The sequence below is a fragment of the Polypterus senegalus genome, chromosome 1, assembly GCF_016835505.1.
Source record: "Polypterus senegalus isolate Bchr_013 chromosome 1, ASM1683550v1, whole genome shotgun sequence".
NCBI classification, from domain to species: Eukaryota; Metazoa; Chordata; class Cladistia; order Polypteriformes; family Polypteridae; genus Polypterus; species Polypterus senegalus.
Window position 1 is genome coordinate 97,770,397 of NC_053154.1, and position 72,089 is coordinate 97,842,485.

Genomic DNA, 72,089 nt, shown 5'->3' on the forward strand with positions numbered 1-72,089 from the left:
TAATTACATATATATAGGCACAAGGACGGTTCCATTGCTGCTTTGCTGGTAAACAGTAAACAAGGGCAAAGAAATTGGTCGTCCCCTGCTGGACAAGCATACTTGTCGCACAATGTTTAGGACATTTAAAACTGGGCTTTTCCCTTCTCTTCCTCACACTCTTCTGGTCTGCCACAGTGGTGATTCTGAGCTCCTGGTGTTCTTCTAATTTGAAGAAGGGAACTAAATCAGGACGATAGCCTGTGTTGCTGCTCCTTTATGTGCTTGAGTGCTGAAGTAAGAGCTCCAATTTTGAATGAAGTCCTGAGACTGTACCTGCCTTCTCTATACAGTAGTAAAGTACCTGTATTTTCCGTTTCTCACTTTTTTTGTTCATTGGATAGAAAACTTTGAGAAGCACTATGAAACAGTATAGTATCTACACATGACACAACTACTCACGCAGACACTTGGTGCAGCACTGACTCAGAATTCGGCTTTACCTTTATAATGTCGTGCCTACACTCACACCAAGAATGCCTGAGGCCGGAAATTTCGCAACAGACTGCCTCTTTCTTTTTGGCCTAAAAAGAAAGAGGCAGGCTGTTGGAGGGTTTCCGAGATTCAGAACTAAGTATTTTTTTCATCATATTAATATTTTTGGTGGCTATTTTTGGTTGAAAAAGCATGCGTTATACTGTAATTTCCATTTCATTAAGATGATATCCGTTAAACATGATGCTGTATGAACGTTTACCTGAGCCAACAAAAGGTATTCATTATTCTGAAAATTGTGTTATTTCAGTATTCGCTATAATGGGATTTGACCTATATATATGTATGAAATATAAATAGACAGCTATATAGCTATACATTGATGATATAATATAATAGTCTGCCTTACATTTGAATCAGTACTTAACATCCCAGTCTAACGGTGCTTCCAGTGGAGCTAACTGTTGTTAACTATTTGGGATACTTGACCCTTGAACCAAAGTAAGGTGTAAGATGGCTGGTTAATGCAAGCCATGCTAGAGGCTGAAAGGGCCAGTACAGTGTCCAGGGGTTTGTCTTTCCCATTTAAAAATAATGACAGGGAGAACTGGCAAGAAGCCAGTATTTTTTTCATGACATCATTATGTTGAATAAAGCTGTTATCACACTACACAACTTTTACAGTGATTTATAGTCCTTGTCTTTATTTCCATACACTTGGGGACAAATGTCCACAACCCCCACTCATTTAGTCTGACATCCCCAGTGACTCAGTAATACCAGTCTGCTACTCACCACATTTCATTGCCTTAATTCACAGCGGTGGGGTCCAATGTGTACGAGCCGAGGGTGCTCAGCTGGAAATATAATACATACAATGCTGCCTTGAAAGGTGAGAACTGAACTCACTACATCTAGAAAACAATTGTATAGCAATTGAAACAGTCAGGTAGCATGTTAACTGTCTGAAAAAATGCAGCAAGCTCACAATATTTTGGAAATTTGCAACTGTGTCATGCAGCAGTCATGTGATGTGTCATCCCCTGCAATTCCTGGTCATGTTATCTAACATCCTCAAGGTAGTTTTGGCATATGGAGGCATTAGGTTTGATGTGCCCTCTGATTGAAGTTTCTATAATTTGCTGCCTGAATACCATGTATGAGAACCATGTTGCCTATTTAAGGTGGGCCATGCAATAGTGGGCCATATTGCTTAAAAGCTATTCTGTTAGGGAATTTATTCTGTATAGGGATCAGTGGCCAAGTCTTTTGGTAACCAAAGAAGGCTCAGATGTGACTCTGTGATAGGGTTTCCAGGCTGTTTAAAACCATTGAGATTTGAGCTTAGAGCTTGGGAGGAGAGTTAAGGAAATGGCCTATTGATAGGAAGGAAAGAAACTAGTATCTATATAGTGACAGGGCAATGGCAGAAGTAAAGAGATGACTTGTCTGATGTTATAAACTGAGAAAAAATGGAGGCCATCTTACTGGGCCGACAGGGCATTAGTCCGTGAAGGCAAACCTGAGGGGAAGTGTGGTTTTGTGTTGGTTTATTATGATCCTTTGTATTCTCCCTTCAGTGTATCCTGCTCTTGAGTAGTTAAGAGTAAAAAGGGTCCCATTCCAGATATGTATTACATATTTGTAATCATTTCAGCTTTTTACACCATCAGTAAGGCTCTCTATATTTTAGTTTACATATATGAGCAGCAATGCTTCATAACAATTTTAAACCCTAAACCGCTTCCTGCTTTCTTTGTAGTTTTTGCATGAATTTAGCATAATTTTGCATGTTTTGTTTGGAAACCCTGATGGATGGATTTTTGAATGAGAGTTTACAAGTGACGAACTGGAATGCTGTAAGGCCGGAATGTCAAACTTAATTTCTGGAAGGCCACTGTGGCTGCATGGTTTCATTGCAACCACTTTCTTCCTTAATCAATTGCTACTACTAATAAAACACACTTCTTTTGTGTCAAATTTAAATTACTAGCTTTTTAAGATGCAGAGTCCTTCATTGTTCCCTTTTTTTCTGGTTGCTAATTAAGGAATTGACTGGAAGAAAAAAAAAACAAAAAAACACTGCAGCCACTGTGATTCCCCAGGAACTGTGCTGGACAACCCTGCTGTAAATGTTTGGCACAGATCTGGTTCTTGTTACAGTCAAAATGAGCTTAATTACCCATAACTCTGACTTCAAAAGTGACTACAGAAACGGAGAGCATGAAAATATATACAGTTTATATATGTCTGCAACACTGAAATGGATGAAGTAAGCATTGATAATGAGTGAATATATATAAAATTTTGGGCTGTATATACATATATATATATATATATACATACACATACACACACACACACACACAAACAGTAACAGCATATTTAGATAGAGATAAATTTACATAATCACACACCAACAGCAGACACATACCCATCCTTTCATTTTCTTGCTTGTCCAGTTCAGAGCAGCCAATGTCTGACATGGCAACACACTGGCCATGACCAATGACAGTTCATGCTACACACGCACACACTCACATATAACTGGGAAATTATTACAGCTAAGAGATTATCGTAATGCACACCTGTAAATGTTTTTAGCATCACTAGGAAATTTGTAACACAGCACTCTAAAAACACACACTGAAAACTCCACACTCTACCCATGGATAACTCACAAAGGGAGAGTTAAACCTTTATTTTCATTGGTTTAGTTTTCAGTTGCCTATAGGATTTCTTTTTTTTTTTCATCAAATATTTTAATTTAATATTGCAAACAACGTCACAACATACAAAATGAATTATATTTTGCAGAACATATGTCAATGAATAATCTTTTATATCTCATTTTTTAAACTTTGTGGGAATAAAAAAATAAACAGCAAAGCTTTGACAACAGCACCTTGACATTTGAATTGAATTCCAATGCTATCTGTAGAAGTTTAAAGCAGTAAACAAGTATAATACTAACAGGAATAAAGATCACTTACTGTCTAAAATGTAAACGGAATGTTTTGGTCAGAATTGATTTCCTTTTTCAAAGTGGACAGTTTCTCACTTCACAATCGAAGCAGCATGCAATATTTTTTCATTCATTTTACTTTCTGTGTTTTCTATTTAATTATTTTTTCAGATTCTTGGCAACGTAAACAAACCACAATGTCTTGAGGAATGTAATACAGAATTATTTGAAATTGTGCGCAGATGACTTTATTTTTTTTTTCTTTTATTTGTCTTGGTCATGGATATGTTCAATAAATAGACCGTATTACCACTTTACTGTATAAACTTCTTTTTTTTTTCTTTTTTTTTTTAAACTTTACATGCAGTCCATAAAATTATCATTTAACGGAATAATTTACCCTGTTATGTATATATACAAATAGATAATTTCTCTTTTTTTCTCTCAATAAAATCTATACAACGTTAAATTCACTATCTCCCTCTCTTAATGGTTAATGTACATACACAGGAAGTGTCTATTCTTATAAAGCGCCAGCCAATTTTTTTTTTGCTATCCATAGTGAGAGCTCGTACATATGACTGGGTCGTCCGACACTGGGAATTGTAATGCCTCTTGTCGATTCCTCTGCAGCCTTCCTTGGTGTAGCCCATTGGGTTACATTTGGTCTCATAAAAGTATTGCTTCAATTGGCCGTTTGGTACAGGGACCTTTTCCAGGACGGTTACCGTCTGCCCTGACATGTCCACTGCCGTCTTTTTGTCAACAGCTGTCACCCATTCACTAATACTGTCACATACGCTGAGCTCGCCTCGGCGGGCCGGGTCTGAGTGGCGGCGCACCCTCATGGACATGTTTGCTGAGTCCAGGTAGTTTCTATACTCCTCCAGGAGAAAGAGCAGAGGGGGTTCCAAAGGCACTTGGCTACTGATCATTACGCGTGATGTGTACATGTCCGCATCCTTGGGATCAGCCCCCTTTGTGGCAGGCTGAGGCTCATTTCCCCCATCAAGCAGCTCCTCAATGACCTGCTCAAAAGTGTCCGCTAGTGACGGCAATCCACGTTGGGGTACACCCATGCTCTCCAAAGTCCCATGGGTCCGTGCTCCAAGGTAGCCCGGTCCGGCGTGACCTCGGATGACGCCGGCATCTTTCATGGGAGCAGCTTTCATGCAACTAAAGTATGAAATAACCATAGTAATGAACAAGATGGTCATCACTCTTCTCACCTGGTGGAACTGCAATGGAAAAGAAGGAGAAAAAAAACAGATGTATTAGATGTGTGAGGAGAGGTGAAAAGCATCCATCATTGCCACATGTTAACCAATTTGACTTTCAGACATCATCAGTGGTTAGACCACTGACGTCATTGGGAGATCCACAGGAAGCTCAGAGAAGAGGCTCTCGAGATGTCATTAAGAGCCTTGATAATGTTTCTCCTCCCTCTTTTTCCCACGTTCCTCCGCTTTACACATTCCTGGTGGACTGTGACAGGACCCTACAGAAATTAATCCGTTAGAATTATGGGATACAAGTTGGACTTTTCTTTCTTTTTATATTTTGCCGGAGGATAAAATGAGTTGCAAGCATTCTTTCACTGAGATAAAATAAAAAAGAAAACTCTGTCATTTTAGTAAGATAAGTAATAAGCTGTTAAAAATCTTAAATTAGCCGTCTCTCTTGCTGCCTTCTAGTTTGACAACCCTAGCAGGTGTTGAGCCTTTTTTAGAAAGAAAAGGAAAAAAAAAACAGTGCAAATTACCCCCCTGGAGGGCAGTCTTGTGTGCCGTCTCCCCCTGGAGATGCACACTCAGAGAACCTTGGACATCCATCTGTATTCTCCTTTTACATCCTCACCTCCCTGATTTCTTTTGTTTAAAATATGTCTAATATTTATCTCAAGCCTTAATTTGTACCCAGGGGAGAGAACATTGGCTCAAGCCGTCTACACACTCACGTCTCATATCTGCATTCTTTTTTCTGACCTTCACAAAGTCTCTTTCTTTCAAATACCTGTCAGGGTTGCCAGATTCTAAGTAGCCGTTAAACCCAAGCTATACCTGTAATTATGGTGGATAGTGATGAAGTGCTGGTTCTTAAGACACCGAAGGCTCTCACTTCTGAGGTACTTGAAGTAGCAGATTTGGGTGTCAGCTCAGGTAACTTATCCCATAAACAGGGGCATGCTGTACTATAATTAAAGTGGGAGGCAATTGTTCCATGGTTCACCAGTCAGAAAGCAAAAAAAAGACACTTTCTGCCCTTTTATATGGGGAATCTTGAGGTTCATTTCATTATAAACTGAGAATATATTTTCTTCTGTGATTACAGAATCACAGAGCTATTGTGAGAGAATCTCAATCAACATTAGAATCATAATAATAATTAGTAATTATAATAATAAGTGGTCCTTACTGCACTTCATCAAGACAGCTGTAAGAAAACCAATTTGTCAGAACTGGGCAGTGTCGCCACATTTAATCACATCCTGTTCTTTTACAAGGTGTTGTTTTGGCAACAGATGAGAAAAGTAACTGAAGCAACAGAACAGGTACAATTCCTAAGGGCCTGTTGCCATTCCTAAATTAATAATTCATATGTATTTAGAATGATTCAGAAAATTAGGTTTTTGAAAAAAGTAGTAAAATATAATTAGACTTCCCCGTCCCCTTCACACACACACAAACACATTCACTTGTAACCTTGGTTCTTCAAGACTAATTGATATGTGCTGCCCTATATTTTTAAACACTGTGAAGACAGCCCTAGAGGCAGGCATGCTCTCTCCGGAGTCCTGACTACGATCATGTCCTACGTATAATAAACACTCGACTCCTGTTTCATCAGCTGCCAAGAGCATCTCCAAGAATACTAGCAAAAAAAAAAAAAAGTAATCCATGCAAGAGACTAAGTTGTTTTACCCAAGGCAGTAAAAAAATAAACATAATGGCTGATTCTTTTCATGTGACAGACAGAACAAGAAACCCCTGATTATACTTCCCTTTTCACTTGATTCTGCCGGCAGGGATACCAGCATCTCAGAGTAGATGTCATGTGTTGATTGATTTATTTATTTATTTATTTATATTAATTGACTGTAGCCATCTCTGAGACACTCTGTAATAAGGTTGGCCCAACACATTCTGGTGCTTGTGGCAGAAAGACGACCCTACAGGTCCAGCAACATCACTTGTAGGCTCTCAAACCCTGTCCACTGGCTAATTGCTGTTTTTTTTTTTTTAAATTGAAGGTTTACTTGTATTGTAATAATAATATTAATAATACATTTATGTAGCACCTTTCCCATGCTCAAGTACACCTTGAACTCCTGATGTCTTCTTGTTTCATCTCTTTCTCTGCAAAGTTTACTTTTCTCATACATTTAGATAATGTGTGTGTGCTTAGGCCATGACGGTATTGCTCTTATTTTCTTCTACATTTTAATTATCAATAAAACCGGCACAGTAAAACGAGCTTGCCTTGCCATATGTGTTCTCTTTTAATGTTAGCACAGGTTACATCTACAGACAAGGACAGGTCTACAATGAGACTAGTGAAGCTTAAGCTTCAGGGCCCTTAATCCTGAAGAGGCCGCAGAAGTGACTTTAGTTCATGTTGTTTAAAAATATTAGGAGTCTACTGTATGAAAAGGGGGTTTTAAAACCCCTACATGTAGTGGTTAAATTAAAAAAAATTGTGGTGATCTGTCATAGAAAAACTTCATTGAAGAAGATAACTGGTTACCCAGAAATCACTGCTGCTTGAGAAGGGTCCCCCAGAGCAGTTCAAGCTTCAGGGCCCCAAAAGTGTAGGTCAGACAAAACACACATTTTCTACTCAGCCACTGCCAAACTGCCCTGGTGTGAATGGAACTGTGCTTCTGTACGCTTGGGTACTGGGCTTGACTCCCGTTCCCCACAATTCAGACCTGGACTACTTATGAAACTGGATACATAATGGAAATAGAAGAAGAGAACTAAAATACTTTTGCGTGCCAGATGCTGGCACATATAAAATATCTAAAAACTTTTGATTCTGTACACTTCAAGGAAAATTAATCATTATAATCATCTTGCTGTTCATAAACTGACCAACAAGTTAAATTACTTGTAAGAAAACCCAGTGATTCTCAAAGTCCTATATTTCGGTATGTCAGTTACTAGTTTAAAAACCTAAGCTATAAATGGTGTGGGCAAATGGGGGCAAGCAGGAACAACACCCTAAAACAGTAGCCAGAACAAGCCATCCAAGCTAAGCATGTTCAGGTTTGGCCAGTACTTGGATGGGAGACCATCCAGAAAAAACATGAATTGGTGTTGGCAAGGCCAGCAGAGGGTTCTTATCCTGTGGTCTCAATGTGGATCCCAATGCCCCAGTGCAGTGATGGGGACACTGTGGTAAAAATGGTGCTGTCCTTTGGATGAGACATAAAACTGATGTCCTGACTCTCTGTGGTCATAAAAGAGCATCCTTCATAAAGAGTAGGGTTAATCCTGATGTCCTGGCTAAGCGTCCCATCTCAGCCGTGTCATTCTGGCCCCCTAATCATCCCCAGTCTCTAATTGGATAACTATCTCTCGCCCCTTCACCACCTAACAGCTAATGCATGCTGAGTACACTAGTGCAAAAATAGCTGCAATCACATCATCCAATGGTGGCTGAAGTGGCTCCCCACTACGCACTTTGAGTAGTGAGAAAAGTGCTATATAATTGTAAAGAATTACTGTTATTACTATTAAAACAGCATGGCTTGGACTGTGAACCACAAAGTGCCAGTTCAATCTCAGATCTCTTACTGCTGTATGTAATTCATTTATCCTGCCAGTTCTTATAGCTGCACACATAAATAAGCAATGGTGTCACTGAGACTTGTAAACTGCCTGACATAAAAGAAGGAGATGACATTAATGAATTATGGGAGTGTGTTGAGGGTGCATTGCTAATGGGGTATTAAGGTTGTACTTGTCATTGAACCAGTCTCTTTCTTCCTCTCATTCTTAGAGAGAGGATGCTAGGAATAGACACTGCCACTGGTACTGGAGGGGTGCGATGACAGCTTTTACCACAAGAAGGCAGCATTGCATCCAGTACCTTGAGACCATGTAGGCCGACTAGGTATACTTTAGTTGGCTTGTTGCCATATGTGGCAAAGACAAAATATGTTTTTTTGTTAAGCAAGCAAATAAAAAAGATAAACAACAACACTTTATAAATATAATACTTTAAAATAGCTTCACCATCATACGTTTCACAACAAAAATACAAAATGATTGCCTCAATACAGTAGTTATTAAAATGTAAATTATTCAGAAGTCCTTCAGTATTGTCTTTGATGTTACTCCCTGGCAACCACCAGAAGTCGAAACACAAGCACTTAATGTTCTATCTCAGGTCTTGGACTCATCTAACCATGAAGTCCAAAAGCAGCAAGCCAAAAAATAGTCATGTTTTTCATGAGTATCCTAGAGAAAGTTTGCAATCCAATGTCCAAAGTCATGTCAGCTATGTAGCAAACAGGGCACACAGTATACCAGGTTAGCAATACACCTTATGTAACAACAGTCATTGGCAACAAATTGGCTGTCAGTGCATTCACTAATACTATCCTGTCTTATTTCAAAATTCTCTTTCATGAGAAGCACACTATTTGGATGAGTGAGCTGGTTTACTATAATGTTGCAGTATGGCTGGATAAGGAATTTCCTACCGTGGCCAGTAGGCACATGCATTTTTGGATAATTTCTTGGGTTACTCTTTTTTGTGCATGTAGATATTATCCCATATTCTACAAACCAATACATCATTGTATATATTCTTCTGTGTCATGTGTATCATGTTTTGAGATTCATGAAGCTTTTATCTGTTGTAACTTGATTTTATGATGAGCCGCCTGAAGGCACCAGCATTTTCCATGCCTTCGAGTGTTACAACTGTACAAGGTAAACAAATCCTAAAATGGATAAGGATACCTCAACACCAAGTTTGGAATTGAACTCAGAAGCTGTCAAAAAGGAAACAATACATTGTTACAATATTGTAAGAGTAACACTAGATTTGAGGATAAAAGAGTATTTTAATCAATATTAAGAAATGATTTACAGCTGCAAAACAGAAATTTGATGTGCAGACAGAAGCGACCTGGCTAATACAGTGGCAAGTTCATTGAGGGCAGAAAATCTGAGTGAAGTAGTAAGCAACGTCCCTGTATTTGTCACCCACCACAACCAATACATCAAATTATTATTGGGGAAAGCCATGCACATTTGAATCTAACAATGCCTGCATAGGAAGTATTATGCTTCTGTTTATGGCATGGCATGTCATATGGACTGCCACTTCATCTACAATAACCAAAGGTGCTGACAAGGCATCGAGGATCTGCCTATTTAGGGAAAGTCACTTTAGGACAACGTTTGGAAAATGTTCTACAACATGAAACAGAGACAAATTCCTTCAGCATATAGAAAATCAATTAATTAATTTATTCTGTTACAAAGGGAACTCTCCATGGGATCCCTGTGCATGATAAGTTATATTCATATACACACTCACATTCATACTGGATCAGGTTGAAATTGCAAATCTACCAGATGTGCACTTCTTTGGGTTGTGGAAGGAAACTGACTTTGAAAGGACCCACACAAACACTGAAAAAAAGTACAAACTCCATGCAGAGAGCAAATGGACAGAGACTTAAACCCATGAACCTGTGAGGCATCAGTTCTAACCACTGCCACACTTTGTCTTTTTGCTCAGTGCAAACTTTGACCCGTTGGATTTCTTTAGGTGTTAGTGCATAGGAAAGGTGCTATATACATCAAATGTATTATTATTATTATTATTAATGAAGCCAGAATGGACATGGAACTAGTACAAATGGACTTTCGTAGTAGTAAGTAGTAACAAGATACATGCAACAGATCTTGAACTACAACACTGAAGTACTTCTAAGAAATTTGCAAAGTATGCCTGTAGCATAACTTCTGCACTCCACTAGGTATTTACTGTAAAATGTTAGTCATGGGACCATCTGTCTAATGCTGCATCCTGGGCCTCCGCAAGAGCATAAGTCCTGTGTTACTTGCTCTAATATTTCTAATTCCATGGCAGTAAGATGTATGGTATGGAGTGATCCAAACATTGATAGCAATCCATAATTGAAACACTGCAGGCCCACTGTTATCCCAAATCAATTCAGGAATGGCATCAGAATGTTTTTCACATCAGATAAAACTACAAAGAAAAGCAAAATTCTCATACATTAAACATTTATAGAAGAACAACACAAGGAAAGGAAGTAGCCTATTAGGCTCCTTGAATGAAAGAAATGTAAATAATCTACACTACATTTTTTGTAAATGTGTTCACTATAAAAGAGGCTACGAAAAATGAAGGTAAAATTGATGGATAAACTGTACCAAGGCAAATTCTTGTTTAATTCCCCTTGATCGCAAAGACATTTGGTGTGCCAGTTTCCACCAGCATGACAAAATAATGAGACTTTCAAAGCCATTCTTGCTGCGGCGCTTCCACAACTCAGAACACCCTTAATTACCGAGCACAACACCCACACCTAAGCCCTGCAGCACTGCAAATGACTGACAAGTTTTAAAGAGGAATTAAAATCAGTTACCACTTCCAAAATGACCCCAGGTAAAGCATGGCTCACTGGAAAGTAAAAGTCTCAAGAAAAATTTCAAAAAAAAAAAAAATCAGCTGCACTTAAAATAAAAGGCGACATGATCCTCACTGACCAACAATAATCAGATTAAGACTAAGCTCTTGTTTACAAAGAAAAAAATGTAAATAGTTTTTGGAAAAGGCTTATCTGTCTTTGCTCTACAAGCAATCTTGACATACTTGTATTTTATATTAGGATTAATGTATTGTATATCCTGGTCTACTGATGCCAAGAGTTTCATCGTGAGGTTTTCCCTGCTAAGCACAGGACTGTACATTAAGTATTGAATTCCAAGCTTTCTGGCTGTGCAATACTATAACATTTTCTATAAAAAGGTCCTACAAATCTCTGCTTCCTGTTGTCTATCAACACAGGGGGCCAGAAGTTGTCCCACCATGTTTCAGCCTGCTTCAGGCTATTTTTACTGGATGTTCTGGAATTTTGTTCTAAAGTTAAAACCCACCCCAAAGCTAATCTCATACACACCACCCCCCACCTACTCTGCCAACACTTGTCATTTTCTATACATTAAAATGCAGAAGTAATGGCAACTTAGCTTTCACTTTTCTTGCGTTCCTTTATTTAGTATCAGCCATCCATTTCCGAAACTCGTTTATGTTCATGGGGGATCATTGGACAACCAACATTTACCTAAAGGTGTGATGAAATACCACAAACCAAACTGACAGATATGTTGGTGTGAATGTTGTAATAAATGCAATATCTACTGTATATAATATTCTCAAACTTGCTTAATCCAATTTCGGATCATGGGGAGATGAAGTCTATCCTTAGAGCATCAAATGTACGGGAGGAAGTAACTGTGCATGTGGCACCAGTCCATTACAGGGCTTACTCATGTGTAGACCCAATTTAGAATCATCATTCAACCTGCCATGCATGTCTATTGGATGAAAACTGGGCTACCCAGAGGAAGACCATCTTAGTTACATGAAGAACATGCAAACTTCACAAAGATAGCAACAAATAATGTGATTCAAATCCAGGATGTTTGGTCTATACAACAGAAATGTTAACCAATGTGCCATCTAAATAAACTTTTAACAAAAAAGGAATATTTTCTACTTGAATTTAAAGTTGGATCTTGGGCTTACATGGGGTAGCCAACTGAACAGGAAAATGGAAAACTTTAGTGGTGAAGATATACTTAGAATTGTCACCCAAGACACTAGGAAATAACATACTGTGTCATCTTCAAACTGTTTGTAAACCTAATATTCTGCTCACTGACACTGAAAATGTATTTCACTGTGTAAACACCAACACTAATAAATCAGGCAGTAATTCCTGCAGGACCAGATTAAAAATGGAGATCCTGGAAAACTAGCAAATCTCTCCCACGACACCATGGGAAACCCCTGTTACTATCAAAGTGTCTTCCCTTGATCTCAACTGGACTGTCCAGGTCTTCCGAAAATATATGACCAGAAGAAGAACAATACAAACAGACCTGTGGTGGGAAAAGCCCTGTAGCATTGTTCAATAGATCCACAAGGCCACATCAAGATGTCTAACTGCTTTTTGTGAGCACTTCCTCCACCTACTGTTTATCAACAGCCTTCCTTTGCCTGTTTTCTATGTACATGACATAATATGCCCATCTAACATACATAAAGTTCCTGCTACTCCCCACACTTTCATTTAATAAGAATCTATCAAAGACTACACCTTGTTCCTTAGACTTCCCAAATGTATCAAAAATTTCACTCATTTCGGAATGCTGTAGCTGGATTAAAGTAAATCCCAATTTACCAATTTAATGCAAATATGATAAAAGATGTGTTGCATCACTCATTGTAAGGTTTCACGCATTCCCTCAGAACAAAACTCCTCTAATCCTTTTCTTGGCCGCTCCCACTAACTGAAAACATACTACCTGCTCCCCTGTTGAAGTTTAAAATGCACACACAGAGTTCAGCAATGTATAGTAATGCTGTTTACTTGAAAATAAACTTACAAGTCATCTTTTGACAAAGCTACTACAAGGATTACTGTTCCAAAAAGCACTGTTGAGAAGGAAGCAAACAAGGCAAGACTAATAACTTGTGTAAACAGTGCGGCATTTAAATGTGACTACTTGTACAACAAACTCTTTGAGATCTAGTCACCCACACCCAAATTTGATCTTCCATATTTTAAGGAACTTTACAACAACTGCAACAGGTTCATTGATAATAATTGTTCTGTATTTTTCAGCTATAGTTAGTACATTTGAATCTTTAATATGCTGATGAATATATTTTTAAAAAGTCGTATCTTAGTGAACATTCATATCGATAAGCTGTCAATATGCATTTGGATCATCTCTTAAAATTCTAAATCTGCTTTTTCCATTATGTGGAATCTACTCCTGTTTATTCTAAGGCAGGCACCAAAGCTAGAGGAGTTGTTAGTCCATTAGATGTCGCTGTTAAGACATTTTATTTTTTTTAGAACATATATTGAAATATCAGTTTAAATTGTTTAAAGAAATATGCAAAAACATTTTCTCAAACTGAAATACCTTTTAGCTGCAAAACACAACAAGTTTTATTTCACAGAAATGCAACTGTTCGCTAGTCCATGCTAACGACTGGTGTAAACAAGATTTTCAGCTCTAATATGCATTCCATTACTTAATTGACTTGTTTCCAAATGTTCCCACAGTTGCCTAGGAATATTAGACTGTACCATATGTTGTTTGCCTCACATGAGGTGCATTTTATTTATTTCTTCCTGTGTAGATTCTGTACTCTTAGATGAAGTTATGTCTGGCAGATTTCTTTAACTTTATATTTTGCCCATGTGTTTTTTATTATTAAACGTCTTATAATAAGACTAATCTTGCCAAATTTTATTTGTTCCATGAGATGTTCTCTGTTGAATGAGGCTGTCTTTAAAAGTGGTTTTCTTGTACTCCAAGTGCTATGGATGATGCTAAAACATGGGAAATGCCTTGCTGCGCTTTGCCCTTTGCCAGTTGGACATTGTTAACAATACTTGATGTCAATTATAATAAAAATCACGGGTTGTCAATGGGTGTTCAATTTTACTTACATCCAGTATCATGGTACTTATGATGTACTAAGGTTTGTATTAACTCTAAATATTACTTTTACAGCATATTTTTCTGAGTCAATCGAGAGTCGCATCAAAATTTATTTATTAATTTCTACTTGATTACTTTGATTTTCAACACAAACCATATACCATTTACCATATACATAACACCTATGAAATCTGCAGTCAAATACAAATTCAAAAGCACTTCATTCATGAGGGTACCGAAAATAATTTATAAATTATGATACACACTGTAGTTCCCCTGGATACTTTCCCTGTTTCAGATTATCTGTGTGTGTAATCAAGTCTATCAATTTTAATATTCTGTTTTCAATGTGGGGTGGCACAATGGGCCAGTGCCTTGCAACAAGGAGACCTGGATTCAAGGGGAGTGTGCATGTTCTCCATGTGTCCACATGGGTTTCTTCCAGGTTCTCTGGTTTCCTCCCACAGACCAAAGACATGCAGGTTAGATGGAATGGCAGTATTAAGTTGGCTCCAATGTGTGTGTGTGTGTTCACCATGTGATCAATGACCACCCTGTCCAGGTGCTGTTGCTGCTTTGTGCCTGATGATTGCCAAGATAGGCTCCAGCTGACCCATGGATAAGTGCGTTATGAAGATGGACAGATGTTTTCAGAGTGGGACTGCAAGGTGGTGCAGAGTTAGCATTAATATCTCAAAGATCCTAAGTTCATAGTCCATGCCCATCCATTACCTGTAGGCAGTTGAAATGATTTTCATTTGTCTGCAATGGTTTTCTCTGATTTGCTTCATACATTCCAAAGAGGTGTAGATTATGCAATCTGGAAATTCTAAATTGCCATGTAAGTGTGTGCAAGAGTGGACCCTGCACTTCACTCTGTCCACAGATTGTTCCTGCTTTGCACCTCATGCTCAAGAGACATGCTTCAGCTCCTACTGACCCTGTACTGAATTCACAGGGCTTGAGAATAACATTTGTGGTAAATTTTTGAGGCACCCTTTCCTAGTATTGTTTTATTTAATAAGTGTATCTCAGTTTGCCATTTTTGAGAGGAATTTAAAAGTTTAACAAATTTATTTTTTGAACCCGATTTTTCCAATATAGGTTTTCCATGAGCTGGACTATTTTCCAGCAGTATCATTCTCAAGGTAGGAAGGTCAATGCATGAACTGCTCAAGCACACACCCACCATGGCCAATTTGTTATCACCCTTTTACCTAACAAGTATGAGTTTGGGTTGTGCAAGGAAGCTAGAGAATGGGAGGAAATGCAAATGCCATGTAGACAATGACCGGGACTGAAATCAAATCAGAATGACAGGAGCTGGGAAACAGCTGGATTAACCACCGCACCACCAATACTTTTAAAATTCCCAACTATTAATTGCCTAGTATTTTGCACATCCATAATAACCGTACAATAACCTGTGGTGCTTGGAACATACACATTTTAAATTTAGTAAACCAGCATAATTTCTATTGTGGTTAAAATTTGACCTATATATGTTTTCTTTAATTATTGGCATATCAGGTAGGCAAAGTACATAAATAGCACCATAGCTGACTTTCTATACCCAGGGTTGGCTTACTGACCTTCTAGCAAAATAAAATGTCTGGGGATTTTCTGGATAAACACATTCTGTAACTGGACAAAAAAAATCTCTCTTCATGTATGTACTTCAGTTCATTCGACCATCTATCTATTAACTAGATTATCCGTTTCAGGATTATAGTGATGGCAAAAGCTGGGACCCAGCCCATAAACTCAAACCCAGTTCAGGCTGGCATCAAGGGATTCATGTAAACTCTAAACATCAGTTTCAACCTCCGACCAGAAGACAAGTGATGGAGGCAGGACAAGATGTCCGAAATGGAGAATAAAAAGAAACCAAAGGAGTCTGGAAAAAAGAAACATGAACTTCCAGATGTAGTGTTAATCAGCGTCCGACAGCAGGTTAAGAGCAGAGTAGTGAGTTCCCCTCCCCCTCAGTTTCCTCTACCATTTCCATATGGTTTTCTCTGTCTTACCAGAAGAATATCCGGGAATTAAAAAGCTGTCATTCAGGCAGTCAACGGTGACAAAGAAAGATTTTGAGCTGAGCCCCGGTGACAACCAAGAATACTTTCTATGTTAATAAAGACACAGAAAGACTTCTTAACTCACTGCAAGTTTATAACTTTTTTCCAATTCACGCATTTGCTTCATTACATTCATTTTATTTTTGGCTTTGCTGAGAACGACACTTTGTAAGTATATTTATCCTCAAAAAAAAAAAAAAAAATTAAAATACAGTACCGACCAGTCAACCAGCTCCGTTAAAAAGATGCGAAAATGGTTGTAAAGCATCAAACAGTTTGAATATTCCCACTGAGTCTGCTTGGGGCTTTCCATGGGTACCACAGTGTTCCTCCCTCTTCCCAAAAATAGGATGAGTAGGTTAGTTGGTGACTGTATTTTAGCCTGGTATGATCTGCAATTGACTGGCATCCGGTATGGTTCATGCCTTTTGCTTGACGCAGCCAGGAAAGGCTCTAGCTCCATTCGGCCCTATAGTTAGATTTAGAAGGTTCAAGAATGGTTGGGTGGATGTTCATTCCTTAATTATATGGCCATCACAAAAATTTGACCACTGTTTAAAAAAAACCAAAAAACTTATCTACCGTATGAGACGTATGACTACATATATATTTTTTACTTATATATTGTAAGAGACTAAGGTTGATTATTCATATAAACTGTAAATATATACATGTATTGTACTGATATGTTGTATTAGACTATAGTTGACTACTTTTATACACTATGCATGTATATCCATCCATCCATTATCCAACCCGCTATATCCTAACTACAGGGTCAGGGTCTTCTGGAGCCAATCCCAGCCAACACAGGGCGCAAGGCACGAAACAAACTCTGGGCAGGGTGCCAGCCTACCGCAGATGCATGTATATAAGGTACTTAAATATTGCATAAGAATAAGATTGATTACTTATATATACTGTACTTATATATACTCTACCTATGTTTTGTATCATAGTAAGGTTGACTACTTATATATACTGTACTTATATATTGTATTAGACTATGGTTGACAACTCATACATACTTAACGTACATATACTGTACCCGTGTATTGTATCAGAATATGGTTGACAACTTATATATACTGTACCTATGTATTGTATCACACTAAGGTTGACTACTTATATATACTGTATTTTTTTTTCAGAGCTACCATGGAGCACTAAATAACTTTAAACATGAATTCTCTCATGTGTACTTCAGTTCATTCAACCATCTATCTATTATCTAGATTATCTATTTCAGGACTATAGTGATGGCAAAAGCTAGGACCCAGCCCATAAAGTAAAGTCCATCAAACACAGTGCACTGCCATGATATACAGAATTTTTACTTTACTCAGTATCTCTAAATCAGTATGCATAATTCATCCTTAATCTGAACCATACTGAGGCGGTCTCAGTTATGAACTCTAGAAAATGACTTGGAGTCTTGGTGACTGCACAATGCTCCCCAACAAACACAACTTTTCACTTCCACCCTTAGAAGGGAAGAGAGTCAGCCAGTGATCTTCTATATCATATTGGGGTCTGCACACCCCTCAAGATCTGTGTTATCAGAGGGTCTTCCTTTAACTTGAACTAAAATGTAATTCTGTCTCACTCTGTTATATTGATTTGCTACTCACTAACAACAGTTTCCTTTACATCATTAGAACTTTCTATCCTTTCAGCACTCATCTGTCACTAGGTGGTGCAGAAACCCCACAGAAAATATGCACCTGCCGCAACAAATCTGCATGATGGTCCCCATGTTTTATTTACTGTAAATACTACCACCAAAGTTAAGAGAACAAAATATTTAGGCATGAATCCAGGAGCTTCCTTACCTAACTCCCAGATTCATTGGGAAATATGCAAATTTTGGCCAAATATAATCGACGCATGTTACATTTGTCATTAGTAAGGATGAAACCCCCTTTGTTTACTAAAGAATCTGAAAATTACTTACAGTATTTTTTATTTAGCCAAATGAGGCAAAGAGAATGCAGCAAATTTCGCATGACTATTTTTATCTCTGCCTCTGACGCAGGCAAATGTCAGTTCGTAAGTAATGGAAGGGTCATCAGTATTAATCTTAGTCAAATGCTATAATTATGAGGCTTTAAAACACTAAAAGTAGTGTTGCAGTTCCAGAAGATGTCTTTCAGAACAACTGAATCAATAGAATTTGGAATTCACCATATGCTTGAATGTTGTGCTGCATGCTGTAAAGCTTCATTATTGCTCTGTGCCTTTCAGTCAATTTCCACAAATGCAAAAGTCAGATGTGAAGATGCAGAAGGAAAATCTTACTACTTAAGTTGTTCCCTCTTTTGACACATTTTTGTCATTTTCTCCACACGATTTCTTTCAGACTGCAACAAAATGAAATCTACTGAACAGCCACATGTTTCATTAAAATTGATAACTAAAGAGTAAATTTATCTAAATCCAATTCCCTCTAATACAATAGAAGCCAACTACTAATGCAAAAAGATGAGAAGCCAAATACCTGTTTTTATTTATATGTCAAATCAGCGCAAACCTTTTAAAATGGAAAAATCAAACCAGTAAAGGTTGAGACCTCTGTTAATAATACATAAATTTTTAATAAATGAACACATAAACACGTACTATTATGTTTTTTTTTTTTGTAGTATGCACAACATAAATAAGCGTATTCATTAAACACGGTTACTGAAAGCAGCACAAGTACATTTCATGTTATGCAAACGAATGTTAAATAATCCTAAAGTTGAATCTAAAGATATCAGCGATCCTGGAGATTAAAAATACTGCTGATAATGAGCCTACACTTTCACTGTTTGTCTTACTCGATGCGCTGTTATTTAATTCTTTGTGGTTTATTAGGTTTCCACTTAATGCTCATGGTGATGATTCCATAAAGCACTTTTTAATAGCCGACGGCAATAAATCCCCACATTGATTGAGAGAGATAATGACACCTCACCGGTTTTTAACACGGGGGTTGCAGTACACAAATCGAGCCTGTAGATGCCGCCATCTACTCACACTTCATTGCCCATTAGCTTGTCGGCGCACTAAAACCACGACTACTCCAGTGCCTGCCGTATTCATAGAATTAGAATCCCTTTTAAGCGTCCAATTAAACGCTCCTCTTATATTAGACAATTAAGCCACACTCAATTCCCTTTCCGCTCTCTTTCCACGTGCAGTCCCAGCTCTCCGCTGACGTGGGTCCTGCCGTCTTCGCACCCTTGAGAGTCAAAGAGGCCCATTGACTAATGATCTGCACACGTCAGAGCGTTGGTAAACATGTTATTGTCACCTGTCACCAAATGTGGGCACAAAACCGGCGTGTCTATATGTTGAACTGTTGGTCAACTTTTTTGAGGTGCAAAGTTCAATTGAAAGGATGCCTTACGGAAGCCATCACTGTACTCCCCCCTCCCCCTGCAGACGCAGTTTACTCAAGGAATGATGACGGGCCATCGGACATATCAAAAGCATTGAAATCGTACAGATCTGTATATGAAGAGTGGGTGTACAAACGACATGTCGTGGTTCGCGTAGATAAAAAATACCGCGTCAGCATTTGACCTGCAGACCTAAAAATACATCATCGTATGACTATGCAATATCCATCCATCCATCCATCCATTTTCCAATCCGTTGAATCCGAACTAAGTAGACAAATTACTGAAGTACTCAAAGAACCACACCCGCAAAAAGAAACAAACTATAGCAAATATACTACCAGCTTGAATTAGTATTGTAAATTGGTTTCCTCGTAAAATTCTCCTTTTACAACTGTTAACTGTTTCGTGTCCTCATAGTTGCAGTCTTCAGCCGGTTTCATTCATTCATTCATACGGTACCTCGTTATTATGGATGCCGCATGTGGTTACACAGAGTCGGATACTGCTGAGCCAGGCTGAACGTATTAGAAGGTTATCTTTGAAAGTAACTCATTGAGCGATGAGGGGGGATGTTTGACATAATCCGCAGGAATATAAATCCATCCTTACGTCGCGATCTCAAATAGCTAAGTGTTCAAGCTATCATCTTTTTCGAGTAAAACCGCTTTTATCCAACTGAACGTGACAATTTAACAATAGGAGTTCGTAAAGGAAACCACTATAGCGACTAATGCGCATTGGGATAAATTAAACGTTAACGCTATATAAAGCATATGTAGCATATGCAGCGTAAGGTGCAGGTCGACTGAGTCTCCGCGTGACTAGTCAGAGAACAGATAATTGCTACTAATCGAAATGCTGGATTGTTTCCTAACACAAACGAAGGACACGCCTTCAAGCTTTGCTGTTCATAAAACTAAAAGGGAGAAATATGCAAGACAGGTGAGGGCTCCAAAAAAATCGACCACATACTAGATGGTGAATAAAAACAATGCACGCATGCAAAATGATTATTTTGTATTCCTCTTTTCTATTCTTACTTGTACAGTATGTTGGGACCATGTTGCATGGTGATTCTGCATTTTAAATAAAGTTGGTTGACTGACTGATTGAATTCTAAAACCTGCTTAAACCTGTCATTTTAAGACGCTATAAATTCAACTTTGCTTAAACTGTACAACGTCTTGTCAATTCGGCAAATGCATGTTTGTCGGTAAAGATACTGTATTAAAGAATCGATGCTTTGCACGATCGTGTGATTACAATGTATTTTGTGATGACGTGCCTATTGTATAAAACTGATCCTGTCGCCGTGTGGAATGAAATTCTCTACGGCGAAGGGCACAGAAATACAATATTCTGTAAAATCACGCATGACCTGCATCATGAAATTGTATCTTTCCTTGAGCACCCTGTAAAATGTAATATTTTAATCAAATGAATTAACTTAAACCGGCAACCGCCCTGCTCGTCTCTGCTTTGCGCCCCATGCTGCGAGGTTGGCTCCGTTTCCCCGCAACCCTTAAATTAGATCGAGCGGGTTCAGTAAGCGGATGGATAGATGGACAAATTCAATTCATATCCCTGTTGCTATGAGCGAAAGATCTTTATTAAAATATAAACGACCTTACAGTGTGTAAATCACTCAACTTATCACATTCTATCTATGATTTAATCAGTTATTAAATCTGCATTTTGCGTTAGTGATCAGCTATAAAAGTAAACCAGGTTGCTATGGCAATAGTAGACTACCAATTCACAGATGGCTTATTATATTCGCAGTATAGCACGGGATGCAAATAGTTTTGGGAGATGAATTTTCCACACGCCTGCTGATCTGCAAGCCTCATACAACCGCATAAGAAAACAGGAGTAGTGTTAAAAATAACCCTTAAGGATTACGATGTGAAGGCTAGGGGTCTGTTATTGATTATTCCGCTATATCTAATCTGGGATGAAACGTGTAGTATAATAATATAGCTGTTAAAATAAAAAGAAGCAGGTACTGTTCACTTAGAGACAATTAACATTACCAAACCTTATTTTAAAAAGCGAGTCGCTACGGTGCACCGAAATGCCAGAGAAGCAGGTAACTAATGCACGCTTTAAATAGAATATGTGCGTTTATGCTTTATTTTGGGATTTGTTAAAATTGCAACGCGGTATCATTTTAGCTCCATTGCGGGAACCTACAGATTCAAGCGTTGATAAAAAAAAAAAAAAATCTGTCGTTTCAAAGCACACAATCCTAGCCCAAGTTTTTTTTTTTATCTACCAAGCGCTATTTCGGAATACTCTGGATTGAAAACGATCCATGGAAGATTCTGACGAAAAACGGGGGGGAAAAAAGTATATTACAGACCAAGCCCAGAGAATGGGTTACTCATCCAATGAAATGACTGTGTTAAACCACACACCCAATCCTGGATCAGCGCGAGTGCACATAACCCGAGACTCGACTAAATCCACATCCAGAGCAGGCATTTTGCACACATTTCATTCATACCACTATGCAAACAAAGTCACGTCAATGAGACATTCATTCTAATTATACACAGGTAAACAATCTGGGAATATAAACAAGAGACATCTTTCTCCGACCATTTTTCCTGAAAGAGATTAAGATCAGAGGATTCTCCCCTCCAGCTGTGTCCTGAAATTAATTGAACTGCGTTACACCTCTATCCCACGTCCTGAAGCGATTAATTATTTAATGGAGCCCATTAAAGCAGAAGTGCAATGGCTCGGGGGGAGGAGGAGTTGAGCTAGACCAGAGTCCACGTACAGTACTGGTAAAAACGCACGTACCTGTATGAAATGTAATCTCACCGGATTGAAAAACAGGTGCATCCATGATAATAATTAATCTACAGAGCCAGACTGCAGAAGCGGAGGACCTTCGCAAACAGGGAATTAAAGAAATGTAGCGTTCATAAGACAAATATTAATACAAAAAAAAGTTAATCGCCTGAGTTTACTACGTGACTTTCCAGGGTTTGCAGCACTTTGTCGTATGTACACAATGACTCAGCGGGATGCGATGCTAAAATGCAAAGTTAAATGATTAAAACAGAGTGCGAATGAACATTTACGAAGCAGTGTTTCCTAACAACTCTAATGTATCTGTTTATATAGCCCTGCAGGCTTATCCAGTGAGTGCAGTTTAAAAACCTAAAGAATCTGAACGTGTTCCCGGCGCTTTTAAAAACAAAGTAGTTAATAACGTGTTTCTTTTTTATGATTAATTGCATACAATAACAGTTTGGAAACGGGTTAAACACATTTCACCAAAACTGTCCGCAATCGCATACCAAGCATTCCATTCGGCCAGTTTCATTTTTTCCGTTTTCCAGTGTGTTTACATAGTCATCTTTTTTTGGCCGTCACAGTTCTTCATTAGTACGCAAAGCAGCGATCAAGTAGTTCAATCTCGACTTGTCGCGAGGTCCTGCCACTCACAGCGTTCAAAGGTACGGTCAGAGAACACCAATTCCTCGAAGCTAGGAAGAATCCTAGAGAATTCTTTACATGCCCGCTAGAGGACGCCTTTGCCCGCGACACAGAAGCAGTTTGAATATGAATTATTTTTACTTTTTTTTCCTTGCAGATGGCGCTTTGCATTCCTTTAATATTCAGGTACTTTACATGACGGCTATCAATCTTCCGATTAGAACAGGGAAATTCACACGCACTGACATTCGAGGTGTTGTCCGTAGTGTCAGAATTCGAACTGCCAAAAAATGAAACTGAGCTCCAATTCAAAAAATATTGAAGGAAAAAGTTCACAACAAACCTTTAGCAGATTAAAAAAAAAAAAAAACATGCAAATTTCAGTTTGGAAGGATAGAAAAGTTCGTTCTACTACTTTATTTTTGCCGCAGTTCTCTCATAAAAGGCTACCATGCACACACAGTCTGATCCAGTACTTAATATGGCAGAATGCTGCCGTTAAATATGTTTCCTATCTTTTAAGAAGGACATTCATAAACAGTACATTCTAAAACGGGAGAATTAAAATGCTAATCAAAACCATTATCTAAGACATGTGAAGAGATAATAAATGAAAGATACACATTTGACATCTAATACATGCGATTCTTCCACTGGTAAAACTGAGCGTGTAATAAAACAGAAAAAAGTTTTAAGCAACCTACAACGTTATATCCTATAAACATTAAATAAGTACACCACTGAGTCTTTTTCCATATATTAATACTCATAAATCCTTACCCTGGTTGGTTTCGGAAGGAAAATAATAAAGTATCTCCGATCAAACCTTTTTTTACCCTCAGTTTCTAGAGCAGCCCATTTTTTTAAGCCTCATTTGGGACAATCTTCGGCAGCTGCAGCAAAACAACGACGTATTGCGAGATTTTCATGTCTTCAAATTCATCGGCACATTGTGAGTTTAACCGGTCACTGGAAGATTCATGGCTATCCCGTAGCTGAATGATGCAGCCTGTCATCTCGAGTTACTTATAAAATGTTTATGAGAAGATCAGACTTTATATTTGCCTACAAGCCTGCTTGTTTTATTTATGCATTTTTCTTGCAGCAAAGCCTTCTGCATACACATTTTGTCTCTGTTTGTCAATCAGCAGGATATGCACGACCGCATATGTGCGATTATTGATCTAACAGGTTTTATTCATTTTTACAACTTTTAAAAGTCTGAGCGCTTCTTCCGTCACCTACCTACCGCCGTCTCAGCCAACACGCACTTAAGACTTCAGGACTTTGTGTATAAAAATTATGTCTGCATATATTAGAAACGTGTTCACGATAAAATACAAATTGACACACACAATAAAGGCACCTCATTTACAATTCGAGTAAAGCATATGTTTACCAAAGTTACCTTTTAAGTTTCTGATTTCGATATTTACGATACGTCCCCGGAAAAAAATAAGATGGTGAGCATTTCACGACTGCTAAAAAAATTAAGCCATGTCAACGCAGAAGATGCATTTCTAAAAATATTCTGTTCTTATGCGTCAGGTGAAAACTGTATCTCTGTCCCCTTTTGGAAAATCGAGTTATCTCCAATGACCCCCCTCACAGTTCGCCCATTAAGAATTCAATCAAGATAATAACAGCATTTCTTATTAATGAACACCCTGATAGAGTTACAGCGGATCCTTTCAAGCGAGCTGCAGACGAGATACATTTGCAGAAACTAGCACTTGATTACTTTTGCAGACTTTTTCCCAAAGGGATACGTGAATAAAGAAGACACAACATTAATAAGACGAGCACTACTACTACTGCTGCTGCTGCTGTCATACTGATCATAGTACTACGGATAACGAGGAAATCGCTGCCTACCTTTTAATGCCTAGCTGTAAAAGAAAACATCAACAGAACAGTTTCATTTGGGTCTCTTTGCTGAAACTCCTCACTTTCGTTTTGTCTTGTAATTTTCCTTCTTTTCCCGGTGGGACTACAAGTTCTCTTGTCTGCTGCGCCGCAAATCGATTAAATTATTGATGGTGGCGATTGCATGATGAAGGCAGTGACATCCCTCGCTGGAGTGGCTCCATTTGATCTTGGTGCACACAGACACATTGCATGCTAGCACACTCTCTGAGTTACTTGTGCAGCTCTGAATGAGGACGAGGGTGGGAATCCTCTTCTATCCAAACTACCGCCCGTGATGTCAGAGGCACGTGACTCGCGGTGTGAGCACGAGCTGGCGGCCCTCCGCTACTACTGTGCTGTGGGGACAATTAATCACTACAATTAAAGAATAAAGAAAGAATTACAGAAAGAAAAAATGCCTCCAGAAAGTGAACGACTCATGCCTGGTGTTTGTGTTCAGAGGAAGTGACAAGTGGGAGGTAAAAAAGAAAGAAAAACTTATTTTTATCTTATTCGTGAGGTAAGTTTAAATAGAAGGAAAAAAAAAACAATTACACGACTTCCCAGGAAGGTTAAAGCAACATGGCAAAGACAAGATATACTTTCAAGGAGTGCTTGTCCTTAATAGATGACAGCAGACAGTAGACACTACTGGATTAAAACGAAGCTGGCAAAAATAGTCACTTATGAGAATGTATTATAATAAGGTCCGTTTTCATGCCCGCAAGTTAACAGTCATATAGTTGTAGATATAACATCATTAGACAATCTTTTTTTTTCACAAAGCCTACATGGAGCTTTACAAGCTACAGTAGAATATTTGAACATGCAAATGCTTTTATGATTACCCTCAGCAGGAGTTTCATTAGTATTACACAGTGGCGCAGTACACTGGGAATGATTCTGGTCCCAGTCATTGTCTGTTTGGGAGTTCGTCTATGTGTCAATTTGTTTTACTCCAGTTACTCCTGTTACTGACCTGTAACTGCCACCTTACCTTATGATCCTTCCAGGTTGGTTTTTACATTGCACCCAGGACCAATCGTCGCAACAACAACAACAACAATTAATTTCTTGTATAGTCCTAAATCACACAAGGAGTGCCACAATGGGCTTTAACAGGTCCTATTTTTTGACAGCCCCCCAGCCTTGACTCCATAAGATTTATTTATTTGGCTGATACTTTTATCCAAAGTGACTCACAACATTTACTGTATGATACAATTGGTTACATTTCTTTTGTTTTTCAGATTGGAGCACAGACAGGTGAAGAGACTTGCTCAATGTCACAGAGTAGGATTTGAACCCACAACCTCGGGAATCGGAAGTCCAACACCTTAACCATTGTACTGTACTGCCTGTCAGAGTAGATTCCAGTTCTTTTTGAGAGTGAATTGGATAAGTGGGTTCAAAAAGTGGATAGGTGGATTACTATTGCTACTATAAATATTTTGATACAAGAATCAAACCACTTATCCAAGTAGTTGGTGCCTTGTTATTTTAGATGGAATCAAGATTTTTATTTTTAGTTGCTTAGCTGTAAAGGCATGCATCCTTTATAAGCCCTCTTTCTACTGTTGTTCACACAAAAATCACACCCTCTGTAATTATTAAGCATTACTACATCTTTTTATCATTTGAAATCATTTTGTTAATTAATGTAACCTCTTCGATTATTCACCTGGGTGACACTTTTTCAGTAATGCAGGGGCTAACATTCTTGAAAGAGAACAATAAGATGCCCCCCTTCTCCACCCCATCATTCTTTGCGATGCATAAATATTCAATAAGAATCTGCTTTTTCTGTGTCAGATAATTGTTATGTAATGTTTTACACAAGGGTGCTAGCCTAGAACAAGTAGCAATGACGCAGCTCAAGACTTGTAAAATGAAAGTAGAAACACAACATCAGTTGTCTGGCTCTCTGTGTCTGCATTTTATTGTAGCTTTATATAATGTGCATATTCTTTGTGTTTTCTCTCATTTTAACTAATATCCTGCTGTTAAAGGTAGATGCATTGCAGCAAAAGGCCGATACTTGTCAACATTTGCTCAGGATTAACAGTGAAGGTTTTGATGCTCACCTGCACATGATATAAACCCCCTTCACCATATCATAATTTAAGTTATATAAACATGAAACCCGCTAAAAAAAAAACAAAACAAAAACACACTACCAACTACTGCAGTGTTAGCCTGCCTGTAATTAAAGCCTCAGTACAGTCACGAATCACAGTGCTGGAAGTTCAGGTTGTCTGCGTACCTTTCAGAATGACTCTCTAACACTTTCATTCATGAAGTTAATCACTTATAGAATGATGGAGAAGTTCTCATCACATTAATATAAAACCAGATGTAAGAATTCTTTCTAAAAGAATACAATATGAAATGAAAAAAAAATCTTTTACAGACTGATTAGTATATACTGAATATTTTATTCTTTTGAGGCTAAATGTTTACCCAACTTGAATTTGTCAAAAACAGATAAGGCAGAGGCCTAGGTTGTTAGTCTGTTTGGATATATGATTTTATTTATTCCTGTTACTGTCTAGTTTTTCCTGTTGTATATGGCTTTTTAACTTAAAAGTTAACTTCATAATGCAATCGCGTGTACTAATCGTGTGACTGATGTCACGATCCATACGTGTATATCATGCTCATGATTGTCAAGGCAGGTGACAAACTCTTAAAAGAACCGGGCAGGAGAATAAAATAAATGGCCATGAAATGTTAGTGCCTAGATAAATAACATAAATACACCTGGAAAGAGAATGCATTTCCTAACACAGAATGCTTCCCCAAGTCACATTTCAAAGGATATATTATCATGTAAAGTAGCAATGCTATTTGCTTTGGCCAAGCGAAATATGTCTATTTCATAACCATTTTTTACAGTATTCAACAATTTATTTGTTTAGTATTGCTTCTAATGTATTTTAAATGAAGATATGAGTGCAGTAAAAAAAAAGTCTAATCTGTTCCACCAGTTGACTTAAATGAGACAGAGATACACTAATAATAAACTCTACAAGCAGTGGCGCACCGAGACAACATGCTGTCAAGGGTGCTATACGGAAGGTTATTGAATTGAGGTCAAAACAAGTTCAGAGTTGCCACCAGTAATATGTTAACACACAAACTGGTAGTGAAAAAGAATGGATGATGAGAGAAATCAAGTTTTCCTCACTAGCTTCCAACGTAGTGCACCTTTTGCCAGTGAAGAGTAAGTAAAGTCAACTTTTACGTTGTGTTTTAACTTATATGTAGTTGTACTCTACCATTTTTTCAACCTGGTCTCATTCCTTTAGCAGCTCATATATACCTCAGGCAGCATCTTTAGCAAAAAGCAAAACACATGAAAAGGGTACAGTGTTCTTAAATGCATTAATATAAGATACATGTTTTATAAATTTCATGGAACGTGACATTAATCATATTTTTGTTTTAATTCATAGACTATATGCTGAAACATGGATCAGAAATTCTGGTCTAAACGAGTTTAAAATGGTTAAGAGTTTAGTTGCCAACAGAGCCCACAGATTCTGCCTTCCACCATGGTACTAAAATTACTGCCCCAGATAAGTGGCATTTTAAACTTTTACATTTTAGCAATGTCATGATACTAAATATGTACATCAGATATGATGTGTAGCTTTAGCAAGCTAAAACACTAAAACTGATGCTAAAGCTTTAACAAATGTATGTTGATGGCCTGCATTGTTAATGGTGAAGCCTATAGTCATCAGGCACACCATGATTATATCATCTGGACTAATTTTTGAGTGGAAAGTCTGTAACATAAAATATGTTTATAGATATTACCAACGGCATTAGAAAACAGAATTGCTCTTAGTTTTCATGTCTCACTGTGATAAACTGCTAACATTTCTTTGGAAGCCCTTTCCATATGTTTAGCTTCAGTCAATCATTTCATCTTTAATCAGCGTTAATGTTAATATTATCTCTGGGTTTTGCCTACAGCATCATGTCATGTCACATTTTTTTTTAATCATCTTAGAAATTTTCCTTTTAGTTCATTTTAGTCAGCAGTAAATTGCAGATGTGACAATATATTTAGCAGGTCTGACAATTTTCTACAAGAGTTCAATATGAAGTGTCTGCTGCAGAATTGTTGGTGTCTTTGACTACATCATCTGCGTTTTGCAATCATGTAAGAGGACTTCAAATCTCACTATTGATGCATCACATTTTTTGTTGCTGTATATGATTTATTAGATTGCCAAGAAGCTACAGGCTACTGTAACTATAAATTTTGCACTAGCAATGTGACACCATGATGAGCACAGCTGTCTCATACCCATACAGTGCCCAGAATCCACATTCTGCATGAAGATTTTCTATATTCTCTGAATGAAATGTTTAAACTGATTTTTTACTGGTGCCCTCGTCCAAGGTTGGTTACTGCCTAGTGGCCGTTGCTATTTACTTTATTGACATAGATGAAAATATTAAAAAGATCACTTTCAGCTTTAAACAGTATTTAATTACAGGGCTTTGTGGAATTTAGCAATTTTATGAACTGCAAAACAGAGGTTTGCCAGTACATTTTAGACATTTAAACCCTGATATGTTTCTGTCTACAGTACTGTATTCACTTGGAGGTATCTGAATAAAAAGTTCCACATAGATGTTTGTGGCCTTACTAATACCATGATAGGATTTTCATTGCAGGGGGAGCAAATATTTTAGCAGAGTTCCAGCAGTGCAAAGCAGCAAAGAAATTGTTACAGTCTCCCTAAAAACAATGACAGTATTGACTGTAGATAAGCCAGCATGGATTTGATGAGGCTATCATATTTAAGGAGACGCCATATTACTTTTTTCTTGCCTAGAGCACCATCAGGATATTTCCTGTTCCCATTTGCTCCATTAGTTCCTGGTTTTTTCATTAGCTGGGTTTAATGAATGACAGCCTATTGTCTGGAAGGATAAAAAAATCATCTTGTCTTCACTATAAGTATACTTGGTTTTTTGGTAACTTCATTTTTCCTTTCCTTTCGATCATGTATCAATGTGGGACTTTTGTTTGTGCCCTTTTGTTATACAGTAAGAGCAGTGTACAAGTTTAGACCAATAATGTACCATATTTTTTCTTCTTGTATTGGTGTATTGAATTAGGTTACTCTTGTAAGACCAAAAGACCAGAACTGCCATTTGCCTTAAATGAAAAAAATATCTTCATTGTGAAGGAGGAATTTCAAGGATAAAGCAATAATGCAAAGTTAAAATAGAAAGGTGTGCATTCAAAATCTAAAGACTAGATCAATACATATGGGTTAAAGCAAGTTCAATTAGCTTCTAAAATCAACCCAACACAGATTAAATGTGAGCAAAAGTGCAGATGCAGTAAGCATGATATACTAATTATTTTCAATGAAATGCTAAACTCTGGCTTTAGATAAGCATACATTATAACCCTACACCTAAGGGAGGGATCTACGTCAACCCATGCTTGAAGAGTAAAGAATAATACAACCTAGCTACTGTTAAATGTTTTTAATTAAGCAGAGTTTTCTTTTCTGAGGAATTAAGTATATTCGTCCACACATATCATTTCCTGCATAACATGTTTCCTGTTTTTAAAGAATATCAGGATTGAGTCCTGCCTAGTAACAAGCACTGCCAGGAAAGAATCCACTGCACCATAATCCTGTAATTGAGTTAAGTCAATTTATAAATACATGGATGGATAGACATTCTATCTATCTATCTATCTATCTATCTATCTATCTATCTATCTATCTATCTATCTATCTATCTATCTATCTATCTATCTATCTATCTATCTATCTATCTATCTAAACAAATATAAACAAATATACTGTATAATATATATAGGTTGTAATTACTTTTCAACATAATAATCCTTGTTGCACAAAACTAACAACCAACATTCAATTCTTATGTGTGTATAAATACACACACACACACACTATATTTAGATGCATTTATAAATATGTGTGTGTGTGTATATATATATATATATACTGACACACATATGTATATATCATTTCTTAAAGTATTTTTGTCACTTAAATGTTCAGCTGCTTTTTTGACGTAGATTATTCATGCATCATTCATTCATACTGTGCTTTAATTGGCTGGTGCTATGAAGTCCAGATATTTACGTAACATGTTTTTGATCCTTTTTTTTTTTAAATTTTATCTCACTTTTAACAGCCAGTCCTTCAATACCTATCCTCAGGGCCTCTCTGCCTACATTTTTATACTTAATTATCTCTTAAAGTCTAAGATAGAAACGACCAGATCTATAAAAAAATCCTTGCATGTTAAAATGCCCACTCAACTTCTGTGATTTTCAGGCTAGGAGTCCCTCTCATGTCTTTGTTGGCTCCCTGCCACAAACATTCACTGGTACTAATCTTTAATACGTGATGTACACAATGTCGTACAGATAAGTGCCTAAATCTTGCTTGATGTGATTGCAAGTGAAATAATAATAATTATAAAGTAAATAAATAGTATGTTCAAAGAAACCATGCAGTGGGAAATTAACAGAAGCAAAGAGAAATTGTTCACTTAAAGTTCTAGAGCAGCACTATGCTTAAAGAGAAAGAATGTATTTTGAATTTCAACAGCCTTGTTTTCAATGAGCAGGTACACATCCCTATAGTTCCTAAGTGGAAGGTATGGTGTAATTGAAAATGAAATAATCAATACCCTTTTTATAAGCATTGCTAAAACAAATAACCACATGACTAAAATGTATAAAGAGCATTCTAAGTAATATAAGGTTAAAAAATGAAGGGGACAAAACCAATCTATCCATTGTATGGATGCCCTTAATCTAAATTTACTATCACTTGGAGCTGAAACCTATCCCAGCAGCATGAAGCAAAAGGCAGAACTCAAGAAGTAGCCAAGTGTATATCATTTTGGGGCACAATCACACACACTTCCACATCGGAAGGGGACAATTTCGATTAATCAATTAACTTCTATGCTTATTTAAGGTGTGTGAAGAAAGAAATGGAGTACCTGGAGTCTTGTGACATTTTCTCCATGTTTGCTTGATTTTTCTCCTGGTATTCCAGTTTCTTTCCACACCACAAAGACATGCATATTATGATGGTTGACATTTCTACATTGTGTCTATATGAGTAGAACTGTATACGTTTGTTTGGTACAGAGTTGTTTTGTTTTGTAAGACTCAATAGAGCTCATATAAAGTAAGTCACTTTTTGAGCCTGAAATGGAATAAGCAAGATGGAAAGAATAGGTGGAAGAATAAATGGATCGTTGCCATCAAGATGAAAGAAAATATTGTTTACTTCAAGTGTCAGAATTTGGTTAGGTCGGAGAGAACTGCAGATGTGACTGAAAGTGGTAGTTGTACTGTACCTGAGAAGAGCGGCAATAGTGAAACATATATAAAATATAAAGACTCAAGAAGACGCTATTCAATGTGGTAAATTTTCTTAACTTTGATAATTTAAATATAAGGCAAATTAAATCTTCTAAGGAGATCGCAAATGTTCAGTGAATCATCCTCCTGAAATACCAAAGTGTTTACATTCTAACATTATTTAAAATCCCACACTATTGCTTGTTACCCATAAAATGGAAATTTAGTTCTGTTCGTCACAGAGTTTATAGCTTAGTTATGCTTTAAGAATATTTATTTTATTAAGTTGATAAACTGAGAAGATAGGGAAATGAAGATAAACTCAGCTATGGATCAAAGTGTAAAGAAACTTACTTCATTTGAATATTTTTATTACTATTAGTGCTGTTTTGCTTTTCCAAAGGAACGAAAAAGAAAAAATATGATAATTACATTTTCATCAGCAAAATGTGGTACTGTGATTTTTAAAACAGTACAATGCACTACTTAAAATATTAAGTTTTAGAACGTAATGAATTCTATTTTTGTCATTCTTGCTCTAAATTAATCTACAAACCACGCAGCCCCCACATAGTATGCAACATGTTTCTCATCTTGGCAGCTGCAAGCGTGATAACCTTTACATAGTGTGAAAGTGGACACAACCCCATAGATCTGAGTCACTGTGCAAGGAACAGACCAAAATATGGGCAAGAAAGAAAGAAAGAAAGAAAGAAAGAAAGAAAGAAAGAAAGAAAGAAAGAAAGAAAGAAAGAAAGATGGTGGAATATTATTAGAAAGAATGCAAGAAAAACAACATAATGAGATGGAGGGTAACTGCAAGAGCTGTGAAGGGAAAGCGGCAAAACATTAGGAACAATTAAAAGTTCACTAGAAATATATAAGACTATACTTCTGGATATTGAAGTGATGTGAAAAAGGAATATGTTAAAAATAAACCAAAAAGGAATGAGAAGATGGAAATGTGGCCATGGTGGGATGTAGGAGATGGTATTAATATCATGTTGATAAAAATATGGGGTAATACAAGGAAGAGCAAAAGACCGAGTTTTGAAAGATACATAATTGCAAAAAGTGAAAAAAAAAAAGAAAATGTCTTCTACACTGAAGTGTTGTTCACTTACAGAATAAAATATGTAAGGATATCCTTTCCGATGGACTATACAATGCACAATGTGTTTATTTGGTATAGTTTACCGTAACAAACCAGGATAAACAGTTGAACAGATCTGAGACTGAGATAGAAAGAGATAAAAGTAAAGAAGTATATAAGTAGATGGATATTTATAAAAAAAAGTAAAATAAAAAGACAAAATAAACTAATAATAAGTAAAAATTAAGGGTGAGGAAGATTACATTTCTGGACACAGTCCTATAATGGGTTATTCAATTATGACCATCCTGAATCAGACCACAATATTTCATCACCTGGTCCCATGCGTAGTAGAACAGATATGGACTATTCCTATACAGGTAGCACCTCTAGAAAATATATCCTGAAATATAATTTTACATTTTCTTGATATATGTGAAATTATGTATATTACTTAAATTCAAGTGGATCATCCTCCTTACCCTCAATGGACAGATATCAAGCTGGCGTTGTGTTTTTTGTTCATTAAAGTAAATTCCTTAAAGCAACTTCATCTAAGTACTCATTAAATGAACTGAGCTGCCATTAGAATTACCATGAAGACAACAAGGACTGAGCATAAAGCAGTTGCCCTATACATCCGATATTGGGGGACAATCTGTTTCTCTTAAGAAAAAGGGAATGATCTGTCTCAGATTGAAGAAACATTTAAGTCAATAAAAAGGCAGAAAGTAAAAAATAAACTTGTACTTTTGTGCTGCAGATTGTTCTGATATAGCATTGAGAAAGATAAAAATGTTGATGTGTAGATGATATTATAAGCTTGTTCTCTGACAAAGAGGTGCAGTGGGCAACCTGCACAAACACTGTAAGCAGCAAATACATTTTAAATGTGAGTTAAAAACTTAAAAGAAAACTTATTCACCTGCCAGCTTGGCTCTGGCTGCCATTTAATTTGCCTTTATTTACTTACCATCAACTTGTCTGCAAAGCATTCAAAGAGTCATTCAGTAAGATGGCATTGTCTATAGTATAACCTTCCAAATAAATATGATATGCAAACACGCAGCCACCTGCTTCCTTTAGCATATATTGTTACCTGCCTTTAATCAAAGCAGGACTGTTTGCCAGTGCTGTTAGCCAGAAGCATGCGAATCCCAAGGGGATCTAACAAAATGGGCTCAAGCAATGAAATAGTGTGACAATAGAGTTTAGCTCTCTTTGAGATTCCACATTTCACTGCAGTTTTACTCAACAATTTATTTTTCTTTATGTCTGACTACTTCAACGGATGAATAAATGCATTCATTCATAACGAGGTTTGTCCCTCGACTGCTATATACCTGCACATATTTGTCTTCCACTGGAGGTGAACATTAAAGTAAACGATTACCACGAACTCCAGCCGACACTATAACAGGTACCCTGCTGAGGCTTCATTCTGGAGTGTTTGACTTTAAAACAACAGATCCAATGAGAATTCAATTCAAGTACTGACTATATATATATATATACAGTATATACCTTACAAACAACATAAATGATTACAGTGGATAAAGTTTCTTTTTTCACGTACGCACACTTCAACAGGTGTCACCCACCAACCACCCTGTCCCATTACACACATTCAGCACTAATAAGTACATTTTTAGGTTCTAGGCTACATCCCGTACGAAAAACCATGTAACAACTGAGCTTGGGCTTTAGCAATAAGATACAAAGCCGTATTTTGCACCACGGGCGAAGCAGAAAACCCGTTCGGTTGAGCTACATCACCATTTCGTTTTTATTATTCCGTTGAGCTGCTTCTTGCGCTCCTTTAAAGGTATAAAGAAGATGAGATGCTGATGCCGCGCTGCCAAATAAGTCTAGTACGTGTTCAAAGAAAAAACAAAATCAGGGATACCGGTGGCTGCGATACGCTGCTAAATTCAAAATAAAAAGTTGGAAAACGTCAACAACATCGACGTGGAAAAATGGCTTTTTGAACCCATTGAATTTCTCTTAAACTGTGAAACACGATCAATTTTTAAAAAATTTTATCACAGTATATCATGTCAATCCCCTGATGTGGTTTTATTTTTAACGCCCACTCGCCTCCCGCTGAGGGAGGGCGGGGGGATTCTCTTCAGCAATAGGCGCAATAGGCGGGCAAACCCCTGTATGGACTGATCTGATGACGTACATTGCAGAAAGTTCCATAAAAAAAAATCTTTATGCACAAAGAGCGTTGTGCAACCCCCCCACCCCCTCCCCTATCCCCCCACACACAGCGCACACAAGCTTGCCAGCCACCCACGCCTCTCAGACATCTCACACAACAACAAAGCAGGAAAGTTAGAAATGAGAAGGGCGAAAGCCAAAAAAAATGTTTAATTAAAGCGGTGACGAATTTCTTCTGTTTATCGTCATACGGTCACAAAGTCTCATAGTTAAGTCATTTTATTTTCATTATCATTGCGGTGCAATGAATACAGAAGGAGAATCATTATTTTTAAGTCAACACGATTATCATTGCAACGTTGATATTAAATTTGTAATGTTTTTATTGTTGTTCCAAAAAATTCTTGCATTGTTATTTTAGCTGAAATTCGTATTGTCGGTTTGTCGTTTTGTTTCGGGTAATCGAATCACAAAACCGCGACCTTAAATAAACTGTTTATCATACCTTTTTCGGTGATTTTCGTTGCATTCCTTAAAGGTGTGCAAGACATCTTTTTAAGTCTTTGAGGCTTCAAGTTAAAAATAACACCGCGATGTATATTTTAAGCAATGTGACGTCGTATTTAAATATTTACAACGCACGAGTAGTATGGATTTCCCACAACATGCATTTTATGTCCGATTTAGTGTAGATGTCGTGTACGTGTACATTCATTTGTTTAAGTGCATGGAAAATCTTACTAATTACCTTGTAAAGTGTAAAACTACTGTTATGCTGTTTAGCAACGCGCTGATCGGGGATTATTTGGGCAAAAATAATATACCCAGCTGTTTTCGTTCGCAGGATTCCTTAAAAGTTTCTGTTCTGTCCCGACGAGCCTCTTCTTTACAACGCCCTATGACCACTGGGATCGGATCGGTCCAGATCGGTAGAGCTTTTGTGTCGATAGAAGAACGACGCAGAAATAGAAAAACATTCCTAGTGGCAAAAGGGGCTCGCGAACAAACCTTCTCATTGTATCCACATTAGATTTGGAATCGCGATAAAATACCCATTCGCGGGGGCAAACAAAAAAAAATGATTTAAAAGAAACAATAGAAATGCAGTGAACCTGTCGACTTATAATAAATAAAACCGTCACCGCAGCTTCCCACATTATATCAGGCATTTGCACAACAAATCATTAAACGACTTACCTAAACCGCTTACTATCTATCTATCTATCTATCTATCTATCTATCTATCTATCTATCTATCTATCTATCTATCTATCTATCTATCTATCTATCTATCTATCTATCTTCCCACCCCCTTTATGCTTCTCGCTGGAAGCTATTTTCTCCGACTTCCTTTTCCGTATCTTGCCTTTCTAAACCCAGCCTGAAATCTTGATCGCATCTCCTTACATATTAACCACACCTATCAGTGTAAATCGTGTTTCTGTGCGTATCACACAGCATGAGCGGTTGTGCAAACACTCGCGTTAATGTGAGTGAGAAGGAAAAGAGTAGAAAAGATGGGTGGCAGGTGAATGTGCGAATAAAAAAGAAACAACGAAAGAAAGAAAATTAAAGAAAGAAAAAAAAAATCGACTCCATGAATGAAAAGCACCCGAACCACACAAGACTACAAGTAAAATCTCAGCTGAAGGGCGGGTGGAAATAAAAACCAGACTAATTACGGAAGGAACGCTTCTGATGGCAAACGGATCCTGACTCAGGGAGTATAGCAGCTAGAGCGCCTTCTTAAAAATGTACTGCTCAGAACACGGATGGAGTATATTAAACGATTAACTATGAATAAAAATTACGAAAAGCAGTACATATGTCATGGAAATATGGCATTTCATAGAAAGTGTATTTGTTTCGTGTAGATTTTTTTAAATGTTTTTTTTTTAATTTCGGCTGGAAAGTATAAGTTTCAAATGGTGATAATGTAATTTGTGTATAATTGTCCTCGAGTGAGAATTCTGTTTTAAGTATATATATATATATATATATATGTTATCTGAAAAGTAGAATCTCTAAAGACACCGTATTACAAACACTGCGAGTGTTTGATAATGCAATTTGTTTTTAACGTAACATTTAAATACTTTTAGGAGCATGACGGCGTTTATCAATGAAAATGTATGATAGTTTCAACATTTTCCTGACAGTTTTTCATAGACGATAAATAAACCTGTACATTTTATACTCCATGTTAAACGTCATTATTCCCTTATTAAGCAGCATAGTCAAAAGTAATGCACATTAATGACCCTGAAAAAAGTAAATGTAAATACGCAAAGTTTCAAGATACCCGTGTCTTAAATGTTCTCGTGAAAGTCTATCACCGCTCTTCTACTTGAAAATGCATGCTTTCTTACCGTGCTCAGCAGCAAGACCCCACAATTAGTGATTTTACTTCACAGACCCACACTTGCATTTCCCAAAGTTGTCGCTGTATTGAGGACCAAGAGAAGCAGGCTGAGAACTGACACTTGACAGCAGTGCTGATATTTCAACTTTTTGGTTTTTTTTTTTTTTTCAAACAAAGCGATGACAAAGCAATATCTAGGTGACGATTTCCTAATCAAATTGAAGTCCAAAGCGTTGTATTTGGCATTAAAATGAAACTGGCTCAGAAAAGAAAAACAGTCAGAAGACTTTTAAGTTTGCATCCCAACAGCTCGTTAAGTCCTCTCGTTACAGATTGTCTGCAGCGCTGTCTCTGTCCAAAGTGCTGAAACGACGTCTCGGTCGCAAGCAGACTTAGGAGGGCAAAAAGCACGCTTTCATAAAGCGCCCCTCGATATCCCTTTACCCCAAACGCATCCATACGCCTTGTCACGTGAGTACTTCCAGGCCATGTCAGTCCTGAGAATATTTGATCACACGTGGACCGGACCATTCCTGACAAAGGCAGACCTGATGCAGCGCAGGTTACATTCTTCTATAGAAAACACATACCACATAGCATAAAACATCCCACAAGAAGCCATCAGTTTTGAGTAGTCATTAATTTACCTTCATATTGTTTGAAGACTCTAATTTGCCTTGTTGCCATTAATGAATTCATGCATTTGCGTGGGCTACTCAGGGGTACAGTTAGTGCGTTTGTTTTGGATAGGCACATGCAAAATATGTATATGCTAGCTAAGTGTATTAATAGATGAACTGTTTACATATGTTTTAAGCCATAACTGTTATTATGTAGACATTAAATGCAAACAGAGTGTTGTTTCTATGTAACTTTGTTAGTTATCTTAAAGGAGATAGATAGATAGATAGATAGATAGATAGATAGATAGATAGATAGATAGATAGATAGATAGATAGATAGATAGATAGATTCTAAACTAATAAAATGAAAGTTCCGTTGTAGTAAATCAAATACCTGTGCGCTTAAATCAATCTCCACCCCCTCCCACTTTTCGAATACCCTACCCTAGCTGACAAAATATATGGCACATATTACACTTGTAACTATTAAATGCAATGGATGGGCAATTAACTGCGCTAATACGAATCCAAAATTACTCACCATTGTTTCTTAGCTGTCCTAGAGACAGAGGTGTCTTAAAATCCAGTTTCTCCAACAGATGCTGGAAGGTAGTGTGTCTTGTTTGAAGTCATCATGTGAGAACTTCTGCTTTCCTCAGCGGGTCGCCCACCACTTGTGTGACTTATGAATCTAATAACCCTTTCCAATATCCGCAAAGCTAAGTCTCCAACACCTTGATGGCTATATACTAAGAAGACTGTTACGCTACAGTTCGCGGTTAAAATGATAAAAAATATATACAAAAGAAAAAAAAACAGAAAGATGAAAGCGATACAGTATTCGCAATGCTCCCGTGCAGACGCGATTTTTTTTTCTTTTTTCCTCGTATCTTCTCAGTACATAGTACGTGATTAACATATCAAAAAAGGTTAACTCTAAGAAGAACTATTAAAGACTGTTACATCGACGACCGTATGCTACACAGGTTGCTACAATATGAAAAACGAAATTAAAAGGAAACTCAAGATTAAAGTTAGTCGCTGAAAGACACGCATTTCTGAAAAAAAAAATGTATACCAAACTCAGAAAAGGAGTATACTCTTGAAATCTCAAAGCGCACAGCAACAATCCGAACCCCTCGATTGCGGAGGAGCAATAGGTAAGTTACCGCTCACAGTTTTTCACACCAGTCTGTTGCTGAAGTGGCGGTGCTCATATAACTTGTTGATCTTATCATCGTTTAGCGTTTTTGCTACCATTTTAATGGCTCAGCTTGTGTTGACATTGCTATGTTTTTGAACTTACCTTCACAAATACTCTTTGAAATACCCTCTTTGTTGATGCTGGTGCTGGAATGGATCCTTCCCACGCTGTCGTTTGCGAATCGCCTTTCTGGAGATTCAATACGGATCTTCTAAAAACACAACCACTCGGTAAAATGCCAAGCCAGCTTTAAGTGCGGTATTACGAAGTGAAACCTATAGTATGGAGATTACAGTTAGATAAAATATATATCGCATTTCATTTAGGCGAACCCAGCACTACATGGTTGTACAATTGTGTCATCTGTCGAGGGAAAGCTGCTGTCTAATTGTATTGAGTGGTGGCATGTGTTCGAAAGTTTACAGCTAGATGAGTAATATGTGATATTTGCCGGTCACATGCATGGGCTGTGAGTTGAATCCACCTAGGTATGCGACATCCAGACGATATCATAGACAAACTGACACAGTGATTATATTTAAAATTTATGTAACTGTGTACTACCGTACCGTCATTTGCATTCCCAGGTATATCATATGTGAATCATAAGTGGTGGGAAATTATAATATCTCATAGCTTTTTACGCGAGATGTGGAATGATGTAAGCACATATACAGCAGTTTTACTTTACTTGGTTCGCACTAAGAAAAAACACAAACATTTATATAAGTATGAACAGCACCACGCCATGCGCAAAATGCGCACAAGCCTGCAGATTCCTGGGCATTGAAAGTGCGAAGAACGGTAATGCGGATTTTTAGTAGAGGTAGCCGTTCAGTGTTGTTTAAACTGTAAATATCGCATAAGTTTAAATTCCAGGTTCAGTTTTAATGTAAATGACTTAGTGACAGTTGCAATGTAAACTAAGGATAGATAGATAGATAGATAGATAGATAGATAGATAGATAGATAGATAGATAGATAGATAGATAGATAGATAGATAGATAGATAGATAGCAATTTGTAATTCAGTAATGGGTTTGTATCTAATTTGTAATTCAGTAATGGGTTTATATCTATCATTCAGCCCCGTCTTTGCCAACTTGCACCAAATCATACTCTTCCTTAATAAAATGTCAATACCTTTGTGATTTCTCTGCATAGGTTTGCTTAATTAGCTTGAATTTGTTTTCCTGGGTTGTTACTGTGCCTTGGGACAACAATAACTAAGAAGACCCTTTTCCACAATATCGAAGTTTCTTCAATAGAGTTTGTGGCACTTGAATGTAATTTTTCAAGGAAATGAAAAATCCGTTGGTAGGTTAGTTACAGTCGGTTGGTGAATCAATCAAACAATATATCTTTCTGTTATATAGTGCCATTCCCATCTATCTCTCAGTGTTTTTCAAATATCTGAAGCCTAAGACATGTATACTGCAACTACGACTCATTCTATCGCATCTGAATCATTACTTTTAGCCATCGTTGTATGGTTATGCATGAATGCATCTATTCCTGGAATATGTGAGCTTTCAAATCCCATATAAGCATACGTACATCACCATGCATTATATTAAGGTATTCAGACACACATGCACCCTAAAGACATTAAGTTACTACAGAAACATGAAACTAAATTAAAGCATATTATTTAATTCGGTTTCTCAAAACTGGATTTCTTCAGCTTTAGAAGAAAAAAAGCCTGCACCTGCGTCATTTTGCATATGGAGAGCACCTACGTTACATTAGAGTGCCGTTCGTGATGGCAGGCTGGGAAACTGACGCAGCTGTGCGTCACAAGAAGTCCTTGGTCGCTCTCTTTAAGTTGAGCGACACGATTGGTTTAAAGGTTTTTTTTTTTCAACCGAGTTGCTATTGGCAATGCAACAAAAGCGTTCAAAACTTCGTTCACGATTAATTTAGCTCGTAGACGTGGGTCGATTACCTGCCATCTATAAGGGTTCAAGAAAATTTGAATAGGCAGACTGGATAACCAGATACATATTCTGTAGCGGCCAGTACTTTTTCTTTAAATGTAGAAAATAATCGTAGCATAGTACTACTAGTTTAAGGCAGCAGAATGTTCTCAGACCGGGGCACGTCATTCGAACCATTTAAAAATCTGCCCGCTTTTCGCCATAACTAATAACTAAACAAGTTGTTGGTGTCTTGATGAAAGAAATTAGAATGCTAAGAAATCAGAGTTTCAAGAGGTTCTAAAAGTTGCAAGAATCTGCTTCGGAGATAGACAACATCACTTATTGTTGCTCTAAACTTTCGTAATAACCCCAGATAAAGTGTTATATCTGATTAGGCACCAGTACTAATTAGTCAGCCTAGTCAACTGGCCGTTTTTAACTGCGCGAGTCATTTGCTTGAGATTGTAAATACGGTGTGGAGCGCACATTCTGTTCAGCTGCTATGGTCCTGTCGTGCACTGAAGTGGACAGGGTGCGGTGTGTTAGGGCATGATGACGATGATTTTTTCGAGTCTACCATTATCCACCAGTATCACTGATTTGGTGTTAAATGAGTTAGTTAAAAATTCAAGCGGCAAGGTGTATTTTATTAGTAAACGCTATGAAAAGTAAAGCATGCCCTTACAACTTGTCTTCTTATCATAAAAACTCCAAAGTGCTCAAACAGCTTGTCTTCATGTCATGGTATGGGTGCTGAACTTTACAATATGCTCTGTGGAGGGCGGTTTCATTGAAAAAAAGAAAAGTTAATGAATGTGAATGAATTTAAAATCGATTATATTTTACTTTTTTAAATAAAGGCACACATGAGCGTTAAGACTGCATTTAGTCTATTAGTGTAATGATTTTACATTTTCTCTGTACTGGGGTAACCCTGCATCAGCTTAACAAATCATTCATCATGCTAAGAATCATAGACATGTGGAATAAATTACTAAGTAGTGTGGTGGAAAGTAGGACTTTGGGACCTTCAAATCTTGACTTTTTGGACAATTTAGTTGAATAGAATGGGCGAGCTCGTTGGGCTGAATGGCCTGTTCTTGTTGCAATTTTTTCAAATTTTCCAAAAAATAAATAATAAATATATTAACCTAAGAATTTTATACATCTCGCCCCGACAATTCACATGACAGCCTGTATCAAGCATCTTCTTCAACAATGTCACAATAGATTTTGAGTACCTTCATTACTGCAAAGCAATACATTTTATTTTCAGTCTATGTTTGACTCTGCCAAAAGAAAGTGTAGTAAACATCCATGTTATTTGGAAGACAGCTTTATCCAAGGCGAGTTACAACATTTGAGACACAACTGGATATTTTTTATTTTGTTTGTTTAGTTGCACCTCAGGCAGATGAAGTGACTGGCTCATGGTCATACTGTGTCAATAGTGGGACCGGAACCCACACTATCATGTTTTGAAGTCCAAAATTTTAACCACTATTACCCTGCCAATTATTTACATAATGTTGGCAATCATGCTTACACACAGTTTTTAATTTAACTGATTTAAAACTGGGTTATGCTTATTATATTTCTAATAATAATAATTAACCTAATGACCTTTAGCTTTGATGAAGCATGTTCAGAACATGGATGCATAATAGTTATCATTGTCTAATGAACAGCAACATTATTGTTTCTAAGTTAATTTTTAGCATTTTTGAAAATTATGTATACTGTTTTATGTGATACCACCGGAAAAAAAACATGTTTCATGAATTATTGTGAATATTAATTTATAATCTAACTATTCTGATTACGTCAGTACTACATAGGTGTAAAAGTCTCCTCTGTTTCACATGTGCTGTACTCTTTTCTTCCGCACTAACACAACATTTCTGTATTTGCTTTTATTGTCTTTTTTGAGAAATAATCTGCAATGATTCTTGGAGTATTTGGGAGTGTGTCCTGGTATGGATTAGTGCACTGCCCTGTGCCCTGTGACATTCTGCATATAAGAATACTAACAACTAATGGCTATATATACTGCTCAAAAGAATTAAAGGAACACTTTTTAATCAGAGTATAGCATAAAGTCAATGAAACTTATGGGATATTAATCTGGTCAGTTAAGTAGCAGAGGGGGTTGTTAATCAGTTTCAGCTGCTGTGGTGTTAATGAAATTAACAACAGGTGCACTAGAGGGGCAACAATGAGATGACCCCCAAAACAGGAATGAATGGTTTAACAGGTGGAGGCCACTGACATTTTTTCCTCCTCATCTTTTCTGACTGTTTCTTCACTAGTTTTGCATTTGGCTACAGTCAGTGTCACTACTGGTAGCATGAGGCGATACCTGGACCCCACAGAGGTTGCACAGGTAGTCCACTTCTCCAGGATGGCACATCAATACGTGTCATTGCCAGAAGGTTTGCTGTGTCTCCCTGCACAGTCTCAAGGGCATGGAGGAGATTCTAGGAGACAAGCGGTTACTCTAGGAGAGCTGGAGAGGGCCATAGAAGGTCCATAACCCATCAGCAGGACCAGTATCTGCTCCTTTGGGCAAGGAGGAACAGGATGAGCACTGCCAGAGCCCTACAAAATGACCTCCAGCAGGCCACTGGTGTGAATGTCTCTGACCAAACAACCAGAAAGACTTCATGAGGGTGACCCAAGGGCCCCATGTCCTCTAATGGGCCCTGAGCTCACTGCCCAGCAGCATGCAGCTCGATTGGCATTCGCCATAGAATACCAGAATTGGCAGATGCACCACTGGTGCCCTGTGCTTTTTACAGATGAGAGCAGGTTCACCCTGAGCACGTGACAGAAGTGAAAGGGTCTGGAGTAGCCATGGAGAACATTATGCTGCCTGTAACATCATTCAGCATGAGCAGTTTGGTGGTGGGTTAATGATTGTCTGGGGAGGCATATCCATGGAGGGTCACACAGACCGCTACAGGCTTGACAAAGGCACCTTGGCTGCCATTAGGTATCAGGATGATATCCTTGGACCCATTGTCAGACCCTATGCTGGTACAGTGGCTCCTGGTGCACGACAAATCCTGGCCTCATGTGGTGAGAGTATGCAGGCAGTTCCTGGAGGATGAAGGAATTGATACCATTGACTGGCCACCACACTTTCCTGACCTAAATCCAATAGAACACCTCTGGGACATTATGTTTTGGTCCATCCAATGCCACCAGGTTGCACCTCAGACTGTCCAGGAGCTCAGTGATGCCCTGGTCCAGATCTGGGAGGAGATCCCCCACAACACCATCTGTCATCTCATTAGAAGCATGCACCGATGTTGTCAGGCATGTATACAAGAACACAGGGGCCATACAAAGTGCTGCGTACAATTTTGAGTTGCTGCAATTAAATTTTGGCAAAATGGACTAGCCTGCCACATAATTTTTTCACTCTGATTTTTGGGACGTCTTTGAATTCAGGGCTCTGTAGGTTGATCATTTTCATTTCCATCAAACGATGTGGCATCCTTTCGTTCCTAACGCATTACCCAGTCTATATCAGTATAGATATCCAGGAGGATTTCTTTTTCCCATTGAGATCTGATGTGTTTTTAAAGTGTTCCTTTAATTTTTTTGAGCAGTTTATTTTTGAACAAGTACCCACTTTAAGGGGCTTTACTGCGTTTACTTTGTTAAAATGTGGACTGTTAATGTAGTTAAATGAGATGTCTTGGTATTTTTCAACATAAGCATTCTAACTTCAAAGTGAAAATACATTTTTTAAAGTCATCCATCCATCGATTGTCTAAACCTGACAATATACTTAAAAGGCTGTGGGAGGTCAGAATTCTGGCACAAAATTAATTACTTATAAAATAGAAAACAATTTGTTCTGTACGCATTCAGTCCATTTGCCAGCATACATCTTATTACATTCAAGCGGAAAATGCTCTGGAAGTTACATTGTAAATATAATAAAAGTTATCTGTTCAGGTTAATTTAGCTATGTATGTTTGAGAAGCCAAAAAATCAGTTCATACAAGCAGTGCCGGTGCAAAGTTATTTGGCACCCTTGGCCAAGCTTATTAGTGAGCCAACCAACTGTTCGGTAGCTAACCTGTGTGGCTCGGTTTTCCATCCCTTATGATCTTCACACCATGGTGGATGCCCTGCATATAAGAGGAAAGACTAAATCATCCAGATGAAAAGAACTTTTGTCTTTTTCAGATGCCTGGCATGGGCACTTGAAGGAACCTGTCTCTTTACAATATTATTTTTTATTTTGATTTTTGCATATACCATATCCAGGCCATATATATATATATATATATATATATATATATATATATATATATATATATATATATATATATATATATATATATATATATATATATATACCATATAATACCTCTTGAACAAGCAACAAAAGAACAATTAAAGTGGAAGAGGGAAGCAGCTTGGTGCAGCCAGTTATAGACAGAGATGGATTCCAAGGACGTAGGTTTAGGCTTTGGTGCAGGCTGTAACAAGTCCAACATTATTGTAGCAAAAGAGGCCCAAGTGACATGTGCCACACTGGTTCAAACAGAGCAGCCAGCCTGATAGGGAGTCATGATTCATTACTACCATTACCATTCAGTGACAGCAGCTTGTTGTCATCCTCATCACTGGCACCAACAAGATATAACAGAATGGTGAAATATAAAGGAACAAGTAAAATAGTTTATAAAATTGACTGTAATACTGAATGAATGGATTTTATAATTGGTTTGAGAGAAGAAATGAATTTAAGTTCTCTAGGACCTGAGAAACCATACGTTTAGATCTTAAAAGTAGCACAATTAGTGCCCAAATGAAAAACATGTTATCATCTTGTATCAATAAAATGGGAGCAAACAGTTTTTCAGAAAATAAGCAAAGTCACTGTATTAGAATCACAAACCATGTTATGAGTGATAAACTTAGAGATTTTAAAAACAGAGACAGGGAAGCCTGACAATTATTGGTATTCAGAAGGAAGTGAAAATGGAAATCCCACTAAATTCATGTTGAAGTTCTTCACCAAAATCCTTGAAAAGACTATTAGTAAAACCTAGAAATCTGAAAGAGCACATTGCTTACCTGAATAACATTTCCATAGAGCCTTCATAATATAATTCCTGATATTTCATGAAAAAGAAAAAGTATTATGTGGCACCAGAAAGAAAGAAGCACTATTGCATGAATTCAATCAGGTCATGTTTTTTTTTGTGATTTCAGCTCTCAAACGGTGTAAGGCACATTATGTAGTGACTATGTTTCACCAGTAAGAAATAACCATTATTGTATGAATTCATTTTTGTGACTTCAGCTCTCAAACAGTGTAAGTCACACTAAGTGGTGACTATATGAGTTGGAACTACACTATGGTCCTATGTATCCAGCTAGCCTGGAATTCATTGCTAGAGATCAGACACATCAGTATTACACACCTGAGGAAGTCTAGAAGGTCCTGAGAACTATCAATAGATATGAACAGCAGCTATTGTTAGTGCTAATACCTTCACTCTGCAACATTTGTTTCTGCCTGTCTGTGTCTCACTGTCTATCTCTCTCTCAACCTATCTCTTTTCTTATTTGTTTATTTATTTAAGAGAGGTTAGGATAATTTTTACTTCCTTCTGGATCCCACCGCATTGCCGCACCCACCACATGACGAATCAACTCAGGATCCCCAGATTACAACCCCAGTGCAGCCATGCAATGGGTGACACCTCAGCACCACACTAGTTCAGATGGAGTGGAACAGTGTGAGGTTTTTTATGGTGGCTGGAGTGCCAATTCTGCCACCTACCCCAAGGTTTTTCCCTGCAGGTTGGAGAGCATAAATGCAGGGCTGGATGCAGATTAACGTCATACCCAGGACGAAGCAATTGCAGGTTAAGGGCCTTGCTCAGGGGTCCAATGGAGTGGAGTCACTTCGGGTGTTCACGGGGCTTGAACTGGCAAACTTCCGATTACCAGTGCAGGTCCCTACCTAAGAGCCACCACTCCGTTAAACAACAATAAAAAATTTTAAGAATAAGAATGACAAATAGAATATTTTAGTTAATAATCTGTCTGATATTATTACATTGCTCTAATATTGTTTCTTTAATTTATTTGTATATTACACCAACATTTATTTAACTCTATATACATAAATTGATAAATGTATTAATAATTGGAGTAATACTGAATTGCTAGTATATTTCTTGCATTTGAGCTGTATGAAATTTCCATTTTATCAATAACATTACTACCATTCTGGTACTAATTTTTACGCTTACTGATATTAATGATAGTATTTTATTAGTACTCTACAATAACTCTCTTTCTCTTTTCTATGTGGTCAATCCAAATTATTGCTGCAGATTTGAATAATATTACAGCTGTTCTCTAGCTATAGCTAATCAATGTCTAGTAACAAAAGTGGAAAAGTCTAGGGATGAGGCAGTGATAGTAGAAATTAAAAAAGCCAGTAGCTGGTAGTGACAGATTGATTGGTTGGCATCAGGAAATGAAAAAAAAACTGACTTACTATTCAAAACAAAATTTTATCTATCCTATACAGATTATACCTAGAGTACAATATGTAGTGAAAAGCTCAACATCTACTATTGCACTGCCATCACATATTTTCAGAAGATACTGTAGTAGAGCCCTACCTGGCTGTTGAAGCCAACTTTTAACACAACCATTACAAACCTCAATGACTTGTCTTGTTTGTGCAGGGTCCATGCTGTATCTCTCTCAATTGGATAAGTGATTTTTTTCACAGGCATCAACAAGTAGAGATAGAGAGACAGAGGATACCCTCTGTAACCCAAATACCACAATTTTTGAAACTCACTTTCTTCTGCAAGGCAATCAGCTTTGCAGTCCACACGCTTCACTGCATCTTGAGTAGCTCCTGGCAAATTAGCCACAATGTTCCTTATAATGCGCTTGTAATTGCAGATGATTTACACATTATTCTTTTCTACAAACAGTTTTGAGGGTCTTTGATGGGAAGTAACACCATTCATATTCAGAAACCCACAAAATGAATGAAAACTTCAGGCCCTGTTATATACTGTGGTGTATCGGCAGTCTGCACACAGCACACAATGGTAACTGAGTGGCTCACTGAGAAAGTATTCATTTTTAGTGCATGTTCTGGACATTGCAAAAAGAACCTTCGGCCAGGCATTTTTTAGAGGTGCTGAGAAAAAACAGCAATAATCAACTGCATCAGTCTTGTTGAGAAAACCAGTGAGCCAGCGAGAGTCTTGTAAGCTCTGCTCTCGGATATAAGTCTCTTCTTACTGGTGAAAGGCCCTAAATCATGATCTAATTCATCTCTGTATGCTTTTCTCTGTTCGACAGTTATTGTTAACTGCAGCCAACTTTATATTAGTTCAGTTGATCAGCTCTCATTTAGATTCTGGGACTAGTGCAACAGACACTAGCAGTTGAGATGTTACTGTCAAATGTTCCCTGTTGCTTGCAGATTTTCATCCATGTACCATTCTCTAGCTCTTCAGCAGCCTTCTAATAGAGGCAAAATTTTCAAATGTGACTCATCAGTCCAGAGCATCTGCTGCCATTTTTTGCATCTCAGTCCTTGCGTTTTAATGCATGGGTGAGCCATTTGGGTTTATTTCCACTTCAGATAAATGACTTATTGAACAAAACTCTACCATGAAAACCACTTTTGTTAAGTCTTCTTTGGATTGTTTATGGATTCACCAGGGTCACAGTGGTTTTTGTCAGTTTTCAGCTGATAGAGGTACTGGACCTCAGTTTTCCATCTTGTACATGTCTGTGGTTCTTGCAGGACTTGGACAGCACATATGGAAACAACTGTCTTCTGTGAAATTTGTACTTGGTAGAGACCTTGCTGATAAAGGATGGCCGCCTTGTGTCTTGTTGCTATGCTCACTTTTGCAATGGTGTAAGATTTGCAGGTTAAACCACATGTCTACTGCATCCTTACCTTTTAAGTATAGTTATGCCTTTCCCAGTTCAATTCCTTCTACACTATATCTGTTTCAGTTAATCACTTTGGTTCAAATATAAAATGTAATATAATATACCTTCAAATGTACTGTATATGAAGCATGTGGCCCAGAATAATTATCACATCTTTGTTGACAGGCTATGCAAAATGGATCTGGGTTAAGGTCACATGTTTTGGGAATGTCCTTTACTCATACCTGTGTATGGAGTATTCAAGGGTTCAGACCCAAGCTTTTCCTCTTTTATTTCAGGAATGACCTGGGGGCTTTGTCTTTAGTATTTCCACCCCTGTGTCTGTTGCTATTAAAGCAGTACTCAGATGGTAGGGCAAGAGACATAAGTAGAGGGTGCATTGATGGTTTTGTCAATTCAATTTTGTTTTAGTGTACAACAGCTACTATCTAGAATTGGAATGTCTCAAATGTTTGTGCCTTTTGATCTTTAGTTTTTGTGCATAACAGTTTTAGCCTAGTGTTTCTGTTGTAGTTGTGATGACCAGTCTTTAGACCCGTTGCCCTTTGTTTGAATACTGCTTTGATATTTTCCCTTTCAGAATTGGACCCTAATTCGCTTCAGCCTGTTTTTTGATCATCCTTTCCGATTATGAACTTGTTTAAATAAACAGTCTCTATTTTAGTTTTGTCACACCTGCTTCAATGTTGACTCACCTTGAGTTGCACCTCAGCCTATGTTTGCACTGACAGCTGCAGTGGGCTGCAACTCTACTTTGAGTCCTTTGCTATGACTGTGTGTAACCTCTGACCCCTACCTGTGTTACTATGCAACGATCACTGCACTGCAGTCATGTGATTGAAGGGACAGGGAGAAAAATTTAGAGGAGCTATACTCAAGCTTTGTCTAACATGACCATCTTGACTTCTTCTTGTTTAATCTCTAGTGTTTTTGATTTTTGTCTTCATTTTTGGAATTTCTGAGTTTTGTCTAGCATTTTAGCACCCTCTTTTAAATTGCCTGTGTTGACCTATTTCTGTTTGATTTCTGTTTTATTCTTGGTTTTATTGGATTTGTTCATTGCATTTGCTATTCTGTATATGGCCTGTCTCAAGTTGTGGATTTGTCTGTTGGATTATGGACTTCTTTAAATTAAGCATTATTACTTATCATCATGTACTGTATACTTTTTGATCTGTTGTACAACTTTGGTGGGTCACTTTATTAGAAAGATGCATTGCACAGCATACTTTTATCTTTATAACAGCTGGTGTAGGGAGCCACACTGTGCATTTTCCTGCTTCTGATTGTTCTTTCAATTGTTATACCTTGTACAATTAAAATCCATGCTTTACAGAGTGACAAGCTTCTCTGCAGTCCAGTAGCTCACCTTTTGATTAGGCACAGTTAATGCTCATACAAATTAATAGACTGGCTGCTCCAAAACAACAAACAGCTCATTAAAACAATTGTGCTGAATAATTCAGAGCAGAAAGCACAACCATGTAATACCTTGTCATGGTTGGGGCAAGGAACACAATAACCCAATAAGGTTCTTATTCCTTCAGCAAAATACTAAAGTTTTATTGTAGCAGACAACTAAGAAGAAACACCGAACACTGGGAAATTAAAAAATGACCATATCAAGAAAAAACAGTAGGAGTCCATGCATGGATCCATTCTAATAAGTGTCTAGAATTCAGGCTTGTTTTGTTTGTGTGGATAATACTACACTTTGCAAATCTATATAAGTTATGGAATGGTTTCAGGAACCTTGCAGTGATTTCAGCTAAATTCAGTGATCTCCCACTCATCAGGTGTCAATTTAATGAAGCATATGTAGGGATGAAATTTACTGAGCCATATAGACAAGACATCCACCACTAATTGATTTGTAACAAATAACAGAAACTTTGAAGTGAACATAGGTCAACATTCAGGATTGGTACCAAAGTGCCAGGGAGGGGCAAGTTTCTCCATCCAGGTGAGTGGGCCCCAAACACAAATTCTTAAAAAAAGATATTTTAATATATGTACAGTATATATATTTTTAATTACCATGTTTACCTAATAAAATTATTATTTGACAGAAAAAATTTAAAATATTGGTTTTCCTGGACAGTAATGAACTGATTTTGATGACATATCAGCTACAGATTCACTGAATTCAACTCTTCTAAAGGTGAGTTCAGTGGTTTGACATCCGCCTTTATACTTGTGTTTCACCCCAGCAATATTATACTTTGGTGCTGTTTCAGTTTATCTATGGCAAAGTATTTTGATAGCTAAATAATACACATTATCCCCATTTTGTTAGTCTAAACTGCATGCAGTGGTAACTAAGCTAGAGAAGAGTTATTCTTGAGTTTTTATGGCTACATGTACTTTTTATTTTCGTCTATTTTTGATATATTTTATGTTCTTTTAAATTCTGCCTTTGCAAGTTATGGCTCAGCTGTTGGAGTTGCTGACCATTTTATTGCTAGTTGTTTTTGGCGTAAACTTTTCAGTCTTTCATTGAGTCTTATCCCATAAGGTGGTCTGCATCTTTTTTTTAATCATCGTTCATTTGACTATTTAGGACATGGTCAGTATCATTTGATATACAGTTTAGGGTTGTCTTCTGGTTCAGTGGAGTTGTTCCATGTGCATGCAGTAATGCCATGGGTGAATGACATGATAATAAATTCTAATGCAAGCATTATAGTCGGAAGTTCAAAGATATGAAGAAATAATATTACATTTATAAATCATGAGTCTTCTACCCAATAACCAAGCCCACCTACTAAACATCCCTTGTGCTGGTTTTGGAATAGTTTAGAGTAAAAAGTTTCAGCACCTAGATATACTCCACGAATGTGTTTTCTATTCAAAATCAGAGGCTGAATTTTGTTTACCCTTTTCTAGCATGACATCTTCTGTATTAAATAAATTTTAAAAAAGTTTACATATTATTTACAATGTACAGTTATGACCAACAACAATCATATCCTATAGAGTACCTGAAGTTGTTGGAAGAAGACATTGTCCACCACTGAGTCTTTGCCATCACTTTTTTACAGCCATTCTGAATCAGTTTCTTTACTAAAGTAAATGGCTAGTCAGTGCTTGGTTACATCATTAATCATCATGCAGAGTGAATTTCCACTTCACACCAATTTATTTCAGCTGGGACTTTCCTGTTAGGAACGATTACTATAAACTTTACAGCAAACATTTTATTAATGTTTTGCTGGCAAACGCTTAAGAGAGTAAGGCTAATGAAACAAATGTTCAACAATCATCAGCAATACTGCTAAACACTGCATTTCTGAAAATCTCTAGTCAAAGAGGAATTTTGTTACCACTAGTTATTCACAACATACAGTATGTAACACATTCTGTCATTGAAATGCATCACTTTTCCTCCCCCTATCACTGTGTGCACCAAAAAAAATTCAGGGACAGTTTTATTCCACAGGACGGATAACAACCACTCATATTTAGTATATCGGAGATACAGTACGCTGATGAATGAAACCTATAGATAATACTGAACCCTATATATACAATCAATATGTGGGGGTAAAGTTCCTGAAAAACCACACAGATATGGAAACTGCACATGGATACTAAAGAATCATTGATCCTATGGGAATAATGGGGTTAAGTCCCAGAGGGATGCATTCTTGGGGGGAGAACTTGCAGGGAGAGAAGTTCAGGTGGATGTGCTAGCTCTCTGCTCACGCCCCTTGAGGCTTGCTGATGATCCTTCCACAGGTTACATACAGCTTGTTACAACTTTTACTTCATCTGTAGTCAAGTTTAATTGTAGGCAACTATGGCAGGGATCCGATCTGAAGACCTCAGAAAACCATCCAACCTATAGTAAAGATAGGTGGTGTGTACAGATTGCATAGGTTAATCAGTGAGAGCTTATGACCCGCACTTACTAGGAATTCATCATTAATGGAGAACAATTGCAAGTCTCTGCCCTCATCGCAAAATTTCATTCAACAGCTTACCCATGCTTCTTTGTGCTAGGTAGACACACTTTGATCCATGGAGATCTAAGGGCATCACAGACCTATTATTGGTGCTGTGTGAGAAGCCCATCAGAATTTTTTTTCTACTGTGCATGGCTGTAAATAGGCAGACGTAAACTGCATTTGTCATAAAGTAAGTTACACTAAGAAATTCCATAACTAGGTTTTGCTGTATTAAGCAAACAAAAGATACAGTTATAACAATACTGTGAGCAATGGATAACTTTTATACAGTGGATGGTATAGTGTGGCTTACAGTGAGAAAGGAGGCTGGCTGGGTGACTGGAGTGGGTGATGTCAAAAGTGGTCAGAATGCTAAATATGGCTCTGCACGTGGGTGCATGGATAATTCAACTTTATGAATTATTAAGTTTTGGATTTTTTAAAGATTTAATATTTTCAAACTGTGGATAACTAAAAAACTAAAAAAACTATTTATATATATATACTGTATATTTATATATATATATATATATATATATATATATATATATATATATATATATATATATATATATATATATATATATAGGACAGCACAGTGGCGCAGTGGTAGTGCTGCTGCCTCACAGTTAGGAGACCCGGGTTTGCGTTCCGGGTCCTCCCAGCATGGAGTTTGCATGTTCTCCCCGTGTCTGCGTGGGTTTCCTCCCACAGTCCAAAGACATGCAGGTTAGGTGGATTGGCGATTCTAAATTGGCCCTAGTGTGTGCTTGGTGTGTGGGTGTGTTTGTGTGTGTCCTGCGGTGGGTTGGCACCCTGCCTTGTTCCCTGTGTTGGCTGGGATTGGCTCCAGCAGACCCCCGTGACCCTGTGTTCGGATTCAGCGGGTTGGAAAATGGATGGATGTATATATATATATATATATTAATATATGCAAGGCAGGGGTCAGGCTAAAGTTAGAAGATGAGATTTATTAGAAAATGAAACAAACGAGTGGTTGAAGGACAAGATAAAACTTTTTACTCTGCTGGAATCCAGGCACTTCCAGGCAGGTGGTGCAAGTGCATTGAGAAGGGTGGAGCCTACGTTGAGAAATGACATTATCAGTTTTATTAAGGTTTGTTCTATTTTCTAATGAATCCTATTTTCTAACTTTAGCTTGACTCCCCCTCGTGTATCTTATATATTAATGTCTACACGTGGAAGTGTGTGTGTCTGTCTGGCCCGGAAGTGAGAGTTGGAGTCAGGCTATATTTATATATATATATATATATATATATATATATATACTGTATGTTTAATATTGTAGTTAGTGTTTGATATTAAATCCTTTGTCTTTTTTGGGCTCTTTATTGTATTTAGTCTGTAGGAGATATCCATTGTACTATATACTCCTGGCAATACTGTACACTTAAACCTGAACAGTATATTGAATGACTGGAGGCTTCATAACTTCACAGCTTTAAAATACTTCAAAGTTACTATTCTGAGAATGTTGCCTGGTTTCACACAGAGTTTTCAGTAGAGGGGTGCATAAATAACAAACTTTAAGCAGCTTTTATTAACAGTGCACAAAACACAACCAAAGCTGTTACACAGGCTGCAATTACTATCAGTACACATGTGGCTTTTTGAGTACAGTGGAGTACTGTACATTGACATTGAGCCACAGTTTTTGATTCACTGCTTACAATATGGTAGAAACTGGTTAGACATATTTAACATAGTTGTGCCAACACAACTGAATTTTAAGGTTGTGATGAGTCAGTAACATACAGACTTCAGCAAGATGTCTGCACAAGATGGAACAGTCTTTATGTGATGTTGGTGACTATAATGGAAGTTAAAGACTGATCCAGAAATCTTTTGACAGTAATTAAGAAAGGACATTAAAAATGTAGAAGAACTGGATGTTTATCTTGGACTAATTCATTGCTGGGAGGAGCTTTTTGTATGCCATGTATTTTAGTCTAATGTATACTGATGCACACAGTGAAATATAATGTTTCAAGTCAATTCAATCCAAATCAGGGTCATCGAGGAATGAAGGCTATTCCAACAGCTCTGATGTGACTGCAGGGCCTACTAATTTGCAAATTGGGCTAATTAATTATACTCAAACAAATATCTTTAAGAGGAAAATCATGACAAAAGCCCACAAAGAAATTGGGGCAATGTGCAGCTTTCATAGATAGTAATCATGAACCAGCTATGGACACATGATACTCGATTCCAGAGGCAGCAGCTCACATGTCTACGCAGATGGAGCTCAACCCATTATTTGAACCTAGAACTCAAGAGGTTTGAGCCAATAATACTAACAACTGCACAGAGGCTGGTTACTTTGACTATAAAGTGCCCTTATCTCTTGCCCCATACATAAAACAATTTACCTGTGAATATTTTTAAATATTTTATTTGTGAAAATCACAACATTACAGTGGCATCCAACTCAATCAAACATAATAACAGATATAAACATTAACTTCACAATATTTTCAAAGAAAACAAAGGAAAGATAGAAATACAATGGGAAAAAAGCAAAACAAGATTTTTTGTTGTTGTTGTGAGCTTCCTCTCAAGAACTCCATGTTTTTGTTTTTGCTGAAGGTAGTTCTTTTTTGCTTTTGACCATGCGTTTGGGAACACTGTCCTGCTGCAAAATGAAGGATGTGTACATCTTTTACCTGTGGAAAACCCTATTCTGCATTTCAGTTCAGATCTTGTTCAAAAACATAGCAATAAACTAGTGACAAAAGGTGATATCTGATATCCTTGGACCTGCTGGAGAGTAGTGCCAACATAGAGAGAAACTGCCAGGTTGGAGATAATGGTCTCCCATGTGCTTAGAACAGGGTGTTATACGGTTTATTTTTGTACCACCCAAAATCACACAGGAAGTGCCACAATGGGCTTTAACAGGCCCTGCCTCTTGACTCTCTAAGAAGACAAGGAAAAACTCTCAAAAAAAACCTTGTAGGAAAAATGGAAGAAACATTGGGAAAGGCAGTTCAAAGAGAGACCCCTTTCCAGGTAGGTTGGGCGTGCAGTCAAAAGAAGGGGGTCAATACAATACAATACACAGAACAGAACAAATCCTCAATACAGCATAAAAATAAAATTTTAGAAGTATGGAGCAGAATTTAACAGTAGATGATATCACATAATAAGATTTGGATATTTTTAGAGTCCTGGAGACCTCATCCATCAAGCTGCCTCCCCCATTTGGCCATTCCATGAAAGGACCCCTCTTTCCCATGATTCCTCCTCCATCAGGGATGACTTTACCATAGGCAGGCAAACAACTTGGCAGGTGGGCCGTGGCACCAATTGCCACATTTGAGTACCGAGAACAGAAACAGAATAGGTGAGGGTTAGTATTCAATTATAACTATCATGTTACTTATGTTTTAGTGCTAATGACTAACAACAGAGATGCAGTCTGTACAGTTAATCAGCAGCTCTAGTCAGGATATGCTAAACTGAAGTAGTGAGTCTTCAGCCAGGATTTAAAGGCTGAGACCGAAGGGGCATCTCTTATAGAAGCAGGAAGACCATTCCACAGTTTAGGGGCCCTGTAACTAAAAGCTCGACCTCCCACTGTTATTTTATTAATCCTTGGAATCATAAGCAGACCGGCATCTTGAGATCTTAATGTGCGCTCAGGTTTGTAAGTCATGATAAGTTCAGACAAGTAAGACCTTGGCCATTTAATGCTTTATATGTTAAAAGGAGGATTTTGAAATTTGCCCTAAACTTAACCGGAAGCCAGTGTAAGGATTTAAGAACTGGAGTTATGTGTTCATATTTTCTTGTTCTTGTAATAATTCTTGCAGCCGCATTTTGGATTAACTGGAGGCTGTATAGAGAACAGTTTGAACAGCCAGTGAACACCGCATTGCAGTAGTCAATCCTACTAGAGATAAATGCATGAATTAATTTCTCAGAATCCTGTTTATTTAGAAAGTGCCTTAATTTCCTAACATTTTTAAGATGGAAGAAACATGTTTTGGACAACTTTGTAATATGCGCTTTAAATGACATGCTAGAGTCAAAGATAACTCCTAGATTGCGGGCTGATTCAGTAAAATTAATTGGGATTCCAACTGAGTTAAATGATGACAAAATATTGCTGTGATCAGCGTCATTCCCTCCAACAATTAACATCTCTGTTTTATCTGTATTTAAAGACAAGTAGTTCTCATTCATCCATTCCTTTAATTCACTAACACAACTAATTAAAGACAACATCGAGAAACTTCATTTGATTTAAATGAAAGGTATAACTGGGTGTCATCTGCATACAAGTGAAAATGAACATTATGTTTCCTAATGAGAGATCCCAGTGGAAGCATGTAAACTGAAAACAGTAAAGGTCCCAGTACTGAGTTCTGCAGGACACCATATTGAACTTCTGTGTATAATGATGGAGTACTGTCAGCACATTTCTGTACATATTGGAATCGATTTGATAAATAAGAACTAAACCAAGCGAGCATGGGGCCTGTAAGCCCAACATCATTTTCTAGCCTGTGCAGTAAAATAGAATGGTCAATGGTGTCAAATGCTGCACTTAAGTCCAACAACATAATTACAGTGGAGTTTCCTTCATCAGAGGATATCAGAATGTCATTTACAACCCGTGTTAGTGCCATTTCTGTACTATGACCAGTGCGAAAACCAGACTGGAATTTCTCAAATAAATTGTAATGCCTAAGGTGTGACTGAAGCTGACTAGCGACTACTTTTTCTAGTATTTTAGAGAGAAACGGTAAATTTGTAATAGGCCTATAATTATTTAGTATGTGTGGGTCTAGGTCTGACTTTTTAAGTAATGGTTTAATGACTGACACTTTTAGTGCATCAGGTACTGTGCCATGCAATAATGAATTATTGATAATGTTTAGAATTGGCACTGCAAGAACATCCATTGCACTTTTTACTAGTTTTGTTGGCACTGGATCTAGGGAACAAGTAGTGGGCTTCATTTTAGAATTAAAGTTTAAGACTTCCTGCTCAGTTACAGGATTAAAATTATTAAAGTGCTGAATGCAATGTGAGACAGGGTCTGCTAAGCTAGTATTTGGTTTGTACTGTGATGCAGAGATCTGGGATCTTATATTTTTAATTTTCTCATTGAAGTAGTTCATAAAGTCTGTACTGCTAATATCTGTTGGTATTTTGCACTGTTGATCTGAATTCCCATTTGTTAATTTAGCCACTGCTCTAAACAGTACCGAGGATTTTTATTATTGCTATCTATTAATGTAGAATAGTATTCTGAGCGAGCTTTAAAGAGAGCTTTTTTATATTTATTAACACTCTCTGTCCATGCAATATGAAAGACATGTAGCTTTGTTGTTCTCCATCTGTGCCCCAGTTTTCGACACTCTAATTGAATACAGAAGGTGCATTCAGCGATAGTGGCTGATAGAGGCTGAGGTGAATGTCTGTGTTTGGAAAAAATAGGCCATGGAGAGTGAATGTTGGCTGTCATCAAAGAGATTCTGGCAAATGAACCTGTGACTCCTGAGACGGGGACTATTTCTCTCAACTAGACTTGGAGTGCCAGAGGAATCTTACAAAAGTACTGAGATAATTTAGCTGAGGATAATGGGACAGCAAGTTACTTTATGTACAGCTTAGTGTCTTGTGACCGCAACCCTGACCAGGAGAAGCAGGTGAAGAATACATTAGTGAAGAAGTGAGCAATTCCTATAAAAGCTAGTTTAGAATACACAATTTCAACCTTCAATCTGCTCTAAATTAGTACCTTAAACATTACATAAAGAATCTGTGTTTAGCCCATTCCCATGCTCTTCTAGTTTGTATATGGACATACCTTGCCCGAACAAAAAGTTAGCAACTTTCTTTTTCTTAGAGTCAGAAATTCCAAATATAAAAAAATGAGTCATTTTATCTTCTCACACAATAAACCAAGCAAACGGAACAGTTGTATTAGCCTTGTACAGAACAGAGAGATATAATAAATTGTTTCTCTTGATTACAAAAAGACATTGATCAGTAAAGCCGGAGCCAAAGTTTTTTTTTAAACTTGCCATTTGTAACATCCTCCACTGTAAGTCCCAGGGTCTCAGACAGACATTTACTCTGTTATTATAATAGATATGTAAAAATAAATCACACTGTTTCACAAATGTTGGTTTCTAATTTATTTTCACATTACAATGCTGAACTTTTTAATTTCAGATGAGTTTATGCTTTTCAAAATTCTATAGCATTCTATATGCAATTTACTGACAAGAGTATAGCAGAGAAGTAGATTCACATTTGTACAGTAGTTGATCCTTTATCTGTAGGGGAGAGTGGGGTGATTTGTGCCAGTGGGTAAGTTGTGCCACCCCCTGTTTTTAGGGAACCATGCAAGAAATTGGTCATGTGACCACACATTTTTGAAGAGTCAGCCATTGTATTTATCCTGCAAAGAAGAGAGCCTCATTGCATGAGAGGTAAGCACACTTAAGTTAAAAAAACTGTTTTTTGCCATTCAAAGTAAAATTTCTATGATCAAGGTTTTTTGATTGTTGTGTCTGAACAGTTGTAGACAAGTTTGAAAACATTTCACACATATTTTAGTGCTTTGGTAAGCTACACTATAAGTCTATACAGCTAGCATGATGTTAGCTCAAAACTGCTGGATGGTGCATTTTTTCCAAAATGGTAGGGTTGGTGTGATTTGTTCCAAGGTGCCTGGGTTAAGTTGTGCCAGTGGCACAACTCACCCCCACCTATATTTTAAAACATATTATTTTATTGTAATAGTAGATTGTATTCTTACAGTTCATCACTAAAACTATGTGACATTCTTAATTTCTGACTAAAAATAGAAATAGACCATCATGCCACAGAGTTATAAGAGGAAGACAGGCAGGGCTTCCACTCCTCTAGAGAACATGGACAGAGCAGTGAACGAGGTGGTGAAGGGGAAGGCTATTCGTCAGGTGGCAAGGCGGATGAACATATGCAGGATAACATTAAAACAATACATGGAGAAGAAAAAGATAGATGGAAAAGAAATAAGGCCAGGATATAAAAGAACTGGACTTGCCAATCAAGTCTTTGATGAACATATGGAGAAAGAGCTGGCAGAACATATAAAGGCACTAGCAGCAATGTTTCACGGTCTAAGTCCCATGAAATGCCGTGAACTGGCTTGTGAGTTCGCACAAAGAAATGACATCGATATCAGTGCCAGCTGGATCAAAGAGGAAAAAGCAGGTTGGGTTAAGTGTGCATTTATTAAGAAAAAGTAATCGTGAACATTAATAATTATTTCCCCAGGAAATGCTCATTATAAGTTATCACCATGCAGATAGTTCACAGAGAAGCAAAATTGGGTACTTATTTAGAGCGTATAGCTTACTACTTGCAACTTAATAATCAATAAAGGACAAACTAAGAGATATGCTAATAATGCTAATAAACATTTAATCTTTTCTAGGACGTGATTGGTTTGCGGCCTTTAAAGTGCACCACCATTTGTCATGCCGCACTCCTGAAGCAACCTCTCTTGGTAGAGCTACCGCCTTTAATAGGCACAACATAGGGGAGTTCTTTGATAACCAAAAAAACTTGGTGGTACAGCCAGAAGGGAGCAGAAATTTATATTCCCCTGTAGCATTGACAAGTGGGATGTTATGTAGTAGGCCAGACCTGTGAAGAGAATTGCAGTCAATTTGGTCTTCATTTGAATTTCATTTTGTTCTGAACATGTGTTCATGTGGCACTAGGCCTTGTTTAACAAAATTGACCTTTGATGTTGTAAAATAACTTTAAATAAACCTTAAATAAGTAATTTTGTATTGAATTTGTCTAGCTTTTATATAGCATTACAGTTTCTGAGATCAAAATATACTGTTTTACTGTTTAATAATCAATGGCACAATTTACCCCAAGGTATTCTCTCCCAAAGGCACAACTTACCCCGCACCGGGGGCAAGTTGTGCCACGAGACCACATTTTTTCAGACAGCTATATTTCTTAAATAGTATATTTAAGATCAAAAGTGATTGTTCCCAGGGATGCACCACACCCTGAAATATATGTACATATTTTATTTGGAAGCATTAGTGACATGACCTCGCTTTAAAGTCATTTTAAGTAAAAACCGGCACAACTCACCCCACTCTCCCCTACGTTTTTGATTAGAGAAAGGCCACAATAGCCAATATATTGTACTTAAAAAAAGTGTTAAGCACATGAAACTAATTTTTTTAATGTGAAGCTTTCACAAATGATGAAATAAAAAGCTTATAATTATCAAAAAAATCACTATAACGAGCAGTGAACAATGAAAAGCTAAAATCAATATTTGGTGCAATCACTCTTTGCTATTAAAACTGCATCAATTCTCTTAGGTCCACTGTTATGCAGTTTTAAAGAATATCAAATAGTGTTTTGTTTCAATCATCCTGGAGAACTTGTGTTGCTTCTTCTGTCGACTTTGGGTGGATTCCTTGCTTCTATCTCTCAGGTAATTCCAGGCAGCCTCGATGGTGTTGGGATCAGAACTTTGTGGAAGCCATACCATCTGTTACAGACGCCCTTGCTCATGTTTTTGCTAAAAATAGTTCTTTTTGACCTTGGCCTTGTGTTTGGGGGCATTTTCCTGCTGTAGAATGATGTTTGGATCAATCCAATGCCTCTTTGATGATAATGTGCGATGAATGAGAATTTGCTTGCCCTTCCCAACATTGAGGATTGAGTCATTCTGACTAGATCTCCAAATCCATTTGCACAAATGAAGTGCTAAACTACAGGGAATTTCCGCTGTGCTTCACTCATCCATGTAGTGCCCTCTTGCTCTCCTTGGACAAAGATCTTTCTGTATTAGCTAAAATTATAAATTTTTTACTTAACAGTCCAGAGCACTTGCTACCACTGCTCAGCACCCCATCCTTGGTTATTTTGTGTATAGGTGAGGGCCCATCATGTGGTGGGTGAAGCAACATGCTATCAACTCATACATTCAACTCTCTAGGTGAGGCCATTTAGCTCTGTTTCCACTTTGGACAAATAGCTGTTTGGTACCAACTCTACCATGAAGACAAGTTCTGACAAGACTTCTCCTGACTAAAGAGTGGTGTGCTTAGATTTCAGTGGTGTCTGTGATATCAGAGCTTGTAGTATTTCTGGACATCTTGTGATTTCAAAAGGACATCATTAAAATGCATCCGCAGCACTTAAGTTTCCATGGCTAATGACTGTGTTTCTTGGAAGGCCCATCTTGAAATTCTGTCTGCTTGCTGATGCAATGCTCATTCATGCCATTGTGTAAGAATTGTTGATTTGAAGCTTAGATGGTCAAATTGATCGTCCTTCACCCAGTTTGATTTCTTCTCCACTTGTTTCCATTTGAGTTTAGTTTCTTCAGTCAACTCATGATGTATTGATCATTAACACCTGTTTGTTATCTTTATTTAATCACACACTAGAGTCTACAACTACAACATATGTTTTTATATTAAAAATAGTCAAGTATTTAATAGGTTACTTTCTTTAATAAAATACAAACACCATCATGATGACAATGAACCCATCCTTCCTCCCTTAAGGATGTTAAAAATAAAAAAAATGGATGTTAGATTAGCCATCAAAGGAAAAAACTATGAAGTTTCAAACTTCATAATTCTAATAATTGTACAGGCCTTTAATTATAACGATGAACTAAGCAGATAATATACTTACTCTGTTACACATCTGAATATCTTAAATGAATTACATATCAATTAATTTAATTTTTTAAAATAATTTGTTAAGAAATAGGATATATGTTCAGTCATTTAGACAGTTATCAGCCTGACTTAAAAAATAAATAGTTTAGTTCATCTTCTACATTTCCTTACATGATTACATACCAAATAAGGAGTGTTTGAAAATTATTATAATTATTTGTATCAAAGAAGGTCATGGGATCTCTGCTTCCAAGGATAAGTGAGGATACTCTAAAGTGATCATGAGGAAACGTTTCATTGAACCCTCCAAACAACCATTCTCATATTTCCTACTCCATGTAACCTATTATTCATGTCCTGTGAGATGTAACATGTGAACTCCAACCATAGGCCTCAAGGTGAGTGCAAGGTCTCCTTTATTCAAATATTTGGGTTCCTCCTCTTTACTCATGACAGAATTTTTTCTAAAAAATGCACAAATGGTTGCGAAAGATGAGAAACATACACATCCCATAGGCTAGAAAAATTTAAAGGGGATAAATTATTGACAATTCATACCTTATATTTCTCAAAACAAATTTTGGAATACTCAATTAAGATAATTAATTGCTGGTTTTCTATACTTAAAGATATTAAGAATGTAAGAGTGTAGCAGTGGTAGCCACTGTGTCACCTCATCTTCATTAGCTTTCTTAATCTTGTGCTGGTGTAAGTGGGGTGGAAAAGTGAATTCTTTATTTGAGACGCTTTTCAAAATTGGCTTAGAAAATTTAAGGTTTGTTCCTGCCTTTAGCTTGATGTTCCCCCAGTTCCCTGCAAACCTGAATTGGATGAGTGGCTTTTGCAAATTCATGGATAATGGTTTTTATATAGTTTAGACTTTGCATCAATTTTTTGGCAAATTATTGTAAAAAATGTTTTAAAAGAGATCTAGGGGACCATATTAGCAGTCACATTTTATTCCTAACAGTTTTTCATTTCCCATCACTGCCGAAAGATAAGATTGCTTTAACAAAGGTCATTTATAATGTGTAACTAAAACAGCGGATGGACATTTTATTGTTGAAATTCTTCTTTATGCAAAAGTGTTGCTATTAACCAGAATAAGATACTGGTGCGACTTAAAATGAACAACAGCACTCTTGAAAAGTGTCAGATCTTTTGTTAGTGGTAGAAAAATGTTTCTATGCCAACAAAGGCTGACGTAATCAGTTGTGTTAAAAGTTCCCGTTCTTGGAACCTTATCATTTTTATTACTGCTATTCATAGAAATGGTGTATCATTTCAAATAGACATTTACTGAGAACATTCATGTGTATTTAACAGTAAAACCTGGGAAGAGGTCTTGAGTTGGTGTTACTGTTTGAATACACTTGTTATTTGTAAACACATTTGGTTGTTCAGATCCATAAAAACAAAACAACAATGAGGTCCTACAAGAGAATTGTTTCACATAGGCCTTATTTCTGAAAAGCTAAGTGTGTAGTTTGAGATTGGAAATCTTGGCTTGGCTTTAGATAAGTACTTTTAAAAACCACAGGTCTTCAAAGTCAGTTTCATTTCTGTAAGATTAATTTATTGCCGCTCCCTACATTCTGGCCAACTAACACATTACCTAAACCTCTGCACTGGCTACAAGTCAGTTATTACTGTTTACGGAAGCAAATGGTGGAAACTTAATGCCCTGAAAACAGTGGAATACACTTTGACTTTGTACAACTACAAGTTTTGATGTTCCAGGTACTTTGTACAGTTTTGTGCATCTGGACTCTGGAAGGTATTCCCTAAATGCAGTATATCAAAGATTTGCCAACAGCATCAATATTTAACTCACCTTTGAAGGCACATTGATTTTGGTTGGGTTTTTTTTTATTGGTTTGGTTTTATCTAATTTCAGTCAGTGAAGATTCTTTTTTGTTTTTATTTTTTTTCTGGATTTTTTTTTGCCTTTTTATGTAAAGCTCATATGAGAAGCATTACATAAACAGTTTTAAGTTTTTCTCCTGTTGGTAACACTAGATAGATAGATAGATAGATAGATAGATAGATAGATAGATAGATAGATAGATAGATAGATAGATAGATAGATACCAAGGGGAAATTCACATACTCCAGCAGCAGCAAAAAAATAATATTAAATAAAAGAGTGATAAAAATGTGGGTAAAACAGACAATAACTTTGTATAATGTTAACGTTCACCCCCCCGGGTGGAATTGAAGAGTCACATAGTCTGGGGCAGGAACGAACTCCTCAGTCTCTCAGTGGAGCAGGATGGTGACAGCAGTCAGTGAATGCACTGGATTCTCCATGATTGACAGGAGCCTGCTCAGTGCCCGTCACTCTGCCACAGATGTCAAACTGTCCAGCTCCATGCCTACAATAAAGCCTGCCTTCCTCACCAGTTTGTCCAGGCGTGAGGCGTCCTTCTTTATGCTGCCTCCCCAGCACACCACCACGTAGAAGAGGGTGCTCGCCACAGCCATCTGATAGAACATCTGCAGCATCTTATTGCAGATGCTGAAGGACGCCAGTCTTCTAAGGAAGTATAGTCGGTGCTTGGGCTACTCAGTTACAATTCAGGGATCCAGGAACAGTATGTTTTTGGTAATAACTAGTCTGAAGAATGCTTCGTAAAATGAATGTTTATTCTTGTTCCCAACCTGCTCCTTCACTTACATTTATAATACCACATCAGAACAATCTTATTTCATTGAAAAGAATAATTGGAGTCTTTTCAACTTTCAGTATCATTCTATTAGACCGGCACAGCAAAGCACTAAAGTCAATAGGGTTGTCAAAAGCAAATTAGCAAATTATACAAGCGTAAAATATGAAGACATGGCTAGAAAATCTACAATTGTGTAACACTCAGAAACATTTTATTCATCTTCCTGGAATCCATGTAATATTATTATCAAGTTGAGAAAACTTATGGATGGATATAGTATGTGCTGAAGCCTAGCTACATCACAAAAACTGAGAACAAAGGCAATTCTATTGACATAAAAGTTTGCATTCTGGTCAAAATTACAGAAGTTCAGACAGATGCCAGAAAATGGAGTGGTAAACCATCCAGGAGTTATATGTATTTAGTGAAGGCCTAAGATAAGATAATGAATGATGTCTATAATACCTCCTAAATAAGAGAAAGTAGATTTAAACCAATTACATTTTATATCGTGGAAATTTAGTTTCTTTTGGAAAAATAGTGTCATACTTTCCTGTGGTAACAGTTCCACTGCAGACTAATGTCATACTACCAGTCCAGATTGGGGTATTGCCGACTGTACTAGTGTTGGGCTATGGGATATGCAGACAATAAAGGTTATGGAAAAGACATCCTCACCAGTTCCTTTCTATTGTGAATGGCAGCTACACAGGACCCCAGACATTCTTACTATGTCGGCTTATAAGGTGGTGCTTTCCCTTGTTTTGGAGAGTTTATAATCTGGAGGTAGCTGATGGAAAGGGCCCCACTGGCAAGAAGGGAGATGAAGAGCAGCCAAAATATGGGAAGATGTGTTAGGAAGTTTAGTAGTTTGGGTACTCAGGATAGAGAAGTCATGAACTATTATTTAGATAGACCTTTCAGACATGGTTTGTTCTTGTTCCACTCTCGTTGTACTTTGTAATTTTTGTGTGTGTGTGTAATAAAACCCTTTTACTTAGTTTTTTAGACTTATGTGTCTGTGTTTCTCTAGAGTGTCCCCTAAAGTCCATAGTTATTGTTTGTTTCAGTCCAAAGAAAAAGGTTCAATCAAGACTTCTGTTTTGACATTTTTTGATTGAATAATGTACTGGAAACTGACTCAGCCTGCTGGGCCTTCAGTAGCTAGATGGAAGGCTTTAATTAACCACGTGTATTGTAGCAGATATGGTACCATCACAGGTGGATAAGCCAATTGTGTTTTGATATATAACATATGACACTTTTTATGTCTACCTCTTATGACTCATCTTCAAGAGTTTCACTCTTCTTAGCAAGATTCATTTTTAATTCTGCTGGGCCATTTTATGTGCTGAACATGTTACATTTAAATTACAATTTTAATTTGCAGTTCATTGAAATATAATTCAGCCCTTTGCACTTTCCCACATTTTGTTTTATTAGATGCTGAATTTGAAGTTTATAAAACCGAGGAGTTTTACCTCAGCAATCCACAAAGCTTTGAGCACTTACCATGGCAGCCGCAGGCATTCTTGTCAGAACTGATAGTGAGATTCCAAAAACTTTAAATACTCTACCGTAACATTTTGTGCATGTCCAAGTAACTTCTCTACACAAAAATATGACAAAAGGAAAGTGTATTTATGATTAAAATCCAACTTTTTCTACCAAGGTTTTAAAGTTACAAATAAAAGCTAAATAAAAATAGTAGAATCCAGTTACATGCTTCAGTTGGCCACTGATTAATAAATGGTCTTGAATAAAAACAAGTAGCACACTCCAGATGTGTGTTATCCCCAAATTAACATGTATTATTTTTTCACAAGCATGGTTTATATTCATTTGCCATGCAAAATTGTGTTTAAAATCCAGCATTTTCTATACATTTTTAAAAATAGATTGCCTAGACTGGTGTATTGCATTAGAATTAATGGGGTACGGGTACAGACAGAAAAGAAAAGACTTAACTCTTGCCAAAAATATTTTTCAAGTAATGACAGTTGTAAAATATTGATTGGTGTCTTGTGGTTACACATAAAATAGCTTATACATAATTTTTGAACAAAAAAAAAAAACACCAATATTATGAGATTCAGTCATTTTAGAAGAAAACCAGCTGTGTGCTCTATATTAGCTGTTACAGTCTTCCACAATAACCTTTCAAGGAGGAGTGGTATCTTCTCAATATATAAAAACACAGTAAACCTTTCATGCCATGGAGTAGTTTTGTTCTGATTTACTTCCATACTTCCATACTTCCACTTATGCAAGTGAATAGAAAATATATCCTCACCTCAAGAAAAATAGTGCCAGGAATATGCAATAAAAGGATTATTTCCAGATGCCTTCTGTTGTCACAAAGATGAGTCGGAAGCACGGATAGCATGTTTACTTTTCTCAGAAGTCAAAGAGTACATATTTGTTATGTTTTAGTCTCTTTTTAATTATTATGTAGTTTGTTTTAGGCTTTTTGGTGGTGCTTCATTTCCCATTGCCTAAATTGTAATGAACCAGTACGGGCAAGATATTTTTAAACACTTATACAAGTGATGGACTTTGGAACATGATTTTGCATGACAAATGTATATTTTACTATGTTTGTGAAGAAATAACTTTGACTTGAAAAATAGCAAACCTATCTTTTAATATACTTGTCTATGCCAATGTTGCAGGATGCCAACAGCAACAAATGTGCAACACAGGAACTCGTTACAAACAGAGTACCAGTCCAACACATTAAACGTTATCTGCATCTTTCTTTTTCAGTCTGTACTGTACTTTGTACTTTAAGCCATTCATACTAAGCATTCAGTTCAGATTATGCATTGTATTTGTTCCTTGTTCCACTGCTAGAATATCATCAAGGATGTTGTGCATAGTACAAGAATGTAGTGTAGTAGGCAATTCAGTAGATCACTCAGATTAACAATGATAATAAATGAATTGCTATAGATATAATAAAACAGGCAATAGGATGTAGTTAAAAAATAAATGTCATTTATAAACAGACAATGTTAATCAAATATAAAACTTATTGTTGAGACAATTCAAGTACCTTTGATGAAGAAAACTCAGCAATACCCAGAATCTCTGCGAAAACAGGCTGAAGGTCTAGTGCATGTATGCAGTGTACAAACTAAACAGGTAGGACAAACTGATTAATAGTAATAGTCCTTTACTTTTGGGGTCTTAGTCAGAGATGACTGTTTGCAAGTGTGATACCCAAGGGTAGAAACTAGAAACCATATGCAAGTCTAGTGGTAAGTATCAAATTCTGCTATATTCCTGCTATGTAGCAGGGCTCAAATAGTTAGTTGCTGAGTGTGTGGTGACTGAAGTAGTGGAAAAGGCTTTCTTTAAGTATTTTATACTTATTATATTTTTGATATTTAATTCTTTACCAGAGATCCTAGCCTTCTATGATTCACTCTCTGAAGTTTAAAAATGACAATTTATTAACATAAGTATGTAGAGTATCATTTCAGACTACTTCAAGGTCAGTGATTATGTATATGATGTTATTTTTGATTTTTAATCCTGGAGAGCTAGCCCTCTATGTATCCCTATGAGAGGGTGAAAAATAACAAATATCTATTACAATTGTGAATATTTACACTTCTGTGGTGGGCTGGTGCCCTGCCCTGGGTTTGCTTCATGCCTTGCGCCCTATGTTGGATGGGATTTGCTCCAGCAGACCCCCGTGACCCTGTGGTTGGGATATAGCGGGTTGGATAATGGACGGATGGAATATTTAGACTTTAAACATTTGGACTGAAGCACACATTTTAATATTTCAAATATATGACGCAATTTTTCTTGTTTATTATTTACTACTACCTCATAAAGTAAATCATTACATTTCTTATGAACAACCCAAGTTAGGCCAGCTTACACTAATTTATAATTTTTATTTTTTTAAATTTTTGGCTTATTTCCAGATATTTGGATGGCAATCTTTCATGTTATTATACCACATCACATTATCACAGGGGCGTTGTCATAAAAAGCTAAGAGTATGCTGTCACGAAGTGTGTTTAGGTTTTCATTGACGTGACTTTTTTATTTTTTTGAGTTTTTTTTTTGTTTGCACTGACATGTTTTTGAATGGTTGTCATCATTTTGTGCTTCTATATGCTTTACATTGTAATGACACAACACACATGACATCACCATAAACAACATGACAATGTCATCATATATACATTAAGAAAAATGGCAGTGCCCCAAAGTAATTTGATTTTAAAAAGACCAAAGCACATCCAAATTTTTGTGAAGTTTGATTTTATTTTTTTAGTGAAAAGCTTTATTGAAAGCCTCAGCTTCAAAAACACTTTGCTTTTGAAAAACTTCTTTGGCTTTGTTTTGAATTATTTTTTTAAAAGAAGCTAAGCATTTTTTGTTTTTGTAGAAGTCTCTCTGGCATTTTTCCAGTTTATTAAAGTAAAAGAAACCAATTACTGTTAGTTATTATATTTTTCTTGGCCACTAGTTTTATCCGTGCTTTTAAGCATGTCATTAAAATCAGACCATACAGTTATGAGTGACCCTTAAATGAAACATGCCATTTCTAAAAGAGCACAGTTGTAGGCAGACGTTGAAAATTTGCAGTCATAAATAGCTACAATAAATAGTAGTCAGAAACAATTAGTCATAGGAGCAGAAAGAAAACAATCACAGGGGGGCTACTGGTGTGTCAAATTCAAAGAAGCAACTATAGTGCACTCAGAACGTTATAATGGAGATCCTAAGAACTGTCAAGGGTTCATACAGCAGTGTTCCTTTACTTTTGAATTACAGCTGAGTGGGTTTCTACCTGAAAGATCTATGGTAGCTTTTGTCATGTCACTTCTTACTCTGGAAAGCTTTACATTAGGCCACTGGAATTACTGGAATCAGAATGCCCATACCTTATTTCTTCAGAAGAGTTCTTTCATGAATTTTGTAAAATGTGCAAGAGGGCAGATACATTTGTGAAAATAAAACAAGGGGGTCATAGGGAATATTGCTGGAATGGCTAAGCCTTAATTTCTTCTTTTTGTAGTGAGCTCAGTCATTACATAGAGGGGGAAATGGCAAACCATGACATCATTCTTTAGTGGAAATAAGCTTGCTCTGAAATTAGGCACCTGAATTGATGAACAGCAACAGAAAAACACAGTACCGGGAATCCCAGAAAGCACAACCTCTTCAAAAGACAGGATCTTCATGCACTTATAGAAAAATGAAGAACATCTGTTAGTTTAAAAGAATGAAAATATACAAGAATGTTTATGTTTTATTCTTGTGGGTCCAGTCATAAGGTTAGTGCATGTCCCAAACTATAAGAAAAGTGATGGTCTCATCTCTTAAAGGATTCAACAAGTGGTCTTTTGTATCAAACTCCATTGGGGTAGTACATTTTCTTCACACATTTTTTGGGTCAGAAAACATAACATTCAAGCTTCCATAGAGTCTGTAGCAGCTGGAAGTTGTATTAGTTCTTGTTTGATTCAACAGCTGGACCTTCCATAAGATAACACGTTAAGGCAATTAAGGATTCAAACTTTTGATGGGGGTCCCATTGGAAAGAGTTTCACTTCTTGCATAGTTAGTTCCCTGTGTAGAGTTGTGGGTGAAGTTGGTACACCTTGAAACTCCTTGTTTTTTTTGTAGCTAATTCTCAAGTTCCACCTTTGGTTTTAGGTATTCTGGGCTTTTGGTTCTTAATGCGGTTATGGATTGGTTTCCTGGGGTGCACAATACTTTAAAATATGTTTAACTAGTATAGAAAAGTCACCAGTACATTAGTTTAGTACTCCACAATGAACTGGTGCCCCCATCCGGTGATTGTTCCTTCCTTGCACCCAATGCTTGCTGGGACAGGATCTGGTTCCCCTGTGATCCTGCTCTGGATAAGCAGGTTTAGAAAAGGGGTGGATGGGCAGTGGTTTAGTGTTGATTATTTATCTACTCAATAGTCACATTTTCTCAATGCATTTTTTTTAAAAAGGAAATCATGAGTCTTACCTTTGAATCCTTTTCCTGGCACACCACTACCAAAGGACAAAATCAGCACTCTTGTGCTATGG

The 72,089-nt window shown here is 37.2% G+C and overlaps 1 protein-coding gene across 4 annotated transcripts; it reads right to left on the reverse strand.

Annotated features, from left to right (window-relative positions):
* Positions 1–3,137: 3,137 nt before the first annotated feature.
* Positions 3,138–40,307, reverse strand: bdnf (brain-derived neurotrophic factor). 4 transcript variants are annotated; one of them, XM_039753844.1, is made up of 3 exons: positions 39,161–39,774; positions 38,004–38,569; positions 3,138–4,677 (listed from the first exon to the last, which is right to left on the reverse strand). In XM_039753844.1, exon 3 carries the CDS (start codon positions 4,654–4,656, stop codon positions 3,913–3,915), a length of 744 nt encoding a protein of 247 aa, XP_039609778.1. In that variant the 5' UTR covers positions 4,657–4,677; positions 38,004–38,569; positions 39,161–39,774; the 3' UTR covers positions 3,138–3,912. The 4 variants fall into 4 exon arrangements, with proteins under 4 accessions (XP_039609778.1, XP_039609783.1, XP_039609758.1 ...); XM_039753849.1 differs by lacking the exons at positions 38,004–38,569; positions 39,161–39,774 and adding an exon at positions 39,926–40,307; XM_039753824.1 differs by lacking the exon at positions 38,004–38,569.
* Between the last annotated feature and the right edge of the window lie 31,782 nt (positions 40,308–72,089).